This window comes from Nuphar pumila, chromosome 4, assembly GCF_984573655.1.
Source record: "Nuphar pumila chromosome 4, dmNupPumi1.hap1.1, whole genome shotgun sequence".
Classification (NCBI taxonomy): domain Eukaryota; kingdom Viridiplantae; phylum Streptophyta; class Magnoliopsida; order Nymphaeales; family Nymphaeaceae; genus Nuphar; species Nuphar pumila.
The window spans coordinates 8,774,610-8,846,698 of record NC_143252.1 but is presented as its reverse complement, the minus strand read 5'-3'; the positions used below and the strand labels follow the sequence as shown (position 1 = coordinate 8,846,698).

Genomic DNA, 72,089 nt, shown 5'->3' with positions numbered 1-72,089 from the left:
AACTGGGTGCACTTTCTGGTGCCTAGCGGCCTAGGTCCCATCCCACTATGCCAAACCCATTTGGGGCTTCAAATCTCTGTTTAAAACTTGTCCTTTTCTATGAAACTTTAAAAATGATAAAAAGTAATTGAAAACCTATCTTTTTAAAAAAAAATCATAAAAAACATGTTCTTTTGAGACAAACATTTATGACACAAAAATGTATAATAATTTTTTTTTCAAGAAAGTTAATTCTGGATCCAATTGGATCAGATATTGAGTTCAGAGAATCTCATATACAAGTTTGTCCTTTTGATCTCATTTTAGCCTTTTTGGAAAAAAACTTTTCAAACAATGTATTCAGTATTTAATGTTTTTTTTCCGTTTCACCTATTGCTAACTATGATCCAACCCTTATTGAGCCCATTGATTTCTAACATGCTTCAACTAGGGCAATTAAGATCTTTTATTTTTAAAAGGCAAGCTGGGGTTAGGCAGACCCCCACCCGCCAGTTACTATTCAACGTACTACTGGGGTTTGAACCTTCGTAGTCCCACCACAAGGTGACGTGCACTGACAGCATCTACCAACCACGCGGAGCCCTCGTTGACAGTTCCTTTGAATTTCAATGAACTTTGTTGATTACATACTTTAACTTGAATGCGTTCTTAGAACCAAAGACTGTCTAGAAGCCTTGGAGCAACATGGGTCTGGAGGGCTTGGGGGATGACCTATGTGGGGCACCTTTGGGTTTCACTAATATGGTGTAGGCCTCACATCAAGATCCCAAGATCTCACATCCATGCTTTAAACATTATTACAATGGAGAACATAGTTGTTCTTCAGAGACTAGAGCACTCACCCAGGGTTTACTATTTAGGAAGGGAGACCCACAAAGTGATCTTTGTTTTTAGGCAGGTTCCTCTTCATGAAAAGGTAAAAAAGAAAAGAGGGGAAAGAGAAATTCATGGGGATCCTCGAATGTCAAGTTGGGTTGGCATAGTGGGGTGTATGGGTGTCAATGGGTTGGGTTTACCCAAGCCTGACCTGTACCAAACCCCATAGGGTCCGGGTATGGTGATAAATAAGAAGACCCGAGTCTGGACCTGAAGGCTTGATTAATACATGGAGCCAGGTTTAGTTTGTGAAATTTTATACCATACCCAGACCCGACCAAGTTCCAATTAAAACCTACATATTTTCAAAATGATAAAAATATTATTTTACCCGGTATGGCCCGGTTTTGGTTCATGCAGTTCTTATTGGGTCCGGGTATGTTTCTCTTATAGTGGGTCAATTTAGACCCGGGTCCGAACTCGTTACCATACCTGAAAATTGGGGCCAAGTCTGGCTCTATATGGGTCTGAACTAAACCCAACCCGTTGACACCCCTAGTGGGGTGGAGTTATGGCAGGCTGAGCCAGCACAACCAGGTCTTCGTGTCGGGGTGCAGTTTCTTTGGGTTATAAATCCCCCCCCCCCCCCCCCCAAAAAAAAAAAAAAAGTCCCTTAGATTTGAATCTGAGGCTTTCAAACTGCAGCATGGTTTCTAAGAAAGCCCTCAGGGTTGTACTGAACTATGGACAGTATAATCAGAGATCAACGAAACAACCAAAAGAGAAATTTTCGTGGTAATATACACCTTTTAATTGAAATCTCAATCTGGAAACCGCACATTGGCGGGCCTCCGATTGGTAAAATCCTTGAGGTCCTCCTGCCCACTGGGGAGTACACCCAGCTTTGACTTTGCGGCAAGGGATGACACCCATGGGTTTTGAACTTGTGGTGTGTTATGTAGTGTTGAATCAATGCTTAGGTGTGGCACAAAGACTTCATCTCTTGGAGCATTACGTTACCGATTTAAAACTTCTACGACAATCCAACACACAACTCATAACTCCCATACTAACAAAAGGTGTCACTGTTGGGTACAACACAAAACAAAACACAAAAAGATGAAGAACAATCTAATGCAAGGGATAAACACAAATTCAAATAACAATCTTAATCTCTATACAAAGGTACCAGCCAACCAGCACTTTCACCATATGCTACATTACTTGGTTCTATAGTCACAAGTATCAGCTATATCTGGGCGAAGCTAATTTTCTCGATAATATAGGATTGGTAATCAATCTTGAAAAAATCTCAGGGTTATATATATATATATATATATATATATAACAAAATAAGTAAGAAAATATCATGTTTAGATAATAACATACATATATAATAAAAGACAAGTCAAAAATGCAAAATAAAGAAAAACATATTTAAGATGTAGAAGATAAATGAAAACGGTAACAATAATTGATACAACAACAACAACAACTACGCCTTCATCCCAAAACAATTGGGGTCGGCGATATGAACCAAAAAAGAAAATCATTATGGGTCTTCCACATGAATCCTTCTCCTCCAATCATTTCTATCCAATGCCATGTCCTCTGTGAGGTTCAAAGCATTCATATCCTTTCCTATCATCTTCATCCAAGTCTTCCTAGGCCTACCCAGACCTCTTTTAACTAATATATTTTTCCATTTCTCCATCCTTCTAACAGGAGCATCATTAGGCCTTCGCCGAATATGTCCAAACCACCGTAAATGATTCTCTCTCATCTTATTTTCAATGGGTGCAACGCTTACCTTCTTACGTATCTCCTCGTTCCGAATCTTATCTTTTATTGTATTTTCACACATCCATCTCAGCATACGCATCTCAGCTACACTCATTTTTTGAACATGATGTCTCTTGGCAGCCCAACATTCCGTAGCATATAGTAAAGCGGGCCTAATAGTCGTCATATAAAACTTTTCCTTCAACCGCAATGGCATTCTATGATAGCACAACACTCCAGTTGCACTTTTCCATTTCATCCACCCAACCTTTATCCTATGATTTACAATAATTGATAATATCACAATATTCTTGTGATAATTTAATGAAATTTTCAAATTGGCGATAATTGCAAAATATCACGATATTTTACCTATAATATCGTTTACTGAAAATAGAGTGATAATATCAGGATATTTTGAAAATATTGCTGACATCTGTGACAATGCTTGGTATCCCAATTTCCTATGCATGTTACAATGATCAAATCAGGTCTGAGGCATGACTGTCAATGATTGGATCTAGTACCTTATTGCAGGGTACTCAGCCGAGCACTAAATCCAATCTCCTGATTTCTCACAAAAAGAAATGGAGAACAGGTGGGAGTGAAACAAACACTCATTTCCCAAGCCTCTATAGCATATGCATTAAATACTTCCAGTGAGTTTAATAAATAATGCCAGGAAAGGAGAACAATAAATTCAGAGCATGGTTTAGTCATGTACAATCCCTTTATTATAACAACTAAATGTGCATGGCAATTGAAGTAAAAAATATCCCATCAAATAAAGTTTCAACCACACATCTCGGAGACATGAAGGGACGGTAACCATTCTGGTATCTCACTATTCAGCCATGTTGATGAAATCTGCAAAAAACACATCATTATAAAAGCACATTAAAATTGATAAGAAAAACTGAATCTAAATCATATTCAAAGAAAGATTAAACAATAACCATGAAATTATTTATTAGCCATTTTGGTTGTAGGTTGCAATTTTTTTTAAGGAGAAAGCAAACTTAATTTTTATTAAAAATAGAAATTAGAAACCAGAAAAAAGCTCAGGACGACGATGAATTGACCAGCTTTACAAGAAGAACAGGGCAACCAACAGAAAGGGGGTGAATCCAATGTAAATCAGTTGCCAGCCACTTAAGAACAACCATATGAAATACATCAGATAGGACATGGATGAACAGTGAAAAAACTTGCAATTGTTCTTCATGAAAACCAACTTGTTTATACAAGAAAAGCTCTTGAATACCATTCAAACTGATTTAATCAAACAAGAAACCAGTTATAAAATGAATATTCCAATTCAGTCATTCTATTTTTGTAAAATAATTCTATTAAAAACTATTATCTTTAACCTACAATCTGAAAATTTCTTTAACCATTCATGATAAAAAAAAGCAATAGCAAAGTGTTATGCAAATAAGAAAAGCAAAAGTTCAAGAAAGCATGCATTACCTATTCCATTCAAAAATCCCTTTCCATTTTTAGGTGGCACGGAGTACAAAGACCAAGAACCCATTGCACCTTTTGATTGTGTGCTATGATGCAAAAGTTGTTCTTTCCAAACCAAGTCAATTGAAGGTACATACAATGGTATCCCACGATCAGGCAACATTGACATGTGAAATTTTTCTATCAATATTGATGAACTATCAAACATATATGGACCCTTACCACTGGTCATTGAAAAAACTTGAGGAACTAGGTTGAACATTTTTGCATGGTTTGATGAATCAATGGAAGAGTTTAAAGTCTCATCCAGCTCAGTTATCTTCAGCTTAGATGAAGAAGGTGTCATTGATGTTTGAGTAGTAATTTCATTAGTTTTGATAATCATGCCTTGTTCATGAGAACTTATGGCTTCCCCTAGCTTGGATAACGAGTATTCATAAACAACATTATCTTTGTCTTCTATATCATGCTTGGAGTCATCATATGTGATAGGAGATGAAATTTGACTAGCTTCAGTTTTCTTTGATTTCTGCATCAATAAAAAAACAATAACACAAGCTGAATTTCACTTCACAATAAAAAAATGTATAATTTAATGAATACTCATTTTACCTAATAAGATGCACTAAGTTGAGTAAAAGCATAAAGTACATATTTGTAATTTTTTATAAAAAAATATATTCCTCAAAGGTGATCAAAATCTTTTATTTCATATAAAAAAGATCAAAATTTCTTCATGATGATAGACAACTAATCCATTTAAAGACTAATATATTTTAAAAAAACAATATATTATCAATAAACATGGATCATGGACATGACAATAAGACATTAATATCATATTTCAAGTTCTAAGACAATTTATCCATCTAAATTTTAAACTCAACAATCAAAATGGTGTGTCAAACTGAACATCCTAAACATCATCAATTGATATACCGGCCTCGGGGTTTTATGCCATGGGGTGTGGTGACCATAGCTGGGCAAGATTTTCAGCATAACTATGGTTATATTGAGGTTTCCTGACCAAATATTTTTTGCCTAGTCTAACAAGCAAATAAAAAAGCTAGATATAATAAAAAGAAAACTAAAAGACTAAATCGTATTTTGGCGTGTTTATGTTTCTGAAAACGAGCTTATGTATTATGTTAGTGTCTTATTGACAATTGTTTAACAAACTTGTCTCAACAAGGGAAAGAAAGACAACTAAACAATATGACGTGGCTAAAATACCATCTAATGAAATAATGTGCTTTGATCAGTGAAATTTTCTAAGAAACATGGATGATAAACCAGTTTTTAACAATCTTTTCACTAAATACAATAGCAAACATGATCTGATTTACCCTTTTTTCTTGTGATTAGAATTTATGAAAACTCATAAGGGATGTTAGAAAGGCTTTGATCATTCAAAATTTGATGCTCAGTGAGGAAAGTTGGCTACTTTTGCTATACAAAGAGGGCCTTGAATACAAAATATTCAAATAAACTTAAATTAACCTTGAGAACTAGTGGATACAAGTGATACAAAAGAAACAATTAGTTTTGTTTCTGATTCATAGATAAATAATAAAAAGCTTCTCTTACCTCAATAGATTTTTGTAAACTTGTCCACTCATCAAATCCTGGATTGGTTTGAGACAGCTCTAAGCTACCATCTCCATCATTAGAATCATCATCCTTATTGAATTCGTTAAATTGGAAATCAATATAGTGTTTCTCAAAAGCATGCTGCACATTATCCACCATTCCTTCATAGAAGGACAAGGCTTTCTTAAAGAAACTTAGCTATTTTTTAGAAAACAAAAAAATAAAAGGATGTTGAGTTTATTCTTCCTTAAAATGAAAACAAAAACATGATAAATAACAACAATATCCAACCTCATCATAAAAGTTTTGAACTGACTCAATAGTAAGGGTTTGCACCAATGCTTGCTTCAGGGACTTAATATGACAAACATAGAATGTTCCCCACTTGTAATATTCATCACGAGCTATCTGAAACTGCTGTAACAAATTAACTTCTTCTTTAGTACTTCTTGACTTCTTTTTTTCTCTTTTTAATTTTAATTGTTGATAAGATAACCTGCAATTCATTGACCAATCAATTAGTCACGAGTGCAACAAACATATAAACAAAAAGAAAAACATGCATGATGCATATTAGGAATACACATAAAGACATGTAAATGGAATAAACTATGATGTATAAAAGTCTTAAAAGAAACAAAAGAAGTAACCTAAAAAAATAATTAAAAAAAAAAATTTTACTATTGAATACTTACCCATACTCTCTTTAACATATAACTTGCAATTTTTTAAGGTATCCAAATTCTGTTTTTGTCACATGTTTTGCTTAAGTGGTAGGAGGAAAATCAAAAGAGGTAACTTAAGTGGTAAACACAAAATGTCATTTAAAGCTTGTCTGTTTAAGTCGTAGTTTAACTCTATCCTCTATGAACATAATCATTCAACAATAACTAAAAGAAGCCCAATATTCTCAATTACGTTCTTTTTTGGCTGAACTCGAATTTCATTTAATTATTTTTTTAGTTTACGTAACTCTTTTATGAAAGAAAACAATTCATGACACTTGATCATAAGGTTAAACTGACTTGATAGAAAGTCATTATGGGCTATCGGATGCATCAAATGGATCTATTGCATTTATGATATACAACATGTTACGAAGATAATAGAGTTGCAATAAATAGGCCATTTTTATAGGTTGGTATTCGGCTTACACTACTTTGTTTGTTGCAGACTTGCATGATCGTTATGTTAAAGTTTGAGATGCAATCACTTTCAAATTTGACTTGTTTTGACTAATTTTCTTCATTATTGTTTGAAAACGATAAAATGACCATTGTGTGTCCTTTTATCCGTAAATTTGTAATTTTGTGTTTCATGGTATTTTAGGTGGTAATGAACTTTGTAATGCATGCAATGTGGCATACCCTACCTAACTGATCCTTTAAGAATAACCACTCTCGAGTCCATGCAAAGATCACCAGTTTCTTGTGAGATACTATTATCATGAGACAACCCAACAGTGATTAGAATGTAGTTTTCATAGTATAAAGATGTGAAAGACCCATAAAGATGACTCCCATTTGCTTGTTGAAACTATGTATAAAAAATGAAAACATAAAATAAAAGCAATAATAAATCTATTTCATCAATAATGGTACAATCTAATTGTGTCATATAATAAGTACATAAAAATCCATGAAAAGAAGAGGACTTAGGTCAATATTTGTCTTCCTTGAGAGGGTCAGCTCTTGCTAAGAGAAGCCAATGTATGATATATGATGGTTAACTAAACATCAATAACCTTAATAATGATGACAAAAAAAAAGAAAAGTTTTGTCAATGCAAGTATTTTTGAATGACAAGATATTTTAAAAGAAAAAAATGTATAAAATTCATGTCCTACTGTGCATAACGACAGTCTATCCATATACCTGTCTCACAGAACTATGAGTACGTTTGACACACGATGTACAAATTCAATTTAGACATGATGACACATATTCTTTTTCATCAATAAAAATATTTTAACAGTTTAATATATAAAATGCATTTTTAATACAACACTTAAAAACTATAAAACTAATTTCAAATGTAAAAATATTACATGTATGTGTTAATGTCTATGCCATCACGTTCGAGTGTATCCAATTGTGACACCATGGATACACCACTAAAATGGTATATCCTTATGATGCAACTAACCACTATCCGTAAAATCAGAATTAGTATCTATATGCTTGAATATAAACTAGATCTGGATTTTTGGCTTTTGGCTTGAGTTGAAGCTGATTTTTGTCCATTAGTACCTAGAGAGAATTAATTTATAACCATAAAGGTCATAATTTTCTCTCTCTCTCTTTATATATATATATATATATACACACACACATGTATGTGTGCGTGTGTATGTGCGTGTGTGTGTGTATGTGTATTTATTTATTTTTTAGGTAGGAGCTACTTGCCACTTATCTAGCCTACTACCTGACTACCAGGTTTTTGAAGGGTTTTTCCATGTTTTTCATAAAACTGATTGTATAGATATGTTCAATAGGAATAAACTCTTGGAACAAGTACTAGAATTTTTTAAGGTTGTACAGTCAAACATGTAAAATACTTATTTTAAGGATAAACAATATTTGCCAATAGCCTAATTAATAATTAAGATTTTAGTTTTCATTTAGAAAGAAAAAAAAGGATACCTCAACCATGTGAAGTTGATTTAGGAGGCACTCAGAAGGAATTGACATTGTCTGCGATAGACGGGAGCACTGTGGGCAACAAGTGAAGCAAATTAATATTTTTGTAAGTTCATGGATGATATTTTATAACTTTCATAATAATATTGGCTTACATATTTTTTAGAAAGCTTATGGAGTTCATTTTGAGCCTTCCCCATCTCTTTTAGAACTTTATCTGAAGTCAACATATTAACCAATATAAAATAATTGAGCCTTGTATTTAACAAGATAATGCAAAAAAAATTAAATAAGAATGACGAAATGAAGATAAAATAAATTGTTCAAATAGATTATAGATATCATCAAAGCAATGGTCCTTATATTTTATCAAATTTTATAATTGATGAGAAATTATTAAGTAGATGACTGTACTTACTGATCTTGTCATTCTCTGATGGTAGCTGCCATTGAAACATAAAAGTGCTGACAGCCTTCTGTGATTCAGAGTAATCTGTTATAAAAGGATAAATGCTGAAAGTTCAGTTTTGAGAAAAGAATGAATATTAACAACTGATAATCATAATCATGCATGTCTCCTGAAGATACAATCATTCAACTTGCTTCTCACCACTTTCCCTGCTACCATGTTCCATTTTCATGATGTAACGTTACTAGTACAAGTGTAAAAATATCATTGCCTATAAAAAAACAAGGGTATCATAAACACCGAAGGCTTCTATTCTGAAATGCAGTAATTTGCTTAAGCTAGTATGATTAACTTAAATCTCCTAGTTAAAGGTAAATGATGATAACTTTACTTTTGAGAACATTGCAATGAATAATAAGAAGCAATCTATGATGCCCAAGGAAGGCAGAAGCCTTCTCTAATATAATAAAATTTACCAATCAGATTACATTATTGAATATGCTTCTCTCATTAAACACCATATTGTTTGTTTGTGTGTGCTTGAGCATGTGCAATTGTCTAGCAATTATCTAAGAGGCCAAAGGTGAAGTTTAAGCAAACACCCTGCTGCCTACATGCCTATTTGATTAGCTTTCATGTTAAAATAGTCAGGTTTAAATTTTACCCGGCTGTTTAAACCACTGGTAAAACAAATAGATAAAGCAAAATTGATGAAACATTAGATGGCAACAGAAAAGAGACACCTATAATTCAATGAAATTGGTTTCTTTAGTTATATTTTAGGCTTAATAACAATAAATTTTATCATAGCACCACATCACTTCTCTTTTTTAGTGCAATTGGTATCTTAGTATTTATGTCATTGATTTTAAGGCTTGAATAGATCATAAGAAACCTAGACCACTCCAGCAGTCAAATTATATGCCTCTTTAAATCTTGTTAAATGCAAGCATACCATGAACACATTTTTCAGCAGCAACAACAATTGATGAATGGGAAACAATAATTTCCCTACAAGCTTGCATCTCCAGAAAGTGCAAAAAGTACACTTGTGAGAAAGGACTTGAAAATGAACATAATATGCAAAGATTATTGATCAGAAAATTTTGGCTGTCAAGATGCAACAAACAAACAAGTATGATTGGATCTATGATAAATTCAAATTTGATATATTCAACATAAAATTAGCAACACTGTCACATCGAAACAAAGCAGATATCGATCTACATAGAACTCAACAACTAAACATTAAGGGTGGAGATCAGGCCAGACCGGCTTGGCCCAAAGGCCCAACCCATATCCAGGCCCAAGCCCAGCCTGACTAGGGATGTCAATGGGTCGGGTGTAACCCAACATCCAACCCAAATCTAAATCCGATTAGTCGGGATCAGGTAGCCAGATTCGGATATGATTAATAATCAAATCCAGGTTTGGTATTAATTATTGCATTTAAACGTGAACCCGAATTTGACAAAAATCCATTGAGTGTAAGTATCGGGTTTTAAGCTTGTTGGATCCAAATTTAGTTTTATCTAATTCTATACAATCTGAATTCAAACCAAACCCGATTAGGCCCATATCCTATTAAATCAGACTCTATAATGCCTAGATCCAACTTGAGTCTGGTCCAATTACATCCATAGGCTTGACTGAGTTATTAATCAGGCTCGAGCAGGGAACCCAACATCCCTTCCGGGTACTCGGCCGAATGTCCACTCCTCCCCAAACCAATCAAACAATTCATAAAAGGAAAGTGGAGTACCTTGGCAGCTTGGACAACATCAAGGTCAAGCTGCACAAATGGATCATAATGGGCATTCTTCTCCTCCTTGGTTTTATGATGGTGATGTTGCTGAGAGCCCCTCATGAAGGCACACTTCATCTTAATGGCTTTCATCACTCCCCTTCATAAAGCAAGCACTATTTTTTGTCAGTCCATGGCACAAAACCAAACACAAAGTCATCCACAAGGCATGTGTTTGCACAAATATATATATATATATATATATATATATATATATATATATAATTAAAAAATGCCTAATAAATTGCTTTGTAGTTTAAGTTAAACAATTTTTTCTCCTTGCCGCATGAGGTTAAACTGCATGGTAATTATTAGGTTATGAAAAATGTCAAGGAGTTGTTAAAGAAGCGTCAAAGGTTTGAAATGAAGAATGTCATTGACGACAACAATACAAAATTAAAACACTCTAAAATTTATGCAAATATCAATTCTCCATACAAAAAAAAAGAAAGGAAAGAAACAATTATTCATATATTGAGAAGTGAATTAAGGTCCAAATCAAGCCCTTTTAGGTCCAATAAGGAAAGAAATAAATCTAAACCTCATGCCTTTTCGAGAAGTGAGTTAAGATCTGATTCAAGCTTTTTTGGGTTCAATAAGAAAAGAAATGAATCTAAACCTCACATCCTTTCAAAAAAGTGAGTTAAGATCTAACTCAAGCTTTTCGGGTCCAATAAGAAAAAAAATAGATCTAAACCTTACGCTCTTTAGAGAATTGAGTTAAGATCTAACTCATGCCCTTTCGGGTCCAATAAGAAAAGAAACAGATACAAAACTCACGTCCTTTCGAGAAGTGAGTAAAGATTCATAACCAAGTGATTCAAGCTATAAAAATAAATATATGGCTGTAAATCTTTAATATCGAGCACCATTTCTAGATTTAATAGCCCGATATCAACTTATGAAATATTGAAATAAAATTTACCTGATGAATCTGGTGCGATTGTGATACGATGGAAGCTATTGAAAAATAATAATACTCAGACGTGATAAAGCTGGAAAAAAAATTACACGTCAATTGAGTTTCACAAAATATGAAATAGTCTCAAGATGTAGAGATATTACCATCTCTTCTTGGGATAACATCGAAAACACATAGGATATAAAAAATAATTCTATCCTACTTTGAAAAAAAAATCTACCTATGGAGAAACATTCAAGAAATGTAATTGATGACAAGAGTACCCAACAAACTGTTGATGGAATGTTTCAAAACCAATTCAGTTACAACAACAATAGTCATTAAGAAAGTTGTGGAGAGCGATCAACACATAAAAACTCTGCTATTGATTTCAATGGTTGGGTGTCTCCCATCTTTCTTTCCACTGAAAGAAACAAATGAATTTTTTGGTTGGTCTTTGGATTCTCCTGATTTCTAGTCAAGACAAGATAATTTCAATTCCTATACTAGCCAGATTTTTCTCGCTAAGGCTGTTGTTGATTTAAGAACCATGACTAGGGAGCTGGTTGACATTCAATCGACTTGAAGAAACAAAATTTATGCTCTCTTTAGCTGTCCAACAATTCTGACCAATATGTTGCATACAAGGTCAAAATTACAGCTCCAAAGAAATACTGTGTGCATCAAAATATTGGAATCATCTCTCCAAACTCATCGTAAATCCAAGGCAAGAGAAAAAGAGAAGATAGAGAAAAAAAAACAAATTCAAGGAAGCCCAAAAAGATAGGACCCGATTGACATCACAAACACTCATCATATTTTTCCTTTATCTCTCTCTTTTCTTTTTCTTCTCACTTGTAATCTAAGTTCAGAAGCTATTGTAAAGGTGAAAAGATCTCAAAATAAAGTTTCAAGTTTTGATATCTCAATTTGAGTGTTTAAAAAATCAACGCTTGAGCTTGACAATGACAACAACAATAACTAAAGTAGCTGAACATGGTACAGCTGTTACATAAACAGTCAGAACAAAAATTAAAACTTTAATTAATCCACCTTCTTAAAAGTAATCCAAAATAATAGAAATGAAGGAGTTGGTGGAAAGCATATTCTAAGCCAATTTTATTGCTTCTTTCAATTCTCCCATCTCAAACAAACAAAAGCCACATGGCCAGCGGGGTTGTTGAGAGGGTGATAAGATGATGATGGCACCTATTCAAAACCCTGCTGGTGCAGGGTTGTGTCCTTAGCTCTCAGTAGCGGGCCACGTGACGCAGGATAGTCATGGGGCCCCACCCGATGTTTTTCCGTCGACGTTTCTTGTCAGTAAATAAACAACAAAAAAATGACTTTGGAGATCCTTGATTCCCCTAAAACCTTTCTGATTCCCTCCATTTGCTTACAACGTCCACTTGCCAAACACAACCTAAACGGATTTAAGACTTTTAGACATCGTATGTGGAGATACACAAGAAATGGCTTCAACAACAGGGCCAAGACTCGTTTTGCAACTAGAAATGGGCTGTAACTCAAACCGACAAAGTCCTTGAGAGCCTAAGAAAGGAATCAAATCAGCACACTAATCCTGATCATATTGCAGATTTTATTTGCAAGATGAACAAGAAACAATGAGAAAGGGAAAAAATAGGAAAAGAACAAAGAAAAACCGTGGGCTTATCTTAGGAAAAGTTCAAGTTCACATCAAAGAAAAACTACTACAAAATAATGAAAAAAATGAGTTCTAAATCATTCCAAGCAACAAACAGATATGCATCATGCATCTCATTATTCAGTAGAAATAAGCACAAACACATGAAAGTATAACGTTTTACGCAATTAAAAAAAAAAAAAAACTCACTTGCACAACTTGCCAAAAATGAAACAAGTGAAAAAAGAAGGCAATACCTTTTTGGAGTCACCAGTTCAGAAAAGAGCAAGAGAATATGTGCGTCTAAATAAAGTTGCAAAAAGTCTACGTATCTTTATATAACCATGATGAAGATACATATCTATCTTAAATTGAGTATAATTTATCTGATCTGATCTGAGATCACAAAAAGAAATTTCAAACAATCGACTAACCCTATCATCTTTACTTTTATTTTTACTGTATCACTTATACCATCAGGTGCTCCTCATATCGATAATACTAGAGTAAATCTCAAAATTAACATATCAATCCTCTTTTTTATCACAAACTTAGTACGGGTGTAACCAGGCCGGGTATGGTTGGAGTTCATATTCAGGTCTTGTTCAACAGATTTTTGAATCGGGTCAGAAATTAAACTCAGACGCAACCCAAGCTGGATTATTTCTGGTTTCAGGTTTGGATATCACTTAAAAACATAGAACCATATGAGTTTGCAGGTTGGGTACAAACTGGGTCAAGTCCAACAAATTTTATTCTTAAACATAGTGACTTTTTAATCGGATTTAAAAATTAGATGTAAACCTAACCCAATTTACTGCTAAAAATTGTAAACTCATACAAGTCAAGTTACAGTGTAAGCTCAGTCAGGTTTAAACGGGCTGGGTTTCAAAATAAACCCATTTTTAACTCTACTTAGTGTAAATTGGGTCACGAACAGATCCACATTTGGTGTCATTGGGTCATACTTCCATTGGAGAAAGGCTTAACTGCAAGACATGCTCAAATACGGCAAGGTCTATTTGGACCATCACATTAACTCAATGCAAGCCTCAAAACTGAACTTTAGTGCGGACCCTATCCAGGATCTATTGACACTTCATGTAGAAGGTCATACAGACCATTAAGTTCTTCAAATTGGATCAATATGTTGGATTTTATATTCAATCTAAGCTTATTGATTCATAACAAATATTAATTGTATTTAAGAAAGTACATATAACATATTGTATATGACCATTTGAATCGGGTATGAAAACGGGTCAGAAAATACAAATTTAGGTACATATCAGGTTTAGGTTTGGGCCGATTCAGCTACATATTGTACAACACTTCTTGGTCCAGGTATGAAAGGATTTTGGGTACACATTGGGTTCAGGTTCAGAGCAGTTTGGGTATAGACTCTATGAAACTATTAATGTTGGGTATAAAACTGGGTCAAGTCTAATAAGGATTCTGTCTATTTTTTTCATACCTAAGAAGCTAGTTTTTTAAACAGGCCTCAGTTTTACACCCAAATAGAGCACATGGGTCTACCAAGTTTGGGTTGAGTCTTATCAGTTCGGGATCAGTTTGATTGAGATATATTTGTCCCAGTTACAACCCTAAAAATTACCACTTTATTTAAGCTAATAAAATAAAATGGTTGAGGAGATTTGGATGTAAACAAGAACATGCTAGGTTTCCCAAATTTAAGCACAAACATCATGATCTAAAAAAATGAATTGTATCTAGAATCAAGGCATTTGACCCAATCCGAAAAAAATTGCATGACTAGGGGTGTCAATGGGTCAGGTTTGACCCGAACCCGACCCGTATCAAACCCTATAGGGTCAGGGTTTGGTGATAAATAAGGTCTGATTACAATCTAGATCAGAACCAAAGGGCCAGATTAATATATTGAGCCAGGTATGGTTTGGGAAATTTCATACCAAACCTAGGCCCAACCCGAGCTCTGACTAAGATCGGTAATTTTTCAATGTAAAAAGGATAAACATATTATTTTACTGAGTATAATCTGGGTCTGGTTCATGTAATCCTTATAGGATTCAGGTATGGTTTCTCTTATGGTGGGTCTGGTTGGACTTGGGTTCAGACCCGGTACCAAGGTCCCAAATCAGGTCTGAGTATGGTTCTACCTAAGTCTGAACCAAACCCGATCCATTGACACCCCCATGGAGTCATGGTAAACTATCTTTTTGTAGGAACTATGTAGGGCTTTAAGGGTTAAACTGGTGACTCGGTATGACTGGGTGAGTCAAATCAGATGGCTCAAAAAATATAAAAAAAACTATGACTGGCATGACATTATTAAAATAAAATGGAAATAGAGTTTAATAATTCTTAATTTTACAACTTAGGTTTCTTTTAGTTTTTCTAAGTGCCCCTCAAACTGTAAACAAGGGAGAGCCTATGTGTGGTTAGCAATTAACATGTTAATTCTCTTTTACGGTGTGAAATGTGAGCAACTTGTAACATTTGACATATATCTTTTAATTCATTCAATGAAGTAGGCATGCTGGGTTTGATTTAAAAAAAATGGTGGGTTCTAATTGGACTTGGATCCGAATCTGGTAAACAAATATGGTGACACACCAAAATAGGTTCATTTTTTTTTACCTTTTTCTCTGAGTAGATATTAGCCATTTACAGCAAACCCAGTACCCAAGGACTCGTATCATAATTAGAACGGGTGGGTACGTTTGTCTGAAGAAGAAAAAGCACCCTTTATGCATAAAGGGGTGGTATTCCCGCACAACCATATTATCATCTTTGTTAGTGCAGGTGAGACCCATGTGAACGGTAGTGTGTAAATATAAAAAAAAAAAATCGAGGCCACCAAACGCGCACCAAGCAGCTCAAACGCAAACCAGTGTTTGCATTGTCACTCTTCAACCTGTTTGATTTGTAGTCAGGTCTTCTTTTCGTTTCCCAAATCTCAACTGGGCGATCTTAGATCCAGCCCATCTCACAAGCCATACCAAAAGGGTGAAACAAAAGACACTAATGTTTAATTTTAGAAGGAAAAAAATACCATCTTTTCCTTCCTGTTAGCAAATATCAATTTTTTTGCCTCCTTAAAAATATACAATCACTGGACTACTCAAAAAGCCCAAAAGACCCAAATCATAACTCATGCCAAAAAAGTTGGCTCTTTCAATGGTAACCAAATATCATTAGATGACACGACCATGTACTTTTGTGTGCCGGTTCTTCGCAGATTTCTTTGGTGTTGGGCAGAGCAATCTCATGAAAAAAATTTCTTCTAGCTTTAACAGTGCAAAATTTAGTTGGCAACAGGTTTATCTTCGACATTAACCACCACTTTTAGGCCCATACTTAGCAAGTGTTGGAGCATGGCAGTGACATCACTCTTCAAGCTAGCAGAGAACTCCTGATGCAGATCAAAGAAAGGAGATTTAGACACAACCACCCAAACGCTGTAGGCCTCGCCAAAGATCTCATGACTGAACCAATCGCCAAAACATATAAGATGACCAATTGGACCTCGACTACCCACCCCAATTGGTTCATCAAGGCAGATATAGAATTTATAGGAATCATTAATGTCATGAAGGGGTAAGCTTATCCATTGACTTCTAAAATGAGAAAAGCAGCCCTAGCTTTCAAACAATCATGATAGTAACATTCAAATGAGAAGAAAAGAAACCCAAGTTTAAACTTCAAAGGGTGTTTGTGCTGTTGCGTTAATGACATGCTAAGGAAAAAACATGAAAGGAAAAAACCTAAAATCCATTGTACAGTAGTACCATGTATATGATGCACGAATAACATTTTGTAGTGCCAATGTACCGTTTACCTGATTTTTCCCTTGCTACGTGGAGTTGGTAATAGAAAAAGCACATGAATGTGTCGGGGCCAAATGAGACAGCTGGATGGTTAAGTTGCACTATCATAACCGAGGGTTCTTGGGTTCAAATCCTAGGGGGGATATCTCCTAGCTTGTCCGTGAAAAGAAAAGGCACATGAATGAACCAACAGCAAGTTGAAGCTATAACCTGAGAAGGAAGCTTACAGCGATCTGGCCAATGACAAGAGGTGACATCAACTCTAGAATAGGAAATAATTCCTGACGGTAGAAAACAATATCCTCTTTGCAAATAAATATACTTCAACATATTATTTTGAATCATCATCATCATCATCAATCATTGTTTTGAAATCACATATACCAAATTTGGTAACTAAAATTTCCAATTATACAATTAAACCTTCCAATTACTTTGGAAGAAAGAAAATTTACATTCTAGAGCAAGATTTGAGGTTTTACACCTGCAGATTAATCTTTTAAGGAAACTAGATTCAAAAGCATATGGAAGATCCTGGTGACCACTTTAGAAAGAGGACCTGACCCGAGGGATGACAAGATGCAATATTGGTGTGTCACCAAACTGTAGCAGCAGGCCTATCACCGACCAACCCACTATATAAGTATTTTTTTGGAATTGCATGAAATATATATTTTTTCATAGTTTGTGCTTCAACTCTTAATGAATTCATCTGTTTGTATTCTCAAGGGTCTGTTTGGGAGCTGGTTCTCGAGAGGAGATGAGAGGGGTGATGGGAGTGGAGAAGAGAATGGGTGATGAGGATGGAGTTGTAAACCACATTCTTGTAAATAGCCAAAATGTACCTTCCCGTCCACACTCATGTCATATGCATAACTGATGGCCGTACCCATACCCATGTGACATGGCATAAGGGTTAAGTTTTTAATGGTATTTTCACTTTCTACGAGCTATTCACAATATCATTATTATTACTGCTATCATTTGCTATGGTATTGGGGAACTAGCGTTAAAACTATATCTATGTTACAGCAACTCCAATACAAAAAGGATGCTCTCTTATACCAAGTACTAGGGAATGCTTTCATAGCAGGATTAAACACTGTGATGTTGTTGTCAGCATTCGAAATTAGAATTGACTGCATTTCACTGTGAATCAGTAAAACTAGCAGCTTAACACCACTAGGAAGTGAATAGCTCATCTTAGTTTCTAAGCCTGTTTGGACTATCAAGGGTGCTGTCTGATAAAACCCTGTTGGGCCAGCCCCATTTTACTGTCATTTTTTTATGACAGCCTTAATTTAGAGAAGATAACACTGCCATTTGCCACTGCAGTACAAAGTGGATAGGCAAAAACCAACAAAATGAACCAACCAAACTACATTAGTAAGAAACTCATGCAAATTTTTCTCCAAAGATAAATTGCAAGAAAGAATCTTACCTTTCTTTCTTCATTGGGTTGTTGCTTTTTTACTTCTGAAGCCCAGTTGCCCACTAATTTCTGCAGCCCTACTTGAATTGATGGCTTCTTTGTGTCAGGAAGATTCTAACAGGTGGAAAATATAAGGTTAATCCTGAAATTTTGCAAATATAAAGCCCATCTGATTCATAGATATGGGATGGATGCACTTGAGTTCATGAAAGAATGGGAAACAAACCATATCACATAGAAGAAAGATGGGTGATTGCACACTTTAGGAATGAATGACAACCACCTTAAATGCAACACACTCAGTTGAAAAAGAGAAAAGATTCCAACAAATTCAGTCTTGCAACTGTCTCACGGACAACAGAGGTTATTTCATCAGACATACCAATGAAAGAATAAAAAACATCAGGGAAAATCATGCTTTTCAGCATTTAAGGGCCATGCATTTTTTTCACCCCGAAAATGAAAAAGGAAAAGGGATAACGGAGAACCATGTCAACAAAGTTTAATTATAAATATGCAACATGAAATGACTACTTTGAACCATAGTCACCTGAATCGTTAAAGGTAATTTCTCGGAGAGTGTATTTCTCGAAGAGATTTTTAAAATTTGATAAATCTCAGGAATATCTTGGGAGTTTAAGAAATTGAAAAAAAATATAATTACAACAAAAAAGCTAAGAAAATAATAAGTTTTGCATTATTTTTCTTCCAAAAATATAAAAAACATGTTTTAAAGGTTTTAAAATATAAAAGAAACAAAAAAATGGGAAATGCAAACTTTAAAAAAAGAGTTTTTTTCCAAAAAATATCTCGATATTTTGAAAATATCACGAGATATTACCTTTAATATCAGCTACCTTAAAATATCGGTATTTCTCACGATATTTTCAAAATATCGCCGATATCGGTGACAGTGCTTTGAAGTTATAGAAACACAAATCTTACAATGGAACAGACTGGTGCAATTTGCACTTGAAGAACCAGAGGAAAAAATAATGATCCAAGGTATCTGGTTAACTGAGTTATCACTAGTAAAAAAATACAACATGAAATCCAAGAAGTTTGAACTTGAAAACAAAATTTACAAAGTGCGGCAACTTACCAACAGACACCCTAGATATATCAACTCTAAATGCATGTCTGCCGATTCATCATGGAAATCATGTGTCATTGTATGCCCAGGTTGCAATCCGAAAGATCAAAAGTATACCTGACTAAGTACATGAATGGTAGCGGCAGCATTTTCAGGTTGATGTTGAAGTAGATAGCCCTACAGAAAACATACAACAAAACAGAACTTTCAGATTTTACATATTCCTTGACAACAAAATTACCTATTCATGTTGCCAGTTACCATGATATCAGAATACAATCCAGTAGGTAATTAGGCTTTTCACTGGAATAGACTAAAGTGTTCCTGGAACTTTCCCAAAGCAAATACAACTGCCTTATTTTTCAAATTTGAACACCTTAGGTATAATGAAAGGAATAACACTTCAATAGTCCACACACACACAACAGATGATGTCATGAAGGTAATTGCTACCACGCGTTTTGAGGCTCTGAGATGAAGACGTACTGCCAGACTTGCAATACCCCACAGGAATTAAAAGGAGACACGAGATCCCAGTGCTTCTTTGGAGGAGAGATCAGCAACAAGGTTATCAATGTAATGTCCACATAATCAAAGAGTTCAACTGCTCAGAAATATCCAGAAGCCATCAGATTTGGTTTTGTATTTGAAAAGTAGAGTGATCTTTGTGATATTCAGCCTTCAGTAATAGCCACTTATCATGGTTGATTTGGGAGAATTAGCTTGTCTACAGAGTCAGAACCAGCAGCTCTTGCGGAGGCAGCAGTTGACAAAAATATTGGACTGACATTACAGCAGCAATCGGAATTTTTTCATAGAATTGCAATTCATTATTTATTGAGAATATTTGATATGATGCATCAAATCCAAAAGGGCTACGAGATACACCATGACTACCAGAGTTCAGATTTATGGCCTCTCTAGTTTAAGTAAAATCTTAATAGCATGAAGCCCTACTATTGGTATAGGAGAGAAGAATATCATAAAATACTATGAAATTATACTCAACTCAAATTGTAGGGATCAGCCACCACCCTGTATTGCTCAGAATCCACTATTGGTATAGGATGCGCAAGAAGTTGTCCAGGTTTGGGAACCCCCATGTGCTACAATCAGTAAACAGAAGTAACTTGTGTCCATACATGTGCTGACCAACTTTATGAGAGGGTCACGGTTGGCTGAATATACTATTCCAACCATTTAAACATCGTATCAGAGCCTTCATGACTCTTCAAGAAGTTTCTCAAATTGGTTGCTGGGGTTGACATCAAGCATGGAACAGAGGGTTCATTCCAAGTTGCAAGGGTGTCATTGAGGGCATGATTGCAACTGATTTTATGTGATTTTTTGAGATTTTCAAGAAGCTTTGATTCAGCAAATTTGAAAAAGAGATATACAGAAAAATAGAGAATATTTCCTCGTTGGTTTGTGGTGAGGGTCGCACACTCATACTAGAGGATTCACGAGGCTGGATTTCTTTAAAATGAAGGCTTGAGAGTGTGAAGAAGATAGCTTTCTTTCTTAATGGAAGGAAAAGTTTCGCTCTTTACCAACTTGGCATCTCCCAGCTAAAACACATGCAAAAACTCCTCAATTTTATTTTACTTAAACGTTTTAGCTAGTTTAGCATATGCATTTCTTCTTCCATATGAAATGCCATTGTACAGTAAATCCCATGAAATATAAAACCCTGGGAGAAAAGGATACAGGCTCCCACCTTGGCACAAGCAAAGGCACTTAAAACAGTGTGCTGCTTCCCAGATTTTGATCTAAGCTCCTCAATTTCCCATAGGGACTCTGCCTTTCCTGCAATTTTGGACAGCCAGAATATAAATCATCAGCCAAAAAATAAAAACAACAGATAAGTCTTATACCTGCACATGATACTGAACAAACAAAACCAGGAAAACAAAAAAGACACCAGGCAAGAAAGCTAATAGTGCCATAAATCCCTAAAGGAAATGTAGCTTGGTGTGGTGATATTAAGAGAAGACTATAATTTTCAGAAGATGTCTCGGATAAACACTTCTAGGTGGGAGTTTCAAATGTGCCGCATGGCAGGGAGGGACTGGCAGCAGGTGCAGAGTTGGATTCTGAAGCTCCTATCTTCAGCCACTCAGTTTTGCACCACCAAGGACTTAGGCTCCTATATATTTATGTGCTTCTGATATTACCCTTCAATTTACAACCTAGCATTAATAGATTTTTCAATCATTAACTTCATATTCGTTGAAACTGTAGGGTGTTTTGATTTTTATTTTGTAGAGGGTCAAGTCAAGCATCAAAATATTGCTAGTAAACACAATGAAGTGAATACTAATTCACATTGATTGGACAGGCCATTCGACTGTCAAGTGTCAACTGCATGAAGCATATCTCTCTCTCTCTCTCTCTCTACAACTTAATAGAGAGAACATGCAAAATTACTCATGTTCAGTGAAGATGAAACCCCATAAAAGTGGCCACCACTATGGTGGGCTAAGATGCTCAAGGAGAAATATAGATTGAAAGGTTGGTTGTGGCTGGAAACTAGGGATAGAAAACTGGTTCTCGACCATGGAAAGGTTGGCCTTAATTTCTAACAGGTTTTAAGGTTCAGATGAACACAGGATTGAGAGATCTTACCTCCATTTGGCATGATCCCTTGGTTGGGGAGAAACCCCCTTAGGCTCTATTCCCAACACTCTTTTTACTGCAAGATTCAAAGATCGAACTATTGTAAATGGTAGGAAGGATGCTAGTGGTTGGGATATCATTACGAAGAGGTTTACATTAGATAGAGAACTGAAGCATGTCTGTCACGAACACAATTTATTAAGAAATGCAAGCTGAAATGTAACAATGTAAGATGGACCATTTGTGGTGGCAATGCTCAATATCTGGTCGGTGCTTCATGACTCATGTCATCAAGCAACTGTTGTGTAAGGAGCTGCCCCGTTTCCCAAGCAAGTGATATGGATAAGAGACCGTCTCCTCAGGTGGTGGTGTTTGGATTATTGGTTTCAATGGAAGGGTCATTAACACAAAAAAAACTGAAAAGGAAAGAAAAAATAGAGGCATTTCACAAGCTAGAGATGCATGATGTGCATTAGGGAAGATAAATGTTTAAATGGCCTGTTGTGGTTGTACCTGCTCTTTCAGAGTTTGTTCTAAATGACCTGGTCAGATCAGGGTTGGGACTTCAATATGTTTGGCATGGTGTCAAGGCAAGATTTCTATCAATCCATTCATCTGTTGATATAAATTTTGCAAATAAACTTCATGTTAATGTGCATTTTTCCCTCCATTCAAACTATAACTCACTGGTTGATAAAAGATATTTTGGAGTTGAGTAAACATTGGCTTCTCACGTTCTGACATGGCAAAACTGACTCTTGTAGTTCCCTTGTCTCATTTATGACTAAAAACACTTTCAAAACCATTTAATGAAGACATTGAAGAGCATTATGTCATAAAAATAACTACATAACGTTACTCGCCCAAGAATTAGTCATTGAAACACTTGCACCTCTGTTACAGCAAGACTTTCTAAATCCAATTATGAATCTCAGTATAGAGCATCAACATGATAGTGTGAGTTAGAAAAGAGAGGTCTTACCTATTTTTGCAGCAAAGTCCATCCAAATGTCATAAGCAGTTCGATGCAGTTTTACTCCACTTCTAATGAATTTCTTTGCAAGCTTACAGATCAGGTCCCAGTTCCCCACATTGTAACAGACACTGCAATAAGTTGATGCAGCTTCAACACCGACATAAAAAAAATGGCGCTCAGATGAAGCTTTTAAAACCATGCAATAGTATATCATAGTTGCATTATTGCCATTATGCATTTCCAAAGAAAAGGGTTGCTAATAAAACAAAGATATAAATCAACGGAAAACAACAAATGACCGATGGAATGTGCACTTAATTATTTTAAGAAGATTTTTCATGGGATAAGTAAGCTTCTCAAATCATTTGAAATTTATGCTCTAACAAACAACAATAAACTTTCATATGTTCTATGAGAAAATCGTCAAGGACCCCATCAGCAAAAGCAGATCCTTTTGTTTTATAGAAAAAATCACATCCTTTTTTGGGGGAAGAATATCAAATGATTGTTGCAAAAGGGAGGAGAAAGTTTTATATATTAGCAAGCCAATTTCGTACACACTCTAGATTATAAGTAAGTTCATTCAACCGCCAGAATAGAATTGTTGTACCTGAAAACTATGTCTGCCGTGGTTGGTTGTAGTTGTAAGGAATTCCTTTTCATGACTTGCAATATTTTAACCATCGCTTTTACATCATTGTGCTCTTTCGCATATAACTACAGCCTCATCTCAAGAAGCCAAACAATGTTAGGCAATGGCATTGTCAAATGAAAAAGTTGAACCAATAGGATAGTCTAGTATGGGAATCACCAGCAGGTAATGAGCAGACCCAACACTTGGGGTTAAACCATATACATTGTGCTTCCAAAGTACCTTCTGTCCTGCATTGACAAAAATAAATTAACTAAAAATTAGAAAATATATTTGTAAGAAAGGATGAAATAAAAAAATAAATTTGCCCATTTTTCATGGAAAATAGCCAAAAAACATAGATATCATAATAAAATTATGATGCACATATTTTAATGAAAATATCATGATATTTTGGCATTTAAAATGGCAACCCAAAAATGTCGCATTTTTTTGCATTATTTTCAAAATATCACTACGAATATTTCTCACGCTGATCAGAGAAGAATGAAAGAAAAGAGACCTCCTTCTCTAAAAAGGTAACAATCTCATACCAAGGTCTAGAGCACCAGCACGTGCACAAGCCTCTGCAACTTTCATACAGTATTGGGAGTTGAAATTATCATGAATGCGAAGGTTGGACAGCCGCTGTACCAAGAGAACATTCCATTAGTATATGGATAATCAGATAAAGAATGTGTCCACATGTTGGAAACAGATCTCTTATCCACCAAAGAGTGTTTTAGGAGGGAAAAGCTTATTTGTTGATCAGTTAATCACTAACAAAAGTCCGAAGTCTTTGCAATATTTGAAACAGAAGCTTCACATCTTCCCGGTTCACACAACTTTCAAACATAGCCCTCAGCCAGGCATTTGGAGGCATTGTTCGAGCTTCAACAGATTTGAGCATTTTCAGGTAGAGGTCCTGTACAACCTCTGCATTGCAGCATCACAAACATGTCAGTATTAAAATCTTATAATATGTACAAAATGCATGCAAAGGCTGAGATTATGAAGATTTTATATCTTCTGGTTTGAGGGCAGCAAATAAATGTCAATCATAAGGAAACACATAATTAACCAGAATAATAGAATATCCAAGAGGCTGAAGAACCTCTTCTGGGCAGCAAAAAGAAAGAAAACATCTTTTGACCTAGGAAAAATGATAGAGAGATAATAGCTAACATAGGAAAACCAACACATAAAACTGACAAAAACATATAAGCATAGATGACAAAAACCACTGAATTGATCACCTTTTCTAATATTACATTTGACCATTTGAGTTTGTTGTTGATATGCCTGGACCTATGATCCTTTATTTGCCATGGTCTGGTCACATAGTGAAGGGTAAAATGGTATTTCATTTTTCAGACAAGGTGTTTGATTTGGATTAGGGAAACCCAGATGGCTAAAAGTAATAACACAAAAGTTAGACAGTTGTATATTAATAGCTGATCTTTTTAATGTTTGAGAAAAACAAAAACCTAGTTAACCATTTAATATAAAAATAATATGTTTGAAAACAAACTCTAGCATGAAATATCCCAACGAATAGAAGATACAATTAATATAAGAAAAGTTAAAATGTCCAATTATGGTCTTTCCAATACAAAGAGTGGATCTGTTTCAAATAAATGAATAAATAAACTAAGAAATTTTCTAGAAATCCAGGAGCAACGATGTAGGATCTAAAACAGTTCCCGTACAGATCCATGCTACTGGAAATTTTCTTCTTATAAGCATATTTCACGAAGATCTTTCAGGGCGTCAAATTAATATATTGAGAAAACTCTACCGACATGAAAGCCAGATATCATGCATGTGCGTAACTACCACGCAGACACATGACATATCATTCAACTCAATCAAATAACCAAGAAAATCAAATCACTACCATGACATAGAAAGAGAAAAAAGCAATTATATGAAACTTCAAGACCTGTTGGGCCGGCAGTATCTGTCTTTGCCTCAGTACTCAAAGAAGCCTTCAAAATTGTAGAGCAGAATGGCTTATCCAGAAAGTGCTCAATTTCTTCTTGCCCAAGACACGTGAATGTCAAAATCAGACATGTGAAAAAAATTAGCATTGCAACAGCGCAGGGCAGCAGGAAGGCACCGCAAGAAAAGTAAATCTATAGCTTGCAGTTGAATAATGAATCACCTAAATCTCTAAGTACACCATTTTCAATCTCCTATAACAAAAAAAAAACTAGCATTGTAGGCCCACTAGTGCATCAAGCTAAACGAACGCAACTATTGAGCAAAAAGAGAGCAGCAAAGGAAGTAGGAAACGTAAATTAGCTATTCTATTTCAGAAAAAAACACAAGGAAATCAAAAACCTCATTCACTCAACAAATGCATCATGTAAAAGGAGAAAAATTTAAATCAATGACACTATAGTCTTTTATGAACAACCAACACTTTCGCCCGATCACCCCAACTACCCTGGACGTTGGCAATCTTGAACTTTCAAAAAGAAAAAGAGAGAAAAAAAAAACCCTTAACCAGCAACAATTCTGTAGTCACTGACACCGTTATATGTAACAGGATCACGCGAAAAGCATTCTTTAGCCACACCATAAAAAAAAATGTGTCCTACTTCAACGGCATAGAAGAAGAATAAGAAGAATAGAAGAAGCTAAAACAACGAAACCCTTGTCCCAATGGGATTCGTTGAGCCTAACTCCCCTTCCAAAAGAGGCCCAACTCTGCTCCTACAAAGACCTACATCACCAAGTAGCGAACTTTGTTGAAGAAACTCCAACTCCGAGTCGACAATGCCAAAGGAAAAAAATGCAGAATCTCTAAACGAAAAAGCAAGAAAATCATCCCCACAAGAAAAGCATCATGATATACGAACGAAACGGATTCCGCATTGCGCGTTTTCACGTTCAACCAAACAACCAAACGATACAATCCAATCAAAACTCGGATCACAAGTCATAAGAAAAGCAAATCAATCCAGAAACCCATGATTCTCAAACCCTAGCTTAAGCAGAACGAACAATTTAAAAAAAAAGGGGGGGGGATTGAGAATGATCACGAACAGATTCGAGATTCCTCGATGCGCAGATTTCCCATCGAAGGATGAAAGAAAGAGCAAGGGGTTGGATAAACTAACTTGGCGAATTCGAAGGCGGAATAGAAATGGTCGCGATTTTCCCGCGCTGCGATGAAGAGTGAGGCGAGGAAAGGAACTTCTCCAGCGGGGACGAGAGGGATTGCTCGGAACAAAGGGTGGGAAAAAGCGACGCCCTGAGTAAGAGAGCGTTTGGAGGAATCCTCATCGCCGGAATCGCTTTTCCTTCGTTACGCAGACTCCAGAAAGAGAAGATCTCTGCGTTCATCAAGATAGAAACCCTCTTAAACCCTCGCGCTTCAGTGAGATGGAAAATGGGTAATTAGGTCCGGGTTCGGATCGGACTCCTATTTGATCCTTATTTTTGGATCTACCAAGTACTTGTCGACGTTGTGGTTGGGGGTGTCAACTGATCGGGTTTGGTTTGGACCTAGGTGGAACACGACCCAAACCTCATTTTTTATGATAGTACCGTGTCCGGACCCAGGTCTAATCGAATCTAGTATAAGTGAAACCATACACGGATCCCATAAATATAAAGATTAGATAAACCAGACCTAGTTCATACCCGATAAAATGATAATTTTTTATTAATTTTACATTGAAAAATTATGGATCTTAATAAGAACATGTCGGGTCGTTCATGTAAGTAGAGTAGGGATGGCAGTGGATCGGGGAGGGTCCGGGGGACAAGATATACATCCCCACCCTATCTCAAAGTTATTTTGCTATTCAAGCGCTAATTCGCAACATCTCAAACGTTAAGCTTGTTTTTGTAAATATGCTAATTATTAGGTGGGTACTTGTAATTTGTTTCTTAAAAATTAAAGAAGCGATTTTATCCACGGTTGCCTCAAATCCCAATGGCGGCGAGATGACCAAACCCACCAATTCCATCCCTCCATGGACGTCCTCCCACCCACCACTGGCGTCATATCCTTTGTAGGACACCTACCCTCCAAGCTTAGGACATACCCCTCCTGTCTCTCACCCATCCACCGTCTTCCCTTCCGCACTCGCATCTCCACTCGAAGAAGACCCACAATGGAAACCAAAACACACTGTTCTGCTGCTGCCGTCGGTGAGTTACCTCTCTTCTTTATAATTCCCTCCCCAAAGGCAACAATATTAGCTCACAATAAAAAAAATCGAGTACCAAGTTAGCGGTGTTGCTCGTTGAAACGAAAAGAGACTTCACCATTCTCTTTGTTTGTTAGAATTGGTTGTGTTTCGAGTTTTCTGCATCGTGTAATCTGATATGGTGATGCCAACGTGATGGTTTTCCCCGTTTCATTCTTTTTGAACGATGGTATTTAATATCTGTCTCGATTCTGATTGATAATTTATAGAAAGCGATGAATGAAATCGATTCACGAGGTTAGTTTTCACGTACTAGTTCCTGGAATTGCAGCTTTTAAGTTATTTTTGTTATTGAAACCCAAATAAACGAGAGAGATGTGTGATTAATTGCATAGTGGTAGGATTATAAAGAGATTTTATGCAAGTAAATAGGGAATTGGTTATTATTGATGGTTGAATACAGTGGTTCATGATGTAAACTGAAACATGGTGCTGTGGTCTTACTTGCATTTGCTGTTTAAAGTGCCTGGAACTTCATTTAGGCTATGTTTGGAAACTGTCAATCGAAGGTAGGTGGTGATGGAAGTATGAAATCCACAAATACTGTGGATTTGGTACTTCCGACCAACCTGTTTGGGAGCACCATCAATACTCTGGCCAGGATTTGGCAAATACACTTTTGAAGTTGTTTGGAAGCTATTCGTAGTTGCCTCTTCAGCTACCAGTTTCCAAACAGACACAGAAAATGTTGTTACTGTGGTATTTTAATGAGTTTAGGGCTGCAAATGAATGAGATATCTGCCCCAAGGGGGGTTGGCATAGTGAGGTGGGGGGCTTGGCTGCTAGACGGGCAGTGAAGGTTCGATTTCCATGGGCGTTGCCCCTCTGTGCAAGCCAACGCGTATCATAGGCTCCGGGGGCAGGGGTCCTAGCCTCGGAGTTTTACGCTGCCGGCATGACCACCGTAGGTATGGCAGACTGAGCCAGCCTTACCAGGTCTTCGTGCCAGGTGCGGTTCTTCGGGTTATAAATCCAAAAAAAAAGAATGGGATATGTTCCGGATTAGATACATTATTGTTGGATTCAGAACCAGAAAAATTTCCAGCAGTATTCATAGTAATGTTCTTACGGTGGATATGATATCAGCTCACAACACTGATTCTTCTTCTTTAAACCATCTGAGATTAGTTGGACATTTTCTTTCTCCAATTTCTTCCTTTAATAAGTATCTTCAAAACAAGACACATGTTTATGCGACATGCCTCAGTACATACGGGAAAACTACCTCACCAAACATATTATTTGGTTTAAGAAACCACCAAGTACTGATAAAAAACAAAAGAACAATATAGTCCACTACTTTATATTAACAAGAAAAAATACAATTCATTTCTTGTGTTAGTAAGGAACAATGTTGTGCATTACAACACTTTGTCCACCAAAAACTGAATTGACTTGCAATGTGCAAGTGCAATTTCACTTTTTTCTAGACAGGATGTTCTTTATTTGCAAACTGTTAAAAAACAAAACTCCAGACTAACAACAATCTACTTCAATACTAAGCCATGGAACGTTTGGGCAATGAGTACAACACTGCCAATCTGTTTTTTCTCCAATCTCTTATATGCACGAGTTTCCATGATAGACAAAGTGTCTTTGTTGAATGCTTTCAAGGAAAAAGTGAGGGTTGGAACTCCTTACTGGTAGCTACGATGCAGTGGCATATGTGATCATCTCAAGCATATCCTCATCAGATCTATCATCCTCAATGCAGAGAACAAAACTGAACAACATGCCTTTCTGCTTCATTAGGTGCTCTACAAGCAGACCTTTAGTATTACCCTGCATTGTGGTATGAGCATGAATAAACAACATAGATTAGTATCTCTCCTCAATATATGAATTTGCAGAAGACAAATCAATTAAAATGTCAAATGAAAAAAGAGAAGGGGAAATATCAAATTGCTGTAGTTTCCATAAGCAGAGGAATTAGAAAACACCAAAGGATATCAATAGGGAAAGGAATAGATTTGTTGCTCCATATTAATCATGGATCTTGAACTTGCAGTAGAAACCACCTGCTCAATCACTTGTACAGTTACAAAGAAACAGGAAATGACATTTGGAACTAAATAAAAATAAGTATTTATAAACACCCAGGAAGAATCAAGAAAATGATGCTTATAACCAGAAAGCCAGCTCCATCTCCAAAAATAAAGATAGTGTTCTCTGGAGCATTTGTCAGACATGTAGTTACCATCAACATGCCATGACTTCAACCTCTTAAACTAAGTAGCAAGCAGTCACAAGTATGACAACACAACAATAATAATCCAACAAGAATGACATTATATACCATATAATTAAAAATGTGCACAAAAATGGAAATATGCAGTAAAAAACAATCAGACAGATTTTTGGTTTGAACTCTTTCTCTTGAGCCTTTTAGCAAACTGTTGGTATGCAATCACAAGCAAGCTAAATAGGTGCAGCGACCAATCACTAAAAGCATGAATTCCAAAGAAAAGAAATCAAACCCTAATTCTCTCCCATTTCCTAGTCTCATCTTTAGCAAAGGGTAGTATAGCAGGCGTACCTCCGAACGACTTCTGTAAGAGGTAGCGTGGAAGGAATGCAGTGTAGCAGCCAACCTCTCAAGCCGATGTGAGAAGCTTTTGTGGAGTTAAGCTTCTTTAGAATATGTAGTAGCAAGAAGGGGATGCTAGGGTGGTCTGCAAGATGGGAGCGAAAGAGGGAGCAAGAGAGAATGAGAGAGGAGAAAGAAAGAATATTTGGGGTAGAAGATGGAGTAGGTGCATAGAGTTAAGAAGGTAAGTGAGGAGTTAAGAGGGCAGCTGGAGAGTCACCGGAATGTCAAAGGAGGTTGTTGTCAGAAGAATCGGGTGGTAATTTGCAGACTACCACCTCTCCGTGGTGGTAGTCGGTTTGGGTTAATGGCATTGGCAACTGCTGTGCCATTTCCTATTTTCCCATTTTTCTTGACTTCCAAACAGGTTTGGGCGCTAGGGATTCCACATTTCCACTCTGGCGCCCTCCGACAGTGAGTTTCCAAACATAACCTTAAAGGTTATACAGATGGGAGATGGTACCTGATCTCATCGTTTTGCTTGCATTGATAGCTTATTTGTTGCCTTTGAGTAGCACAACCGGTGGGGTTATGTAGTTGGTTTGATGCAAAATTAGTCATGGTGTCTGTCGCTTGATGTAATTCACTAGAAGCGTATTTGCTGTCTAAGTAAAGTTTCCCATGGAATACTCTAGAGACTAGAGATGTGAAGTGGGTTTTGAGAGATCACTGTGGCCCCCAGTTACTTGGTTAAGGCAAATTCGTTTCTTATAAGGTATCCATGAGCGGGAAGTTTGGTGAATATGACTCAAAGAGAGCACCAACTTGTCCATTATTTTAGGTCGAGTATAAGTTGGAGATTGATGGACTGTTTTCTTTCAATCATGGAATTTCTGTTCTTTGGAGACTCCTAGTTGTAGGTTTTGATTCATCCTCATTCACGAACAAAAAAACAAAAGAGAAGAAAAAGAGAAACCCAAGTGTCATTTAAATTCCTGATTCACATCCTTGCAATTCTATTTTCCTACTGAAAAAATGAGCTTTGATGTTTCATATTCTGAGCATTGGCCCATTAAAGGCTATGGCTGAGTTGGTTTAGTAAGGATACTTGAAATTGCATACATATATGGCCTATGTCACATGAGTGCGGGTGCGGGTGTGGGTGCGGGAGTGCGGCACTTTCAAACAGTGTTGTGAGAGGCGTACGCCTCAGTACCTGAAGCGTACGCCTCAGAGGCGAGGCGCACGCTCAAGGTACTGAGGCGTTGCTGTGATGCGCCCCTCATCAACCTCCGACCAGTTGTGACCACCGGAGTTGCTGTGCTGCAGCTGCTGCTCAGTCTTCTCCGACCACCGGACGACTGGCATATCCCTCGCTTCCGTACCAGCTGGGCGGGTGGTCCTTCTCTTACTGCCTCCCCTCCCACCGCTTCACTTCCATTCCAGTTGTGAGAGGCGTACGCCTCAGTACCTGAGGCGTACGCCTCAGAGGCGAAGCGCAGGCTCAACGCCTCGCTTCGCCTCATCGCATTTAACAACCTTGCTTTCAAAAACCTTGGGTGCGGGGGTGCGGCAAAAATAAATAAATAAATATATATATATATATATAATATAATATAATTTTTAAGTTTTATCAGTTATCAGTTAAAAAAATATGTTTTAATGAGCCATTCGCAGTTTCACAGTCTGAATTAGTTCATACTTACACATGCATGGCTTAATCTTTGAGGCAAGCATATGACTACTGGCAGGATTCCGACATTGAAAATATCAGTGCAGGAAGGAGAGCTGTTTTGACTCTCCACCTGAGTCAACACATACCGAACATCCGAAAGCCCACATAGCGGCAAGGGAATCAACAACGACAGAACGTTGTAGTGTGGCCTGCCAAACCACATGTCCAAACCCTCTAGCAAGATGCACAAGGAACCTTGCAGTTGAGTCGTTAGCACCGAGTAGGGACACGATTCCGCTGCGGCAAAGGGAAAGCAAACACAAAGACCCAAAAAAGCACAAGTTGTGCGCACGGAGACCCCAACGTTCTAAGAGGGAGAGAGGGAAGACGGAGAGGAGAGGAGGAGAGCAGAGGGAGTCGGGGGCATACCTGGAGCGGTCGACGGTGGCGTCGGGGTCGGCGGAGAGCAGAGGGAGTCGGAGAGGAGACGAAGGGAGGATTAGGGCAAAAATTGCTCTAATCCCCTCCACAACCCATTTTATCGGGCAGAAAAAAAAATAATTCAAAAACTGGACCAAAATGACTTGACCGCATCGGGTGCCGCACCCGCACCCGCATGCGCACCCACGTCGCGTCGACGCGGGTGCGGCACCTGGTTGGCCGAATCCCTGTGACATAGTATATGGCAGTTCATTTGATAGTATTGTGCGTGACATGAAATAGGAAAGGGTTTGGGCCTTGTGATTCCTTCTTATTTTACTAGGAAGATTTACTTAGTTCATGAAGGAAAAAAATTTGGTTCGGTTGAATTCACTGAGTTCTTCCTACTCTGTGCTCCTGACATCACCCTTCAATTCACAACCTAGCATTTATAGATTTCTCTATCCATAACTTCATATTTGTTGAAACCGTAGTGTTTTGATTTTTTGTTTTATTTTTGTAGAGGATCAAGTATTGAATTATTGCTAGCAAACATAATGTAGTGAACATTAATTCACGTTGAGTGGACAGGCTATTTAAGTATCAACTGCATGAGGCATCTCTCTCTCTCTCTCTCTCTCTCTCTCTCTCTCCATCCATAAAGCTTTGCAGGATTAGAACTTTTTAAATGTGTACACAGGTACAGCTTCTGAAGACCTGGAGGTCTCTTCTGCTGGTTTGATTGGGGAAAAAGATTTACTGATTGTGGGTCCAGGCATACTTGGTCGTATTGTAGCAGAAAAATGGAAATTGGTATTCAAATGAAGTACTCTCATTCTTTTGAAGTCCTTAGATCCCACTGCATTTATATGATTCAATGCATAATTCATTTTTTGTTAGATTGACTATGTAAATTCCATGTAGCATATCAAAGTTTGTTGTGATTGTTGGCAGCATACACAAATGTCTTTAAGTAAATGTGTTTCAATCAGCAGACAGGTTGAGTATATGGAATCACTGCTATTATGTGGATTACTTTAGGATTTGGTTATTCAATTCCAACAAATTAAGATGGTTTCATGTTCATCATGGATGACATAAGTGGAAAATTCTCAATGGGTTTGCTTTCACTGTAAAAGATTTTTCTTTGTGAAATTTCTAGCTGTCATGAATCAGGACTCATGAAATCATTTGGTGGTGTCCATGATAGAAATGTAGATAACCATTGGTGGGGATCATTAGTTCATTACCAGATATCTGAATTCCCTTTCTTTGATAATTTTTCTATTGAAAATTTTCATTTATGTACCTTTTCTAATAGTTTTCCAAATTTCAGATACTTTCCTGCATGGCTTCCATTTCAAACCACCCAAGAATTATGCCCTATACTTGATTCAGTAAAATGCTTTACTTCACCTTTTTTCTTTTGAAATCTTGAAAAGGCTAGGGAGATCCCTTACAAGAGTTGTATGGCTGATGGGTTTCAAGAGGGGTGGTCGTGGAAAACATTTCTATCGCTGCATATGTTTATATGATATTATAGGCTCATTCTGGCTCAGAGCATCTGCTCTATCTCCAAAGGCAACTAATTATTCATCTCTATTAATTTGACTTGATAGCCTACTTTGTTCCCATTTAACATTTCGGAAAAGCAATAATCACCAAATCATCTATTTTTGTCCTTTTGTAGGGCATGAATTGGAAGTAGTTTGGGCCTTCTGCTTCTTTCTTTTATTTCCATTTTCTTATCTGTATCATAAATATGATTTTATGGTTAATGAAGCTCTATTTACATAAGAAAAGCCCTATCTACCAGGAAAATCCAGCTTGCAAAATTTTTGGACAGACAATGACTACAGATCACCATGATGAGTTGCTTAAGATTGGGATTACACCTTCTGTAAGGGGCTCAATATCAACACATAAGTTTCCATATGTCATCTTTTGTGCTCCTCCAGCTCAAAGCGTAGACTATCAGAGTGAAGTAAGGTACGCATTGCATTTGACCTAAGTTCATGAAGTACAAGACTTCTTTCTAAGCATAACTGAAACCGGATGTTAGGTAATTAATAAAAATGTGCATTTATTCTTTCATTGATCAAATTAGAATTTTACTATGCTTTTGTGTTATGATTTTCATTTTTGTTCTCACATTCACCCTGTCTACTTCTTTAGGGACCTTTCTTTCCAATGTTTCAAATAGAAAAAGCACCAAAAAATTCTTTGCTATGAATATGTATGAATTGTTGAACTAGCAAGCACTTTTCTTCCCTGGAATCTATGGTTCAGCATATTCTGTTGTGATGGTCTTCAAACCTGTCTAAACTGTACATGCTGTAACCCAAATACCTGAACTAGCTGTTGTTTCTGAGTGAGGAGGTTTGGTACATGTCACTTTCTGAATTTTAGCTGATGATTCTTTGCCTCTGATATTATCACTCACTCATGTGTACAGTTGTCACTTATTGAACTTCAACAGCACAGCAATTGTTTTGACACGGTATACAAGTCTTCTTGTCTTGCTCTTTATGTGAACTCTTTCAATGGATTAATATGTTGTGTGAGTTACAGGATTACAATAGCACTTGTTTGCATTACAAGTACTTGAAATATGGATGGAATTCTTCTGCTGAAGTAATTATCAATGTGATAACGTTGTATAATTAATATTTCCCTTATTTGCACGATAGCTAGCTAGGCAGGAGAAACTGAAAGTGCACAATAGGCATCATTATGCATAATTTATATATTTGACTTGGTGTATTTGCATAACAGTTCTTTTGGTGTAATTAAATTATTTATTTTGAACTATTTGTGTTTAATATGTACATGATGCTACTTGCACAGTCAAGTGTCTTAGATATTTCAGAGAAGAGTTCACAGTAGCACGGTTGTGAGGCAGGACAGTTAGGCATGCCTAACCAGCTTGACCTATGGCTTTTCTGTTTTCTGAAATGTTACATATGCTACCCATCTTTGATACCTGCGGTAGTTTATTTATGCAGAATTGTGTTTCTTGTCTTGCTGAATACGTAAACACTTGCGATCCACTCTGCACAAAGTCCCGTCAACTGCATTGAATGCTTCATACCGTTCAGAATGGCAGTGAGCTGGCTCCCGTTACTAACTTTTCTTTTTTCTCATGAATGGATGATTGTTTTATTTTATGTGATAAAGTTGATGAAATTATTTCAAGTATTGGTTAATGATACCATTATAATCTGAATGGTGTTATGAATGCATTCTTTTTTCTTTTCTTTTTTTCCTGATTCCATGAGTTTTTTCTGCCTCCTCTGCTTTTGTTTAACCTGTTATTCTGCATGCATGAATGCTTACTCTGGCTGATTTTATATTCAAGTTCCTGCAGTATATGGAAATGTATGTTTCGCTTGAATGGATTCCAATAATTTTCAGGCTGGCTGCATCGAATTGGAATGGTGAGGGCTCATTCTTGTTTACATCAAGCACAGCCGTTTATGATTGTGAAGACAATGGACTTTGCTCTGAGGTATTACTTGGGGGAATGATACTGTTTTACTGTCAAAATATTTGCTCTTCATTTTCTTGACAAAAAAATGATGGTGTGGCTTTTCCTTTTACATGTATGATTCTCCATTTAGCTACAGGATGCATGAAATCATTGTTCCACCTCTACATTATACAGCTCTCTTCATAAATAGTCAGTTTTTTTCTCACTTTTATGGATCAGCACTCTTATTAGCTTTTTATTTGCAGTCATCCAAGGGATTTGCTGATACATACCTCTTTATGTTCCCTTGCAAGCCTTAGATTTTGGTTTGTCCTCCAGTTTGTTGGATTCTTGAGCAAACATGTTTCATGATGTTCTTCATTTCTATTATTAAGCTTAAGAATGGGGTCGAGTGGACAGAAGAAATTTCAAAGTTACCTTTTACATAAATGTAACAGCATGAGCTAACACATGAACATAAGAAACTACCATTCTAAGATTTGTTAAAAACCATCTATGGAATTATGGATCTGGATATAAGTTCTTTACAATTCAACTTGCTTTGAGGTTTGTCTTCCAATGTTGAGGGCCTTTTGAGCAGAAATATCAGCATACACTCTTTCCATGGTTGAATCAGTTAACACTAGTAAGAGGGTTCTCATGTTCTATGATTTTCACAGAAGCATGTCATTTGTACTATTACCGTGCCAAAAGTGAAGACTTGCAATCATAAGAGGAATGTGATCTTGCATTCATTTATAGTTTATACCATATTGGGCTCTAAATTTAGCTTTCAATATGGCCTTAAACAGATGTGCTTCTTATTTTTGTGTACTGATTGAATGTATTCATGTGCTATGCCTTTTAATGACCATTATTTGATATTACTTTGCAGGACAGTCCATTATTGCCAATTGGAAGAAGTCCTCGAGCAGATGTTCTCCTTAAAGCAGAAAACAAAGTCCTTGAAGTTGGTGGCTGTATAGTCAGACTGGCAGGACTTTATATATCCTTACAGTTGCTTTTCTGTTTTGACTTTTGAAGTATTTATTGATATTTCACTTGTGGTGTTAGAAGCTGAAGTACTAGGCAGTGGCATTGCTGATTTATAAGCCATTGTTCCTTGACTTTCTGTACAAGTATGATAAGGGTGCCCACTCCTATTGGTTGGAGAAAGGGACTCTGGACATTCGTCCAGACCATATACTCAATCTTATTCACTATGAGGTCATGAGTCGTACCTTTCATCTTTTGTTCAAATATGTAGATTCATTGTGTGAAATACCCAACCAAGTTTTTGGCTTTACAGTTAGGTTTTTCCCGTAGGTTCAATCTTGGTGGTACTTGTGATTCTTAGCTCTTAATGCTTTCATGATTATTGGCTTGCCACAGTAATGTGCTCTCTCTCTCTCTCTCTCTCTCTCTCTCTCTCTCTCTCTCTCTCTCTCTCTCTCTCTCTCTCTCTCTCTCTCTCTCTCTCTCTCTGTATGTGTGGAACATCTGGAGTAAAAGTGAAAACTTTGAATTTAATAATGTTAAAACCTTTTCATTGATGAGTGGTATCTACTGCCACAGGACCAGCACTATCTGCTTACTAAATAGGAATTTGGAAGGCCATGTTGATATTTCTAACGAAGGCTTCATTAGGTGGGAATTCTAATGTCACATTGGTTGATGTTCCTGTTCGTATGTCTTATCACATGGATAGGAAAGATTTTCTTGACCTGCATATGGGCCTTTTCAGTTCAACAGGCGACCTCCTAAGTATCCCTTGGAATGATATTTTTGACAACTGTATGAATTCAATAAATGGAAATCCAGTTTGACAGCCATTAAAGCAAGACATCAAAAGGAACGCACCAGTTAGGTGAATAGGAAGAAGGCAAAGAGGGAAGGGATAAATAGGGAAGAAAATAGACATCAATTTAAAGGTTGATTTTGGGTAACTATCAGATAGAAATAGTTTTTTGGAACTTGAAGGCATGAACTTGATGTTCTCATTCCTGAGATCAGAAAATCCAGCAATAGGAGATAGAGTTTAAGCATAACCTTATCGTAGCTACATCTCAAAAGAATTTGGAGGGGTCATGCATGTCTGTTTCTTTTTTATCTAGACCATCCACCTCTGTCTTTTTTCCCTAAACTGTCAATTAGGAATGGAGGACATGGGTTCTACGGCATGATGGAGATCAACAGTATGATGGAGATCAAAACTGTTGAAAGTCTTATGCATCGTGAGGATTTTCTGCCTTTTTGGAGTCGGAAGCAAAAACTTTTGAGGCCTTTGCATTTCACAATACTGACCAAATTGATCAAGCTAGTCAACCTCTATACTTAAAATTTGTTTCCTGAGGGCAAAATTTTTTAAAACTTGATTGGAAGGGCACAGGGATGATTTCTCATATGTGATCTCTGTATGTTATAGCTGTAGACTTGGGAATTTGTTTTTGTTTAGTATAGCATTCTCACTTGGATAATTCATAGTCGTAAGTTCTGATAGTTAATTCAATAATGCAAATTTGATTATCAACTAAATATCATTGTTAACTTCAAGAATAGGAAGTCTCACTGTTATCTGCATGACAGGATGCAGCATCCCTTGCAGTTGGAATTTTGAAGCAGCAGCTTCACTCTAGGGTGTTCTTGGGTTGTGACAATCATCCTTTATCCAGGTAACTTTCAGTATTCTAATATGTACTTATTTGGCTTAATGTTTTCTGTCAGAAAATTATGCCGCTGTTTATGATCCAATCACAGTTGACTTTTAAAGAGTGCTTTCTCTTGCTATTTCAGTTCTTACAAAAATTAGAAAATAGAATTGATTAGAAAAAAGATATTAAGAGGGTGATTCTGGCCTCCTTTACTGCCGTCTTTGTTTCCTTTGCTCACTACTGCAAAACCAATATGTGTGTGTGCGTGGCAAATTTCCTGCCCATCCATGATGACCCATCCAACTCTTGCTATTCCGCAGGAAAGAAATAATGGACCTTGTGAACAGGAGCAACAAGTTCAGCAAAACTTTTCAAGGATTTACAGGTAAGATCATTAGTTAATTGCACACTCAGTAGTTTTATTTGATATTTTCCTTTTGTACACCTGCCTGAAAGTAGCTATGCCACCATAAAACTCAATGACCTGGAATTTCCTTTATTAACTTTAAAATCTTGCCTTTCAAATGAAGAGAAAACCTTGAAAAGAATCAGCATCTCATAGGAGCACCTAATGTGCAGGTACTAGCGGCCCTCTTGGGAAGAGGTTAAATAACTCAAAAACGCGTGCTGAGCTTTGCTGGGAGCCAAAATACAAGAGCTTTGAGAGTTTCCTTGGATTATGAAGTCCCAATTTTTCTGGGCCATGCCAATTCTTTCTAGATGCAAAGGTTGGACATTTTCAAAACCTTACTACTGAACGGCTTTGTTTGCAACCATCAGGATCATTCACCTGCCACCATTATTTTGAGCATATTCAAAAGGTTGAAACCTGGATGTGATACTCCCTGTCCCTGTACTTCGTTCCAATTGGATGTTTGTTGAATTATGAAATTTGGAAATTCCAATTAATAAACTTGTGTGTTTATTCATGTTCTTATATACAGCTTCTGGCTGTTGATTTCATGTGAGCCTGGTAACTTGGGGTGCACTGTTACTGAGAAACAAGAAAAATTGGGCACTAAAATCTAATGGGTGTCTTGCACAAGATGAGAACTGCTATTGAGAAACAAGAAAAATTGGGCACCAAAGCCTAATGATTGTCTTGCACAAGATGAGAAGCGTGTGGTTTGGCAGCAATCATCTTTGCCTTATTATAGGACTTCTCCAAATCTAAGGCTTGGTCTTCCCTATCATAGAGACTGAAAACGGCTTATTTGAAACAATGTGGCATTGATAAGATAATTCCCGTCATTATCCACTTCAGTAAGAATGACATAATTGGACCAGCCGTGATTATCACATTAAATTCTAAAATTAAAATTTGATACAGTATTAACCATAAAAAATGCATTGCAACCCTTTAAAACTCTAATATGCACTTGGGTCAACAACCTCTCTCTCCCTCGGTGCTTTATAGATGTGTTCAGTATGATTTGCTGACCAGGGGTTATATCTTGGATCATAGTTTTCAAAGCGAAGTCCTTTTTTCTTGATTTGAAAAACTTGTGTGCATTGCTCACCATTGATCTTTTAAAGTCCTTGAAAAAATTTCTTACACATCCTAATAACCTGATCCAAAACCTGTTTTTTGCTAGGAAAACCATGTAGGTGATCTATAAGTTTTCTTTTAATCATCCGATCATTTAGTTGGACAGTATAAGGTTGGTGCACATGCACACCAAGACTAGAGGCACACCTACACATTTCTCTTAAATATATTTGAGCTCACAACGATGTGCTGTTTGTATTTAATTTATCACTAAGATTTTTTCAGTGACTATGCATCATCATATAAAATCCAATTAAAATTTTTGATCTATTTATTTATTTATTTTCTGTGAAGCCCGTGGATGGACATAGTGACAAGCCCTTTTTTATAAATATCAACAGCCAAAATATCATGACATTTTGATTTTTTTTTGTAAATCTCGCATGTTTTGGCAAAAAGGCAAGAACTAAATAAAAATAAAAACTATTTTTAATTGGTTTTACAAAAGAAAATTTTAGAAATAAAAATTGATTTCTACTGATAATTACCGGAAAACAGTCATCCAATTCCTTGTGTATTTTTGGAAAAAAAATGTTGATATTTGTCACACTAGTGATGGCAATCTCCGTTTTCCAGGTAAGGATGTTCAAAATTCAAACCAACATAAACTCGTTGCATACTGGAGATTAAAGAGGTTAGGTTCAGGTTGGTCCTAATCTGACTGCTCAAATTACCTTACAAAATTGTAGAACTAGGACTGCAGTCTGGTTACTGACAGCCTGGTCTCAATGTGGCCCATCCGATATATGTACATAAAACTACAAGGCTGAACAAAGCGGTCATGGAACTTTTTTGCTATCTCAGGGCGTGTTTGCATCACGGTACAAACACGCGGTCCCATGCACAGTGTGTACCGTGTTTGAATGAGCAGAACAAAGTGGTCCCTCTCTTGCGGTGTGTACAGAGAACTCCATGCAGTACCTCTAAGCAAAAGTCCTCCGTTATTTGCAAAAATTGAATTTAAATTAGAATAAACTAGAAGAATATTGATGACTTCATGAAAGAAACTGGCCCATGACAGCAAGCTGGAAGCCCATATAGTATATTAACTAAGTGGAACTTATTTTCAGGTGGGGGCCATCTGTGCCATACATGTTGTAGCTTCGTGACAAAAACACCAAAAGGACCAATAGCAACTACGGCCAATCTTCTTATGGTCCACCCATGCAAACAGAGAGATTAACACCCCTCAAAAGGCCAATAAAGTTCAGACATGCCAAATTAACCTTGATATCATGAATGCCAGAAACACGATTCCCAAATTACCTTTAAATTCCAATGTTATTTGTGATTCATGAGGCAAGCTGTAGGACTAAAATCAGAAGACCTCACAAAGTGACAAATTTTCCAAGACAATCCTGCTGGAAACCTGTTCCTATGAAATGCAGAAAAACCAATAAGTGTTCATGTATTGAAACTGCAACTTTTGCATCTCCTTGTAAAACCAATAATCTGAGACAGTTGCTGAGACTTGGTTTTCAAACCGAACGTACATCCAATAAAATGCCCATGGTGCGTTCTCTCAAATACAGCAGCCCCTCTGTAGTAGTTTCTATAAATCAAGGGCCTGTGGAGACAACGCTGTTTAGTCCACAATATGCTTCACAAGGAGACAATGTAAATATGGACCAGTAATGGATCCCATCTCAGATCAATACCGATCAACTTGAGCACGATCAGACCCAGCTGACTGGAGTGGTTTACCACCAGCTCTTGGCTGGGGCATCCTCTCAAGGCATTTAGTTAAGAAGGTAGAAAAATCTGAATGAGCAAGCAGAGATCAATGCAAAATGTGGTTCGCTAAATCTCAACTGGCTTAGATGACCGTGGTAGATACATTCCCTCATGTTTTCAAACAGCATTGTTCAGGGTCCACAATGATCACATTTGAAGATGAAACATTCTTTGTAGTCAATAACAAAAGTTCATCCTACGATCCTTTTTTTGTGGTCAGAGTTTTGGATCCAGTGGAAGGGTGTCTTCCATAGCAAGTGCCGAGCACGATTTTTGAATGAAAGAAAAATGAGTATTATTCTATAGACTTGGAAGACATGATCAAACCATGAGCAAATTTGAAACTGAATCTGGCATGACATCAATTTTCCCGTTGAACATATGATGCAAATTTTTTTTAAATTCAAGAATCTCTCCACATCCATCACTTGTTATCCGTACCTTGTGCCTCCCACCCTAATCGGTGGCTATGGGGAAGGCACTCTCTTGCCTATCGATAGAAGATCAAATAAATCTTAGGACGCTATTTGTGGCTTTTAATCATCGCGTTGGTTCTCATGGAAATTACTATACCACCTGCACAGCAAGTCCGCATATGATTCATCGTTGTTACTGCTCGGCTGGAAGATGCCAATTTGGTTGAAATGAAAGCCTTGCATCTTGATATTTGTTTCTTGTCTCTGTCATCTGATGTATTTAGCAAGCAAGATGATTGCACAGAACAATTCATTTGTTCTAAAACCATCTGTATGCCATGTATGCTTGTGAAAAGATTTTAACAAAATAACAAGCTCATCCTGTTCAAAAACAATCTCTGCCCAATGAAAAAACTGGGAGCCGCAAAAACGGAACATACTGCAAAATGAAAAACAGATAAGTTATCTATATAAAAACTGTGTCCAGAGGCATCTAGACTTTACATCAGCAAAGAAAACTGGAGGCACCATACCAAATGCAAAAACAGCTCTGCAACTTATGACAAATTCTTGGTCTCGTGCTGCAAGCAATGCCATCTCAGTTTTCTGAAAAGGTCACTCATCCCTGTTCTTTTCCTTCTTTTTCTTCTTCTTGTCTCTCTCTTCCTCTTCTGGTTCAGCAGATTGATCCTTCTTTTTCTTTTTCTTTTTTAAACCCTCTTCAGGCTTGGCAGTATGAACATCCTCTGATGAAGCATGCTTTTTCTTCTTTTTCTTTTTCTCGCCTTCTTCCTCCTTCAGAGGAGCTACATCCTCAACCTTTGTCGTCTCTTCCTTCTGATGCTTTTTCTTCTTTTTCTTCTTTTCTGGCATTTCCTCCTCATCTTCCCGTTCTTGATTTGCCGTGTTTTCTTCTGTTGGTTTAACTTTTTCATGTTTCCTCTTCTTTGTGGGACCCTCTATCTGCTCATCTGCTGGCTCCTTTTCAACTTCCATTGTCTTCCCCACAATAGAGTCTGATGCAGGATTATAGGTCTGGAGAGAGAGAGAGAGAGAGAGAGAGAGAGGTCAATGTCAAAAATATTCACAGCAACATTATCTCATCAAGGGAGATGACATCAAAACCATGTCTGATAGTTTACAAGAGAACAGGGGAACATCAATTTTCTTATTACATACAAGGACCTCCAAGATTTTTTTGAAAGGACTTCCAAGATTTTGCATAAGCAAAGTTCGGGGATTTTTATTCATCTAGTAACAGATGCAGTCAGGAGTTATCCAATTTTTGTGTGAATCTGGTCATGCTAGTGTCAAGTAGTTCCATGATGTTCATTTAATAGCATAGTTATTATTTCAAAATGTCACAATATTATCGCTGTAAATTCAGCAAATGATAATAAAGGTAAAATATTGCAATATTTTGAAAATATCACCAATTTGATAATATCACGATGTTATCATGAGAATATCGCGCTATTCTTGTGATATTATCAAATATCAATTAGTTTTACTGCATTTATTTATTTTTTACATTTTAAATATGTTTTTCTCCTTCCTTTTACTTTTTTACTTGTTTTTTATTATTTATGTATTTTTTGTCTGAAACTGAGATTTTTTTTCTTATTTTTGTTATTTTTTAAGCCCTGAGATTTATCACCAAACCTATAACCATCGCGACAATAGCATCGCTGAGATATAGCCGATATCGATATTTGTGACTGTTTAACAGTCACAGTCTAGCATTATGTGAAAAGTCTACCCTTGGCAGAGCAGGAGTGAGATAGGAGGGAAGGAATGATACTGTTTTTTTAGCATCTGAGTGATGACCTAACCATCAAGTAAGCTAATATAAGCAATATATTATGCTAAAGAGTGGGAACTCCATTATCTTGTGCACAGGAATTGGTCATCAGGATCAGCCGATTTGTCTCCATTTCCCTTTTTGAGAGCATGTTTAGGAAAAGGGTTAATGAAAGCAGCACAGCTCAAGCTTAACCAACTTTGCATTTGGCTACTAAAACAAACCAACAGTTTGATGATCTTTAGCATGGTATCCAAAGGAGCCTTCTAGCCATGAGAACTGCATAAAATCAAACTCATCACGTACTCCATGACTCCTTTTTCTTTTTTCCTGTTGTTGGGTGTGTGTGTGTGTGTGTGTGTGTGTGTGTGTGTGTGTGTGTGTGTGTGTGCAGATGTTTAACAATGATCCAAAGATGTCTAAAGACTTAAAACACTTTAAATATTGCAGGTGAAGGTGCCAATGAGTTAGCTGGATGGAAAATTTGCACTATCCTAACCAACAAGTGTAAGGTTTGAACTACCCAGGAGCTAACCCCAAGCTTAACTGTCAAAAAAGGGAAAAAAGAGAGAATACTAACTGATTTCACTACCATAAAAATAACATTTTGCTAAGATTTCCATGGGTTTGGAGACAGGAAAATGAAGCAAATAGAAAGAGAGAACTGACCTTGGCAGCTGCTAATAGTGCTCCAGAGCCCTTCTTATGGTCTTGGCTGTAGAATTCAATCTTGGGCTTCCCTTTTGTAGATCCAGCTGAACGTCCCAGTTCCCTTCCCTCTAAATTCCTCAGTCGTGCTTCAAGCTGATTAACAGTTCGAAGAATGCCTCAAAAAATGACAAATACATCGCAAATGGTTGAACAATTGATATTGGAAATGAAGTTGGAAAAAGTTAGTCACCTTGGCACGGTTTTCAAGCCCCATAGAAGCATCTTGATTTTCTCCAAGTGCATCGTATCTGATTGCTAGAACAGTCTTTGCAGCAAGAGATCTAGAGATTTTACCTTTGAATTTGGGTGGTGCTTGCCCAATCAAAGAGGCATGGAACAATAATCCATATTTTGGTGTTGAATGTTTGGCCTTGAGTGCTCTGAAGAGTGCCTGCATATATAAGAGAAATCAGGCACATGGATCAGCCTTCTGACAGATAATCAGGTAACAAGATAGAGTATGGTGCATAACCCTTAGGAAGCTATACATGATAAGGCTGAAAAAACTTGACACGCCTCAGAGGACAGGACGAGGGGAATGCAGGAATATAACCAGATCATGGATAGAAAGAGGAGCACAATTTACAGGATTCAGCAATAAATGGTGTCAAAATATGACAATGTTAAGGTCATGCAAAAAGAGAAAATGCTCTCAACACTTAAACAAGTTTGGGCAATATTCAAAAATGTGCTCAACGCTATGTAGTTATTCTTTTTTCCTTTTAATTCCCACAGAATAGTACTTCCACTATAAGTTCAAAACAATAAATCATCAGAAACAGTCCTAATTATACCAACAAGAGGACAAGAGAAAATCGAAAAGAGTACCCAATACTAGCAAAAGGAAAAAGGCATGCTGCAGCTACACAGATTAGAACGAAGGCTAAAATCTTCAAGCGTTTCAGCAAAATCATTTATTGAGAGTTGAAAGTTGAAACACACCTTCTCAGCACCAAGAATCTGGACAGTGCTTCCTGGCTGTTTTGCTAAGTTCAACAAGCTACCTCCATGAGCTATAAGCCGAGCACCAACGAGCTCCCCAACAAGGGCAGTTAAATTTGGGGCTATAGTATTCATTCTATTTTTCAGATAATCATATAGCGTAGCTCTATACTCTGAAAGAGACAGTACTTGCTCACAAAGGGATCTGATATTGATCAAATCAAGGTCACTGACTTCTGTACCCATTGATATCATAGCTGCGGCTTTCAGCTCCACTTCGGTCTCTTCAGGTAATATCTGGAAAAAACACAGAAATAAACAACAATAAACATCTCAAAAACCAACTTACACGCCTCATTACAAGAATATGGTACCTCTTACCTCGGAGAAATCAAGATTTGCAGCATTAGAGCGGTTTCCCATGAGCTTCACTGTCTTGGCGTAGAGTATATTGTCTTGAACAATCTTTACAAGCTCTGGAAAATGCCAACCATACCATTCACGTACCCGCATGGCGTAAGTGTTAAGCTCTTTATCAAGATCGTCTAATAAGCTGATAGCTTGAACGATCATGGTATCCAACTACAAACACACAAAAGATGTGATAAAGGATTATTAACATATAGCCAACTCTTCTGCAAATTATAAAATATGACAGAACACGAAGTGCAGATAAAATTGAGATTAGATTCCTATAGCTATCACCAACACCCGTTGCTATGGATAAAAATACTTTTGTAAATTGATACCATCACCCACTTAGATGCATTTCCCCTTCCTATGAAACAAATCAAAATGAGAACTTCCAGGCTCTGCAGGAGCCATGAGAGTGAACGGCATAGCAGCGTCATCGAATAAGCCAAGTACCAACATTAACAGGAAATGGAAGCAACAAGATCATAAAAGCTTCACTTGAGAAAACTATCCAACAGAAAATTGAGAAAGCTAGACAGAAGTCCAAAAAAAGGCATAAGAACAGAAAGATAAGCAATATCCGGAATTAATATTGAACAACTCGGCTTGATGTAGTGATTAAACAAAGCATCTGGGGTTACGGATAGTGATTATCACCTTGTCCGGGCTGAATTTTAGCTTGTATCTTGATAGGCTGCGTGCTAGACCACAGCTCATCCGACTAAAATCTTGCTCATCTAACCCTGAAATGAGTTCGTTCAACTGATACCTCACACCCCTCATCAGTTCCATCACCGCACTGTCGTGAACACATTCTATTTGCTGCAAGAACCAACAAACACCTAAACTTGCAAACAGGACGAAGAAAAAAAAAAGTGAATCAAAGACAGCACCATAAAAAGCTTACCAATTTCTCCTTTATCATGTTCCCAAGTTTCGCATCTGCAACAGCCAATTCCTCACCAACACAATGTGCACGCAAGAACTTGCGCAGAGCCTTGCTCGGCTTACTATCGATGAGCAGGGTCGCGGAGCTCAACGCATCAGGGATGTTCTCAAACTTCTGAAATGCCTTTAGCTTCACAACCTAGAGAAGGCAACAAGGTGGAGTAAGAGAAACACATCAAACCAGCCAATTGAAAACAGAGAGAGAGAGATTCTGACCTTTCTAGCAGATTCTGACGATGTAAAGTCCTTCCATATGTCCTGAAAAAGACCACAGTTGAAGCATGGTAAAGAAGGTGGGAAAGGGTTTGTATGCATTCAAGAATACATCAATAAACCCCATGAGAGAGAGAGAGAGTAGGGGTTGATTGATTGACACCCACCTCCACTTGGGACAGCTTCCCTTCATTTAACACTTTGAACAGCGCAAACCCCGTTGAGGTCTCAAAGAGGACCAACATCTTCTCTCTCTATTCTTTTCTTCAGGCAACACCTGCACCGCCACCACCATCAAACCAGGGACGGAGCCAGGATTCTTAGCTAGGGTGAGTACAAATACAAACTAAAAAAGGAAAAATAATTACTAACAATATCTTTCTTTTTTCTTACTAAAAATTACTAACAATATAAATTAAAAAACAAATCAAAACCCTATTTTAAACAAACATCATAAATAGTTCATTATGCTAGATAAAAAAACCCTAATATTCTAACCGAAATCAAATCACAAAATATTCATGAATTCATGTCAAATAGTAATTAGAAAAAAAGACACAAAAACCTTAAAACTATAAACTAAACATTTATATCATTTAAAAAAACAAATCAAAACTATTCACTGCAAACAACAGAATTATGAATTATGCTAAGTGATAAAAAACACTAATATTCTAACCAAAATCACATCTTGCAATATCCATATATCCATGCCTAATAATAATTGAAAAAACACACAGAAAAACTCTTAAACCATAACTAAACATTTATGTCATTTAAAAAAACAAACCAAAACCATAATCCTTACAAACATTGTAAATTATGCATTTATGATTAATTAATAAAAAACCCTTAATGCTCTAACCAAAATCAAACCACATAATATTCATGGATTCATGCCTAATGGTAATTAAACACACATACACACATTAAAATCATAAACTAAAATTTTCTTTAATATAAAAAAACAAATAAAAACCTTAAATCCTAACAAACATCACATTATAGATGTGATAATTGAAAAAAATTACTAATTAAATATTTATGTCATTCGAAAAAACAAAATAAAAGACATAAATCCTAAAAAAACAAAGATTTAGGGGTTTGATAACCAAAATAGTATCTGCCGTGTATATTACTAAATCATCTACTTTGAACTTGCATTGCCACTGGTATGAAAGAAAGATATGCCGGCCATCTATATCTTATGTATTTTTATCTGAAACTGGTATATGGAAGGAATTTGAAAGGTTAATTATAATACAAATTTATTTTATGGCTTTTCTTTGCAAATATTGCTCGTTCAAATACTATTTACAGGTTTTAAAGATACCAAAGGACCAAGTTCAACTTGATGATAGAGATTCCACAGTGCTCTCAGCGGTTGAGACACGCTTAATGATAATTAAAAAGAAAATACCAGATAAAAAACCCCTAAAACTTTCATTATATATTCATGTTATTTAAAAAAATCCAAATCAATATTCAAAATCCTAAAAGAAATCACAGATTTATGCAAATTAAAAAAAAACAAAACTCCTAAAATAAAAAACCTCTATAAAGCTTTTTGGACCCAGCCACCAGGGCCAGGGGCGTGCGCCAGAGGGGTCTCCCGACGGCAAAGCTTCAGGAGAGAGAGGACCACAAGGCAAGGCACGGCCGTGCGCACCACCGCTGGTGCCGTCGGAGTGCTGGAATTCTCAATGCCGGGCGGCGGACCGCCGCTGGTGCGCACCGTCGAGAGAGAGAGAGAAGAGTTGGGGTTTAGGGTTTAGGAGGAGGGAGTTAAAAAGGGTCGGGGTTGGGGGATGGAGGGTGTGGAGTTGGGTTCGGATCAGAGTGGGCAGTCCTCCCTATTGGGAGAATTTTCGGGTAAGGGTGGGTGCCCACCCTGGCGGCTCGGCCTTGGAGGTGACAACGGGTCAGGTTTGGTTTGGATTCAGGTAGAACCAAATCGAGACCTGATTTGAGATGTTGGTACCAGGTTCATACCCGGGTTCAATCGGAACCACTATAAGAAAAATCATACCCAACCCTATGAGAATTACATGAACCGAACCATACTTGGTAAAATAATAACTTTTATAATAAAAAATTAAGGAAGAACTTGGGTTGGGTCAGGTCTGGTAAGAAATTTCACAAAACATAATGGCTTCTTGCATTAATGGGGCCTTTTGGGTCCGACCCTAGTTCTAATCAAACCTTCTCATTTATCACCAAACCTTGACCCTGTAGGTTTTGTTACGGGTCTAGTCCAGGTCAAACCCTGCTTCATTCACATCCCTACCCTCATGTCATGTTTAGGTAGCCAATTGTATCCCTCCTACGTGGCTAAGTCAACTCATACTTTGCTAGGAAGGGTGCCCAAAACGAACGGTGAGGATGACAACGATGGAGGGGTAGAGTAGGCTCCAGTTTAGTATTCAATGAATGGTGGCGATGACAATGATGGATGGTGGTGATGCCTTTTCAGCACTAGATGGCCTTTTGGAGAGTTTACCATACAAACATTCTCTAACCATAATGATAAAAGTTAAAATGCCAAAATAACGGCCTAGAAGTTCCTCTTGAGAAATTATTTTTCGCTAATTTTCTGATGCTTTTATCAACAAACATAAATATATTTAAATTTTAGGAAAAAATGTATAAAAAGAATAAACAAAATATGCAGATAAGAAAAAGACTATTGTGTCAAGAAAAAGATTATATTTTCAGAAAAAATAAAGGTGTCATGATATTTTTAAAATCTCATGAATTTTGAGTGTTTTAACAGGTTCCAAGATTATCCCACATATCGAGATAAATAGGTACATCCAAACATGTCCTGAAAAACATACCATGAAGAAGAGCAACTCGCTGTTCGGCTTGGCTTGGCTTGGAAAGTGAGTAGAGCTACGAAACATCTCATTTAAGTAGATGAGCTGACTAAGAACATAGCAAGCTCGGTGAGAGGATCCACGAGTTAGCTCATTTAGGTAAATGAGCCAGTTATGAACATTGCAAGTTCGGCTTGTTTTACATATATTATATTTGTAGATTCATATATTATATATTTTGTACATTATCAAGCTTTAAAAAATACTTAAAAAATGTCTTTTCAGAAAACAAGTCAGCTCAGACTCAGATTGGCTCCGCTTGCGACAAGCTCACAAACTGAGCCTGAGCAAGGGTGTGCCCTAACTAGCTGATCCCGAACTGCCTAAGATCGGCTCATTCAACTCGTTTACCAGCCCTAATTGACAATTAAAAGTTAAATACTGTCTTAATGACATATTAAGCATCTGACAAAAGTAGCTAACTCAAGCAAACTCATGCAGAAGAATCAAAACATGATTTTCTTCAAGGGAAACGTTTGTTACACTCCCAACTCAAGGGAAACCTCTTTCTTTTGAAAGGTCCACTTGGGAGGGAAAGTGTTTCTCAGTAGAAAAGGTATGAACCCCATTTCGACAGGAAAGCTGCTTTTTGCATTTATTATATTATATGGGTCCTATCACATATTTCTCATGGACATATTTGTTTCATCTCTTCTAGGAAAGATGCCCTGTGTGCCATGAAAGTGAGCCACATTCATAGGAAATGACACGTTTCTTGGTAAAAAAACATCAATTCTGAAGTATAGCACTATCAATGAAAAACAGCATAAATCTGGTGCGTATTTCACTTATGGGCTTCCACAGCAAGCTGTCTATTGCAATGATCAGGAATCTGAAGACTTGAATTTACAAACTTTTATTAATGCACAAAATATAATATAATAAGAGAGAAAGAGGGAGTCAAACAATCCAAACAAGTAACCTTTATGATGAATTTAACTTCCTCGATTGATACATCAATAATTTATTTATATTGAGAGAACACCTTTCCAATATAACCCATAAAAATTTGTTGATGGTCACAGTAGAAGTACTGGCTCCCAGAAAAAGGCTTCATTTTTTTTGAGACACCAAATGGCTTCATAGAAAACAGAAACTGTTCTAATACACCAACAATCAGATAGCTTGAAGCATTTTGTGAGGTTTCTTCAACCAACAATTTGATGTTCAATCAAGTTACTAAATTGGCAGCTGGCGGTGATATTTTCCTGGTATTGTATGAGCTGCAGCTCTCACATTTCTGCCCAACTACATGGAAGAAAACTTCACTGGTGGCACTGCAGTCATTACAGAGGATCCAAACCTGTAACAGTTCATATAGTAAATGAGCCAAGCCATTTGCAAAATGGGGACAATAACAAGCTTGTTCAAGCTCATAAAACAAACTTGTTTAACTGAATAAAGTTGCCATGGCTGATCAGCTTAGGCCGAACAAGGGCCGGTTTTCACATAACACAGTATAGAACAGCTGGTTACATAATGAGGTTTGCATATAATACAAGACATCAGGGATTCAATTCCTCTCACCAACTTTACTAAAATGACAATTATATTTTTTTGTTCTTTTAGTTTAAACAAGCTAGATCAAGCTCAACTGGAGCTCATGATGGCTGGCTTGTCTCAGGCTTCATGGACCTTGTTGTGAATCTGAGACCAAGTTTGAGCTGGCAACCAAGCCTGAACAAGGCAAACTTGGTCAAATCAACTATTTACCAGCTCCAATAGGGCATAGCTTAAGCAAGAAAGGATGGATTTGTACCTTTTTGTACCGATGCGATAATCCTCAGGCAAGATTGTTGCAGCAATCTGTAAGCAAATATTGCAAAACATTAAAAAATAACACCCAATGAAGAGAAGAGGATCTATGAGCTGAACCCATGTAGGTGAGATGAGGCATAATGTTGATGATGATGATCACAATGGTAAGAAATAACGCGCTACAACTGTACAACACAACCCGCCTTGATTACCACCAAGACCAAAAAAATCCCAAGTAGGGACATTAAGCCATCAATACTATATATATATATATATATATATATATATATATATATATATATATATATATATATATATATATATATATATATATATATATATCATCTGCGCTCAATGTCAATTATACGAATTGCAGGAAGTGCCACCATTCAGTGATCAGTTATGAGTTTTATAATCAGTAATATCTGTGAACTTTAAGAAAACACACTGTGACATGATTCTGGTGCTTTCTCTCGAGGGAATAATAGACAAAAGGCCTCAAGAACGCTATAGAGGTACAATACAGGAATTTGCGCATCTCAGACTAAGAGTGCTTATGTCTGACGGTGTAAGACATATTCCTTACAAAAGGTTTATGCATATTAGAAAATGGTTATGATTGTGATTGGAAAATTCAGTTATAGACCGTGTTGTTGAGTGTGAGAATCTGTTTGCTGCCATAAACTGTGAGGATTTTTTTTCCAGAATGCCCTCATCTTTGTAACGAAATGGGAGTGATCTCAAAAGGCACAACCCAATAGGGTTCATACAAGAGACGATGATAACTCACACAACCCAAATATGGGTTCAAACACAAAAGACCACTAAGGGTGAAACCAACAATATAAAAAATTATAATCTTCCTTTTATAAAATGCATACAAGATGCGTACAATACAAGGAGCAACATGCCCCATATATATACACAGATTCTAACTGTTGGGAGGCCCCAACAGCAATAATGCCCTTGACAATACCTATAAAAGTATCAACAAAAAACAGAAAAAGAAAAATAAAGAAAATAGAAAAAGTATGAAGACAGTTTTGCCCCTAATGAGCAGATCCTATTACAAGGGGAAAACGACCAAAATAGCCCTAAAGGGTATTACCTATTACATTTACAAATAATCCATAAACAAAATATATATATAAAAGATACAATATCTTAACAATCTTTACATCATTCCAACAAAGCCTACCTTTGTACAGATGACAGTAGGAAACAGCACACCTGATTTTGGGCAGTTCCATTAGTCACTATTTCATCAAGTATACTCATGTATATGTTATAATCATTAGGCGTCTGCATTGAATCCAAAACCTAGTTGAATAATGCACAACCAACCAGACATGCCTGTTCATTAAAAATACTCTATGCATATATTGGGCTTATGTTTCTTAACATTTCATCTTGTTAAGCTACTTATCATCGATATATTTTATTAAATGTTTAATTGATTTAGTCCTTAATTTTCCTCACCTGCTATTCATTTAGCATGCCCTTATCATACTTTTTCACCTATATGTGATCACACGTTTATTTTTAAACCCTTATTTTGATTCTCATACATCTTACATGGTTTTGGTCCCTATGCACCTTTTCCTTGGTAAAGCTTTAGGTCCCGATTGTGTGCCATGGAAACCTCTGGGTTTCCATGGAAATGCACATAATTCCATGCATTTCCGTGTGGCCCACCACGAGAATACAAACACAAAATCCTCTTTCCATGCAGAAAGAGGACCTTGTTTTCAACGGCCACGCCCCTCTTTTCCACTGAAACGCTTCCTGTGGGGGTGGCCGGACTTGAGTTCCACATAAGAGAGCTCCCCGGCAAGTGATGTTGTGGAGCTCTCTTCCACGGGACACAAATGTGCCCTTAGAGATGTGCCTTTTGGCATTCTCTAGGGCCAACCTCAACTTTAAATTTATGCTTACCATAACTTTCTAAGGTTCCTACTTGATAACTCATCTCCCAAGATATAATGTGTTTTTTTTCTCATGGACTTTTGATCCTCCTGACTCCACCATCATGTTTTCTTAATGAACTCAAATATCTTGCTTTGCAGTCTTCTTCTTGTCATTCATCTCATGATGTTCGGTTAAAATAATAAGCCCTTGATGGGTCAGCCCTCTCAGAATATGATTCTACAGGTTTGATCTGTTTCAATAATGCTCATAGTAATTAATATATTTTCAGGAACAATCAGAATGATCCAACTTACGCAAAAGTAGCTGGATATGCAACATATATGGATAAAAACTCATTCTTTATCACATAGGTGCATATCATTGCAACTGTGGCCAATCCAGTAAATTTCAGAGATAAGAAAGCAAGGCATCATAACTTGTCAGGACATTTAGGTTTATGATTTTCCCGTCAGTTAGTGGCTTGACCAGCAAATTCCCAAGAGAAGAAAAAAAACATAATTTTCATTTTTAGCCAAGAAAGAAAGAGCTGACTTGCTAGCAAGCATAAGGATTGAGTGTAGACACAATTTCCGCATTCATGCCACATATGGCTTTTAATATTCCAAACTAAAGAAGCAATACTGTAAAAGTGCCAGTGATAAGATTTACTGCAATGACAAGGATAGGAGTAGAAATTTTTCTCATGATCAAACGAAAGACTTTCCTAGTGGCTCATGTTTCCTTCACTTGTGCTTTTTATGGATAAATTAATGACCAAAATCATGAGATACAACCAATGGTAAAATGAAAAAAAAGAAGAAAATACATGAGATGATATACAAAATGTCACCAAGAAATTAGCAATGTAGTACTGTAGCATTGGCATGTTACCTTGATAGAAAAGAAAACCAAATTTTGCTAAAAAGAGAACATCTTGCAAGCTTAATTTTTAAAGCACAAGCAGAGAAAAAAATTTAATCTGATACAGGGCAGCGTTCTGCAAATCTGTTGCTAGGTAAAACAAGAGAAACTGAGTAATACATGATAAGAACAACAGAAGATGCCAACATCAAAGAAATCTATATTTGAATCATTAGTAGATAATTTTCATTAATAATTGAAGAAAATTTCAGTATGACAACCTGAGGTTAGAGAGAGAGAGAGAGACCTCATCATCTATCTCCTTCCAGACTTTTGACATGTAGAACACTGTCTTGAAGCATATTAGACATGAGTATCTACAATGAGAACAATGAATAAATTGAAAAACAAGAAACAGAAAATGCAAATATCATGCAACAGAACATTGAACCAAAATAAAAACTTAAAATGCGAAGGCTTACTTCTCATGTTCCTTCAATTCATTGAGACAGTCGAAATGCATTGTGTGCCTACACTTCAATACAATTGTATCTATTAGAAAATGAGCTTGAACACAAGAGGTTCGATAATGAACCCATAAATACACGCACATAAAGTGCGAATATACAAATCCACTAAGGGGTAACCAAATGCACATAAAGTGCAAACTCATAAACCCATAAAGGGGTGAAGCCAAAAGGACTAAAAAAATGAATCTTCATTAAGGGAGAGGGTAAAAACACTTGCAAACAATGGAGGGGAGAACCCCTATATATACAAGATGGAAAAGCACAAAAAAGAGAGCCATTGGGGCTCCCACTCATAGACGTTGGGGAGCCCCAACGGTCGTAATAGTGACCATTGGGGACCCCAACGTCTATTAAAGTGGGCCCCCAATAGTCCCAAAAATAAAAAAGTAAAAATATAAAAAAAATAAAAAAAGAAAAAGTAGAAAAAGAAAAAAACCCTAAAAATAAAATTACATTGTAAAAAGATCAAAATACCCCTATCGAGTATTTTGGATAAAACAGACCAAAATTCTTTTCTGTTTTATCCAAAATACCTAATAGGGGTATTTTGATCTTTTTACAATGTAATTTTATTTTTAGGGTTTTCTTCTTTTTCTACTTTTTTCTTTTTATTTTTATTTTTTGTATTTTTACTTTTTTAATTTTTTAGACCATTGGGGGGCCCACTTTAATAGACGTTGGGGTCCCCAATGGTCACTATTATGACTGTTGGGGCTCCCCAACGTCTATGAGTGAGAGCCCCAATGGTTCTCTCTTTTGTACTTTTCCATTTTGTATATACAGGGGGTTCTCCCCTCCATTGTTTGCAAGTGTTTTTACCCTCTACCTTAATGAAGATTCATTCTTTTTAGCCTTGTTGGCTTCACCCCTTTGTGGGTTTATGAGTTTGCACTTTATGTGCGTATGGTTACCCCTTAGTGGGGTTGTGTATTCGCACTTTATATGCGTGTTTATCGGTTCATTTTTAACCTATTGCATTCAAGGTCATTTTCTAACATGGTATTAAAGCAAGGTTGTAATCGATTTGTTCTTCAGTGCATCGGGAAGCGTGTCATCACTCAAGAAATTTCAAGAAAATGGTGAAGTATTCGTTGTATCTCCTCTCTTTTTTGAAGTTATTCAGTATGTATTCTTTTTCTTGAAATATCATGCCTTATGAAGCTACTTTCTTGATCATTTGTATGCATGTGCTTTTCTTTATCATTATGTCTTTTAAATCAAAAAGTATGTTTGCACATCTAGTGCTTATGTTATTCATTAAGATGTTGCTCTTTTCGCTCTTGCACATTAAGTGCTTGTGTTATTTAGGTCTTCATTGAACCCTTTTCGCATATCACATATCAAATCTTTTCAGTAAATTTGTTTTTCTAGATATATGATAACTAAAAATCTTGTTTTAATAGGTCGTTAATAATGTTTAACTTTCAATCATAATTTGATATTAATCTTACTTGTGTGTGTAACTTTAAGAGTTTTTGTGATTATATTGTTGATAACAAGTTTTGTATACGACTTAAGATTGATGAATATATAACCTTTTTCTTGAATTATTGTTTATTTTTATATATGACCGTTGGTGCTTTGAATTTATATACTTAACTTTGTTTGTAAGTATACCTTTCATAAGAATAGTATGTCTTTGAAAGGAAGTAATGATTAAAATTTTTGTATGATATATGTAGTATAAAATTATTATACTCTCTTCATTATTATTGTTTCGTGGCTTCTTATAATATCGTGTGTTTTTCAGAAAAAAATTCTTGACATATATGAAATTTTTATCACTTAACGTATCATGTTTTTCAGAAAAAATCTTGGCATATATGAAATTTTTATCACTTAATGCATCATTTCATATGAGCAATGTTTAATTGAAAAAGTTTTTTTTATTTATTATTTTGAATTAAGAGTAGTTTCTATTAAAAAGCATAGTCTTGTATTGTTGTCATATGAAATATGGTTATCTTTTTGCATCATGATGTTTTTAAAGAATCTCCAATTTGATTGTGTTCAAGTGTGTCCCATTATAAAATTAATGTTTCCTTTCAATGGTTGTTGCACAATTATTGAATTATGAGTTAGTTCTAACTTCTTTAAGTCATATAATGAGGTTTACTATGCATTAAGAAACTTATAAGTTTGCCTTAGTTCTAACTTATAAAATATGGTTACAACAAGTCTATAAACTTATTAATCTTTTTAGTGTGGGTTTTGTCCCACTTGTATGAAATATATTCTTCACTTTTTCATTTGGAATCTCTCTTGAGTATTTTGTGTGTAAACCCTAGTGGTTCTTAAGTGTTTGCTTTGTGTTTGAACCTTTATGGTTCTTGAGAGAGCTTCTTCGTGAAGAAGTATTTAAAGTTTGTCTTCCTTTTTAGGTGTGGGTTTTTCTCACTTTAATGAGATATTTTCTTTTCTTTTCTTTTTAAGTGTTTTAGTTCTTGTGAGTATATGCGCTTTGTGAGTTTTTCATCGTTATTGTAAGGAGATTGGTTGTGGGCATCATTTAAAGTTTCGATTGTGGACTTCACTTATTTCATGGTTTTTAATAAACCTTTCAAACTTTATTAAGAGTGACTATATTGGTCTAAATCTATTATTTGCTCATTCAAAATTGTTGTCATTAGACATCATATGTTGCATAAAATTGCATCTATTATCATTTGGTATGCATATAATTGCATTGTTAAAACTTGATTCTTGGATTATCCCAAAATGGTTCTTTCACATGGCATTGTGTATTTAAAAGAATGTATGTTTAAGAGTATTCTTTGCCCTTCATGACACCTACGTTGTCCATCACAGGTTGTTATTTGATCCCTTTTGGTCGTATTTTTGTTATATCAAAGATGTTTGTTAAGGTGAGTTATGGGCATCACAGTTTAGGTCAGTTTTGGTTGTCACATGTGGTTTGACTCAAACTGACTGTTTTATGTTCTCTGATTATGAGTGTATGGTATCACTCGGTTTTTCTTTGCCCATTGATTTTACTATGGATACTCTTTATTATGAGTACCTGTGATGGATATATATTGTTTTTGAAACCATAGTGTTTCAAAATATGTTTAAAATTGTCAATTTTAGTTGCATTAGTGTTTGTCATTTCAAGTCTTCTTACCTCAATAGACTTAATTCTTCTTTGCCTCCTATCTAAGTGTTCACACCTTCGTGTGTGTTTTTAGCCCATTGTTGGCTTTGTTCTCTTGATCTAGTAGCTGATACACTTGTTTTGAGTGTCATTATATATAGATAAGGCTTGTCGTTTCACACCATTGTGTGCGATGTTGGCCCATGGTTGGCTTTTGTGTTCTTGTTCTAATCGGTGATACACTCATTTCAAGTGTCATTTTATGTAGACAAGAGTTGTTTTGTCACACTTTCGTGTGTGTTTTAGCTCATGGTTGGCTTTGTTATCTTGTTCTAGTCGTTGAACATACTTGATTTTGAGTGTCATTATATGTAAACAAGAGATGTTTGTTCACACTTTTGTGTGTGACTTTTAACCTATGGTTGGTTGTTGTACTCTTGCTCTAGTCGCTGATACACTCACTTTAAGTATTATTATATGTAGATAAGAGGTGTTTACACACACCTTCGTGCGTGTGTTTAGCCCGTTAGTGGCATTATAGTTATGTTCTTATTCTAGTCACTTATACACTTGATTTGTTGGTTTTGGAGGTCTAATGAGGTGATTGCTTGTAATGAATGGACTATTGTTGAGATTTGCAAAATTTTATATTTATGAGAATTTATAATATATTTTTTATTTGCATTTTATCATATGAGATTTTCATTTTAATTCTGTAATGATTTTTTAATTCTTACTACTTGTTTTTCTATATCATCGATAATATATACACATGTATGAAAATCTCTTGTTTTTTTCATTTTTGGCATTTACCCTATAATGGATTTGTGAATTTTACACATTAAGTGTTTGTAGTGTTTGGCCTTCTAGTGGGCTTTTGTATTTTCAAATATTTCATCCCTCAGTATGTGAGGTTCTCTATTCAAATAACATTGACTATTGTCTCATGGGTGGGTGTTTTTGTTTATTCAATCAAGAGTTATACTTGATTGGAGTGTGTTCTTGCAAGATCATACATGACAGTTGTTGGCGCTGATTTTTTTTTATTCTTAGGTGTGTGAGAAATTATTAACTCATCTTTAGTTGATAAAATTAATTGTCTCTTCTATATTGATTTATGTGTATTAAACATGCTTTCTTTTGTGTGCCCTTGTGCACGTCTCTTTGTGAAGAGTTAGTTCTTGTATGAACATTGTCTCTTTGAAGACTAGAAATTTCTAATGCATGAAACCTCTCTTAAAGCTCTTTAATTTCGATTCAATAAAAAGAAATATTTTTATACCTTTATGCATATTGAACTCCTTTGTAAGTATTTTTTGTGCCCTTGTGCACGTATCTTACCTTAAGAATATAGTGATTTTATTAGAGTATATTTTAGTTTAATCTTCTTAATAATATTTTCACATAGAGCTCGATTGAAATACGTAGAATATCTTTTGCATCATTGTCTTGATGAATCATATGTTCATCTTTATCAATGTTATGGTTTCTTGATTCATCTTGTTTGAAATATTCTACTTGATTGAAATACAAACATATTTTTTACTTTGAGCTCTTTGTTTTGTTCCACATGATCTTAAGGATGGGATGAAAGAAATACTTATGATATATCGTGGAAGGTGTTTGGGGATGATCATTAAAGACAGTTGAAGGCTGACATTTGCAAAATTCTTTCATGTACTATAAAGATGATGATTTCTATTGAAGACTTTTGAAAACTTGAAATTCTTCCTCTTGTATTCTTCAAACTTTTCGTTCCTCCATGCAAAGTTTGAGGGGGGGTGTTAAAATATTGATGTAATTTTATCTTTCATATATATATATATATAAATATATATATATATATATATACATATACATGCGTATATATGTATTCTTTTCTGTTTTATCCAAAATAACCAATAGGGGTATTTTGGTCTTTTCACAATATAATTTTATTTTTAGGGTTTTCTTCTTTTTCTACCTTTTCTCTTTTTTTTGTATTTTTACTTTTTTATTTTTGGGACCATTGGAGGCCCCACTTTAATAGACGTTGGGGCTCCCCGACGTCTATGAGTGGGAGCCCCAATGGCTCCCTCTTTTGTTTTTTTCCATCTTTTATATATAGAGGTTCTCCTCTCCATTGTTTGCAAGTGTTTTTACCCTCTCTCTTAATGAAGATTCATTCTTTTTAGCCCTTTTGGCTTCACCCCTTTATGAGTTTATGAGTTTGCACTTTACGTGCATTTGGTCACCCCTTAGTAGGTTTGTGTATTCGCACTTTATGTGTGTGTTTATCGGTTCATTTTTTACCCTATTGCATTCAATGTCATTTTCTAACATATAAATATAAATATATATATATATATATATATATATATAAATATAAATATATATATAAAACATAAAATTACATCAATATTTTAACACCCACCCCTCAAACTTTGCGTGGGAGAACGAAAAGTTTAAAGAATAATAGAGGAAGGATTTAAGTCTTCAAGAGTCTTCAATAGAAGTCATCATGTTTATAGTACATAAATTTTTTTTGCAAATGTCAGTCTTAAACTCTCTTTAATGATCATCCTCAAACACCTTCCATGATATATCATAGGTACTTCTTCCATCTATCCTTAAGATCACGTGGAACAAAATAAAGAGCTCCAAGTAAAAAATATATTTATAATTCAATCAAGTAGAATATTTCAAACAAGATGAATCAAGAAACCATAACATTGATCAAGAGGAACATATAATTCATCAAGACAATGATGTAAAAGATATTCTACGTATTTCAATCGAGCTCTATGTGAAAATATCATTAAGATGATTAAATTAAAACACACTTTGATAAACTCATTATATTCTTAAGGAAAGATATGTGCCCAAAGGCACAAGAAAAACTCACAAAGGAGTTCAATATGCATAAAGGCATAAAAATAATTTTTTTATTGAATCAACACTAAAGAGCTTTAAAAGATATTTCATGCATTAAAAATGCCTTCAAAGAAACAATATTCATACAAGAACTAATTCCTCACAAAGGGATGTGCACAAGGACACACAAAAGAAAGAATGTTCAATACACATAAATCAATACAGAAGAGACAATTAATTTTATGAACAAAAGATGAGTTAATAATTTCTCACACTTCTTAGAATGAAAATAAATCAACGCCAACAAGTATCGTGTATGATCTTGCAAGAACACACTCCAATCAAGTATAACTCTTGATTGAATAAACCAAAACGCCCCCCATGAAGCAAGAGTGAATGTTATTTGAGTAGAGAACCTCACATATTGAGGGATAAAATATTTGAAAATACAAAAGCCCACTAAAAGGTCAAACATTACAAGCACTTAATGTGTAAAATTCACAAATTCATTATAGATGATATAAAAAAAACTAGTAATGATTAAAAAATCATTACAGAATTAAAAGAAAATCTCATATGATAAAATGCAAATAAAAAATAAATTATAAATTCTCATAAATATGGAATTTTGCAATTCTTAACAATAGTTCATCCATTACAAGCAATCGTCTCATTAGACCTCCAAAACCCCCAAATCAAGTGTATAAGTGACTAGAACAAGAACATAAATATAATGTCACTAAAAGGCCAAAGACACACATGAAGGTGTAAATAAACACATCTTGTCTACATATAATGATACTTGAAATGAGTGTATCAACGGCTAGAACAATAGTACAAAAGTCAATCACGGGCTAAAAATCACACATGAAAGTGTGAATAAACATTTCTTGTTTATATATAATAACACTCAAAATCAAGTATGTTCAGCGACTAGAACAAGAGTACAAAGCCAACAATGAGCTAATAGCACACGCGGAGGTGTGATAAAACATCTCTTGTCTACATATAATGACACTTAAAACAAGTGTATCACCTATTAGAGCAAGAGCAAACAGCCAACAATGGGCTAAAAGCACACACAAAGGTGTGAACAAACAATTCTTGTCTACATATGATGACACTTAGATAGGAGGCATAAAAGAAGAAGACATTTGAGGCAAAAAGACTTGTAATGAAAATGCAATTAAAAAATATCAAATTTTCAATATATCTAGAAACACTATGGTTTCAAAAGTTAGACATCCATCAGAGGCACACATAATTAAGAGCATCCATAATAAAATCAATGGCCAAAAGAAAAATGAGTGATACCACACACTCAGAATCAGAGATCCCATAACAAGACATTTAGAGTCAAACTACAAGTTGACAATCTAAAAAGACATAACACGAGGTGCACATAACTCACCTCAACAAACATCTCTGATTTAATACCAAGGCCAAGAAGATTAATGCATTATATAACAACTTGTGATGGACAACAAAAGTATCATAAAAGGCAAAAAATACTCATAAAAAGATAACCTTTCAAATAAGCAATGCCATGTGTAAGAACTGATTTGGAATAATCCAAGAATCAAATCAAGCCTTAGCTATGATACATATAAAGTGCAATTATATGCACATTAAATGATAATAGATGCAATTTTATGCAATACAAGATGTCGAATGACAATAATCTTGAATGAGCAAATAACAAATTTAGACCAATATAGGCATTCTTAATAAAGGTAGAATATTATGAAGTTTGAAAATCTTATGTGAAAAAACATAAAAGAAAAGGAATTCTACAATTGGAACCTCAAATGATGCTCACAACCAATTTCAAAAGAACCACAAAGGTTCACAAATATTAATTTCTCAATCGAATCTTTGAAAGATACCATGTAAGGAAAAAAAATGAACTCCACAAATGTATCTACAAAAGACACTCACAAACAATCTTCTCACAACAACCACGAAAGCTCTCAAGGAGCATATACTCACAAGAACCACTAGGGTTTTAACAAAAATACTCAAAAAGAGTATACAAGAAGAATAATAACTTTCATTTGAGTGGGAGAAAGCTACACTCAAAAAGGATAATAAGTTTATGAATTTGTTAAAACCGCACAACATAAAAATGCACTAAGGCACAAATCTAGAAAATCAAATATTTGTTGAGGAGGAAAAATTCAAAACTCATAAATTTATCAAAAACATGACTTAAAAGGTTAGAACCAACTCATAATTCAACAATTATGCAACAAGCATTAATAAAAACCATAAATTTTACAATAAGACAAACACTTGAAGACAATCAAATTAAAGAATCTTTAAGATGCAAAAATAACCATAACAAGCTCGACACACGAGCGACGACAGGCATGATCCTTCCGAACCCTATATTTCAACAATCCATCGATCGATCGATTCATCCATCATTTCTCAACAAAAATATGAAAGAAAGAAAGAAAAACTAAAATGAAGGAGATGAGATACTGTTTATTGTGATCTTGATTTTGCAGGCCGCAGGGATGAATCATAGTTCAGAGATCTCAAAAGAAGAAGAAGGCGATAAATGAACCAGATCTACATGAGGACGAAGAGAAAGATGAGATCTTACTCATGAGGATTGATCGGAGAGCGTGAAAAGGAAGATGAGAGAGAGGGTGAGTGAGGAGAGTGAAGAGAGAGGAAAGCCTCTTTAATACTAGAGATTTCTCTATGGAGTATCCAGATTATGCTGCAAGTGTGAGGTATTCAGGGCATCAACGGGTTTTAAGGGTCGATCGGGTTGAACCTCACCATCAACACAAACTAAAAATATATATGGTTTTTTTCTTTCATTATAGGTTGATTTTTAGAACAGAAGAAAATGATTTTCACTTTCCACGCACACACAGAGGGAACCTCGGTCATGATTGCAAGACGCGAAAACGAAAGCCGCCAAATGCTAGATTGGAACTCGGCAAGAGGAGAGGGTTCGGGCAGAACGAGCAGCGATCTTTCGGCTCCGACGCCACCACCCAACCAACCTCGCCGGCGCCACCACCCAACACATAGACAGAGAGAGAGGGTTCTTTCTGAATCCACTCAGCATCACCACCCAACCAACCTTGCCGAAGACGGTGCCCTTCCAAAGAGCGAACCCACCATGGCCGGCCGGATGATCAAGCCGCGATCTTTCGGCGGGGTTGGTTGGGTGGTGGTGCTGAGTGGAGGTGGATCGAAAGAGAGAGAGAGAGAGAAGGCGCCCCTCTGCCTTGCTCAATCGGTGTATGTTTTTTTTTTTAATGTTTCCTCCGTTCTTGTTCCTTTTGTAACGGGGGAGGTGGATCGAAAATTACACATTAACATGAACTTGGACGCGCGGAACGCCATCCGTCGCATCTAATGTTTGTTGGAAATCATATTCTCGATGTTTTTTTTCGTTCCATGCGATGCACGAGACGAGCTATCAAACATAACCTAAGTTCACACTATAAAATCACATAGCAAAGACGAGTAATGGACAAATAGAAGCCATAAAACAACATGAAGATCGATTGTGGTGGTAATGGTGATGATGATAATGGTAACGGTTGTGGTGGTAATGACAAAGGTGGTGATTGTGAAAATGGTGGTGGTGACGGGTGGTGGTGGTAATAGTGATGGTAGAGAAACGGTGGTAGTGGTGATTGGGAAGATGAAAGTGGGACTTAAGAAATAAGTATTTTGAGAAAAATGTCTCCCTCTACTTTTGAAAAAAGAGGTAAAATTTATAAAAAAAAAAAAAAGTCACTAAAAAAATAAAAATATGTCCAATTTATAAAGTGATCCAAACAAGTGGGCTTGCATTTTTTTTAAGATATAAACGTTGAGGACATTTTAGTCATTTCATATGACTAAACAACTTTAGCCTTAAAAACACATAACGAAAGGTGGTTGAAGGTGAAATGAAAGGTTACGAGGCCTTTCATAAAAAGCTAATAAATTGGGTGGTCTTTTGGAATTTACAACTTAAAAAAATCGGGCCTCAGAGAAAGGGCAATTTACAAGATAGATGCCCAATTTTGGCGTAAGTTTACATTTGACCACCTTGGTCAAGAAGAATAATTTCAGGCTGTCCAGAGGTTCCTTTGGTCCTTCCATTTTACAGGCTGGGCCCCCCATTGCCCCTCCCTACACGTGGGTACGTGTAGGTGGTGTTTGGGTCCATGACAAATAATTAGGGTTGCAACGAATGGGATATGGTGCCCCAAGGGAGGTGGCGTAATAGGGTGGGGGCCTTGGCTGCTGGATGGGCAGTCAAGGTTCGATTCTCATAGGTGTCACCCCTCAGCGCAGGTCAATGCATAGCATAGGCCTTGGGGGCAGGGGTCTTAGCCTCAGAGTTTTATGCACAGCCGGCACAACAACCGTGGGTATGACAGGCTGAGCCAGCTCGACCAGGTCTTCGTGCCGGGTGAGGTTTCTTCAGGTTAGAAAAAAAAAAGAATGGGATATGGCAATACGGGCCAGATCATAATAGAACAAATGTGAATCCAAATATGTTGACAAGGCTCCACTCATGTGGCAGGGGCAGGGGTGATTTGTGAATGTCATCAAGTTGACGGCATAGTGATAAAATGAAAATCTTGCGATAATATCATGAAAAATTGCCTGAAATTTTAAAACAGCAATTTCTCGTGAGATTTTCAAAATATCGCAAGATTTATGAAAAAACATAAATACCGTGATTTATACGCAATATTTATGTTTTAAACAGCTATTTATCATAAAAAAAACTGTGTTTTTAATTTAAAATAATTTTTATTAATATTTTCTGACAAAAGTTATTTTTTATATTTTTAATTAAATTTATTATTGCCAAGATTTTGCTGAAAAAAACATGACATTTATAAAAAAAATTCAAATTCTCGCAAGGTTTTGAAAATCAATATTTTGCCGTTTTTAACTTTTGGTCACTATGGTTGACAGGATGTCACAAATTCAAAATCCAAAGGTGGTGTCCCTTGCTGTGAGGTCGAAGCTGGGTGTAATTCCCTGTGGGTGGGGGGACCTCAAAGATTTTTACCAACCAGTCTGCAGTCCGGGGGTGGGGGTGGGTTACCTCAGATTATCCAAAAAAAAAAATCCAAATATTATGCAACAAACCTGAACGTGGATCCAGATCTGACATAATGGAGCTGAATTGGGATCTATTTTTTATAGGATCATATTGGATGAGACAACAAAATGTTAAAAACAAGGGTTTAACATGTAAATGGTGCAAATGGATCAAATTTGATCACGACCAAGTGTACATCTGACAGGAAATGCTCACACAAATCCGAGTTCCAAAATAGTGTGATCATGTAAGCTTGAATATGATCCAAATATACATTCTGATCACATTTTAAGATCCAAATCCTGGAACAATATGTTGGATTCCCATAGGTGATCCAACTAATCCAACTCATTTGTACCATGCATGAACTAAATCAAATTGGATATTACTAACCGCATAAGGTCCAATTCAACAGGCTCAAATCATATGGTCCAATGCTCACAATGTTGTTCGGATCTGGATTAGATCTAACAAGACAGCCACCCCACAACTAATCAAGGGAAAATTTAGGCTCCCCTCTCCCTATCGACTTGGGTCCGAACAGCTCTCAAGGACTAAGAAAAGGTCAAAACTGAATAGGTTGCAATCTTACAAACTCTTCACACCAAATAAGGTAAGAACCTTGCAAACCAGTGTCCATAAGGACATGACTCTCCTTCCATCTTCCATATCAATTCCCTCTGCTACTTCTCTTCCTGCTTTTCGATTTTCTCTCTCTCTCTCTCTCTCTCTCTCTTCTTTGTGGAGCTCCCCTTATCTTCATATATATCCTTTAACTTCATAATGGGATGCAGTGGATCAAAGAAAGCTGTTGCAACAGATAACTCTGATATTCACAAGAAATCGAGAATTCGAAAAAGGAGCTCGGCAGGTGAGAAGCCAGCAGTTGCAGTGACAGATGTGAAGGACATAGTTGAGAACAGTGAAGTAAAGGAAGGGAGCTTGATTGATAATGGCAGTCCACTCGAGGATGCGAACATTGGGAAGATGATAACCAGGGACTCTTCGGACCGGTATTTCTCATCGAGGAAGGATGAGTCGGTTGATGTAGTATCTGCAGAAGGCTTGGAGTATTTCTCTCCGAGGCCTGGACCAGTTGTGGGTGTCCTCAGAAGTGGGGATGAAGTTACTAGAGAAACAAATCCTGGACATGATAATGATAACAGTATGAAGAATGAAGAGTCACCCAGCGAAGAATATAAGAAACATGAAGAACACTATACAGAGAGAGAAGGTGGTCATCATGATTTTCCTAGTTGATTTTTGCTTATTTGGACTTCTGAAGGAGTTATGACATGAGCTGGACCATCAAACATGGAATTGGAAAGTAAAAAAATATATGCATAAGATGGAAGCCATGGTTCATGCAGAAATACACCCCAACAAAAAGGTTAAAGTCATGAGCTTCATCCAAGGATCATGAAAATCGAGTTACTTCAATCACAATTCATTTGTTCTTGAACTTTTATGGGCCTCTGTGTTTGGTACAGACTTGCTTTGAGTTGGCATTGAATTGGTTAAGACCAATAGTATACATGACTTGAATGTAGTTTCAGTTGACACGAGTATTAGACACTGGCTATTTTGCTTATTTGCCTGAAGTCCATAGCGAGTCACTTGATTAAAAAAGGAATACTATTCAGTCCAAGTGATTCAAATTCTTGTTTCCAAATTCACTTAATTTTAGTCATGTTCTTCTTGACACAGATAAGGCAAACGAAAAGGAACCTGCAGATCTGAAAGAGTCAATTTTGCTAGAGGAAGCCAAAATGGAGGACCCTGCTAAGAAAGAGGTATGCATCAAAGATTAAGTTATAGTCCTTGGACAGTTCTAAATAGAATTTTCAACTTACCGCTTCTGATAAATTAATCTATTCAATAAAACTTAACTGTCTGCTCACTAAAGGAGAAAGATCAAGAACTAAAAAAATTCTAAACCTGCTGATGCATAAAAAGGTAGTGATTAGTCATAAACTCAAAAATCCTACCTTTAGATTAGACTTGAATAGTAGTTCTGGCTGGAGACTGGAGTATGCACTGCCCAGAACAGGGGGTTGAAGTTGTTGCATCTTATCAAAGGGGTCTTGGACCAAAATCCATCTTACAGAAGAAAAGAAAAAAAAAGAGCAGGGACATTCAGTGATATCTTGTATATCTATGTGTATTATGGTTAGGACCTCCACATGGACCTGCTGATGAAACATGCCAGAACAGATCATTCTAGTGTCTATGAATGGTCTACATCTTGTTCTCCAGTCTGTTATGGACAAGAACAACAAAAACGCCAAAAACAAAAAATCAATGACAATGATGATAGAAGCCACAACCACAAGTAGGCTCATATCGGTTGCATAGAATTAAATTGATCCTTCAATAATCCAAACTTGCTGTTTTTTTTCAAGGCAAAAGGTCAAACTCTCGTGCTTTGCTAACATGTGAGTATGATTTTTCAGGAGCCAAAGCCATAGGATGACACTGATGCTCAAGTTTCAACAACAAATATGCTGTGACAATACTGATGGTGGGGTGTAAAAATGTCAAGGTTAAAAAAAGAAATATGATATGAAGGTTTCACAGACTGTATATCCCTAATTGTAAGTGAACTCTGATTAGAGTAATGGTTGTTCATATGATTCACTAAACTGGCAAAGTTTGCTTTATTCCTCACAAGAATGATGGTAATCTCTTTGCCAAGGGGCTCATGAAAATAACAAAATTGATTTGGTTTCTTTGCCAATAGCATAGAGACTTATTTGATTAGGGTGATCTTGAAAATTTTATGCTATTCTAGATTGGCTAAATAACTGTCAGCAAAGGATTTCTGGTCTCTAATATTAGCCGCATTTCTGTAAACTGTGGCCAAGAGTAAATGCCTAGTGTTCAGACCCATGGGTTGCCCAACTTGGCAGCCTCCTCTGCCTATGAAGGATCAGAGTTGACACTTCACAGCCTGACATGAACAGTGGATCACATCCCTCTTTGCAGCATCATTTAGCCATACACTTGCATATTAATTTACAAATGAAATGCCCAAATGCTTTATTCTCAGCAGAAACTGTAATAACAGTAGCATCTCTTCTAGAACAGCATTCAATCTGTATCACAAAAGCAAGGTGTTCTCCCATTATGACAAAAGCTTTAATACCTCATCCTGGAATAACCAAACCTCAACATTGCATACTACCTTTTTTCAGGAAGTCCAGCTTATATAGTGAAGTCAAAGCTGAAGGACTAGTCTTAGGCTTGTCATTCGCTGAAATATTGTTTATTGTTTATGGTGTACCAGGTTTTCTTTTCTGTTTAGTAGTTACCATTATAATAATTTGGACTACGAAACAACAGTTGTAGTGGCAACTGCGCCGTTGCCTCTTCTTTTCTTGTTTTTCTCTTGGACAAAGAACAGTAACACAAAAACTGAAAATCTTGCTGCAAATTGCTACTGAGGTTCAGAATCTTCAGACCAGGGACAGAAACCATGCATTAGTTTAGAAACAATAAAGTGGATGTCCAAGAATGGACCACATTTCCAAAGCCAATTTTTTGATATCAGAAACTGCATTACTTTCTCTATGCATATGAAATCATCAATCCTTTAAAAAGGCTCAACACTTATGATTTGTGACAGTCTTGAAGCTGATAGAATAAGTACCAAGGAGCCTGGTTACTGCCCTATTGATGATTTGAGCAAGAAGTAAAGAGTTCACTTCAACCTAGAGCATAGAAAAATTGCCCAGATTGGTTTCTCAACCAAGACATACTTATAAGAGTAATAAAAAAGAGAGGTTTCTCAATCTTTTCTCATCATACCAAGTACACCACAACAACCTCAGCCAACATCTGATATGAATGACCCACATGGGAGGATTCTGTGTTACAACCTTACCCAACCTTGCAGGCAGTCTAATACATCTTAGCATGGCAAAGAGATCCCTTGCACTAGGATTGAATCGATTGATTCCATAACTTACAGATGGCCAACAGAGCTGGAGCAGATATTTTTATACTTATTTGGATTTCTCGGTACTTGCTATTCTGACATGGAGTTATCATCAGCCACACAAGCTCTCCAGAATTAAAACACAAAAAAAAAAACGTTGATTTTTTTCTCAATCAACCTGCAGAAATACTTCATCAAAAAAACTGCAGAAATCAACTGATCTAGAGAAGATACCAAAAATACAGGCTATGGTTCTCTATCCCTAGAATTAAGATGACACTACAACTCTAAACAGACAACTTTTTACTTGGAAGTTCCACAGTATCCTAGAAGGACTTTCCAATGAAAAGTTCTTGTCTTTCACCCAGAATCTTAGGAGCCCAAGTATATTTTAAATCAAGGAACAATGGTTTCAGAGCTAAGAATAGGCTGACTAAGTGACTATAAATAAATAGACCCACAGGACATGACAGGTCCATGTTAGCGTTCAACTAGATATCACTGGATATTTTAGAGAACTATGAGCATACTTTATGGAATTCTACTGCAATTCAAACTGACCTTCCATCTTGTACAAATTTTGCCACCAGCATTGCACATCATCTAGTATAAATTTGGTGCACGGTTTAGCTCTTTGCACTTAAGCCTAATCTACCAAGACCAAAAATTAGGTAAAGAAAGAAAAGGGTATGCCTTCAAGTATATGTGCATCAACATATATGATGTGATCCTATTCTTGATGAGGACAAAACTTTCAGGCTGTGGCCAAATCATCCCAGTCATCTAGACTCCAGAGCAACCCCCAAAATTATCTGTTCATATTTGTTCCACATATATGGCTCATTTCAAGCAACTTAAACAGTTCTTAACCTCCAGAATAAAAAATGTCAAAGGTGATAGCATTTTATTATAAAAGAATCCATAAGATTCCAAATGACTGGTAATGGCATCAGAGAGAAAAAGTTTCTCTATCAAGATAAGTAATAGAAGCAAGATCATGCACAGATGCAACAAGTCCTTTGGAAAAGAACTAAAAGAATAAGTTCTGAGTAATAAAAAATCAACAGAAAAACAAAGTGTACACGGAAAACTCATAGTAGATTATTTGTGCTTAACCTCATTTTAACTTTTGGCAATATAAACTGATCATAGACACCACAACTAAAGCATTCAACTTGTCATCAGAGAGCAGTTGCAGGAAAAATCCTTAGAAGCCCATTCTTTTGTAGCCAAGATTCCACGGCCTCTCTCACCTTCCAAAGATAGAATGCAACTGCATAACTATTCCCCGGGGTACAGCTTATGTCTGATATCTGATATCAAAAAATTGATTGCTCGCCTAGCTCTTGGCCGGCCATACCTTCTCTAATTACCCGCTTGAAGAACTCTTCCAGTGTATCCGTCCCGTAACTGGGAGTTGCATCTGCATCATACTCACCGGTGTCTGGGTTCAGCACCAACATACTTTCTGCAGCATAATACCTTCCAATTTTTCCAAACTCTGCAGCATCTTCCAGAGATGGAAAGATTTTAACCAAAAAATCAAGAATGCCGATCACGAAGTCCATCACACCCAAAGGAACTTTCAGAAACTTGGGTTCCTTGCCCAGCAGCTTGAACAACATCTCTCCTTGCTCAAGTGGTGTCAATGCTTTACCTGGCCCTCCAATTGGAAGAATTTTGTTGATTTTATCTTTAGATGAGATACAATCAACAATAAAAGAGGCCAAATCCTCTTCGCTAATCGGTTTACAGGCACATAACTTCCCATCTCCAAACATCACATATGGCTTCCCATCCTTCACCAACTCAACTTGCCCTCCTAAACTCTTGAAGAAAGCCGTTGGCCTAACAATGCTGTAGGTGAAATCCCCATTTTCTGCTTCCTTCTGCAATTC

The 72,089-nt window shown here is 36.4% G+C and overlaps 4 protein-coding genes across 5 annotated transcripts in view; 1 reads left to right on the top strand and 3 right to left on the bottom strand.

Annotated features, from left to right (window-relative positions):
• Positions 1–16,103: 16,103 nt before the first annotated feature.
• LOC149839278 (uncharacterized) lies at positions 16,104–26,923 on the bottom strand. Of its 2 annotated transcripts, XR_016431475.1 has the most exons (13): positions 26,736–26,923; positions 25,553–25,645; positions 24,395–24,546; positions 24,165–24,258; positions 23,791–23,861; positions 23,590–23,696; positions 22,986–23,107; positions 21,095–21,193; positions 20,397–20,441; positions 19,841–19,991; positions 19,505–19,564; positions 18,304–18,408; positions 16,104–16,447 (listed from the first exon to the last, which is right to left on the bottom strand). XR_016431475.1 is itself a non-coding variant. In XM_090004062.1 (11 exons), the coding sequence occupies exons 1-11, from the start codon at positions 26,899–26,901 to the stop codon at positions 16,340–16,342; spliced, it is 1,167 nt and encodes a 388-aa protein (XP_089860188.1). In that variant the 5' UTR covers positions 26,902–26,923; the 3' UTR covers positions 16,104–16,339. The 2 variants fall into 2 exon arrangements, 1 of the variants encoding a protein (XP_089860188.1); XM_090004062.1 differs by lacking the exons at positions 19,841–19,991; positions 20,397–20,441 and having other exon boundaries at positions 21,105–21,193.
• Positions 26,924–27,549: 626 nt separating this feature from the next.
• On the top strand, positions 27,550–39,501 carry LOC149839277 (uncharacterized). The gene is made up of 9 exons (XM_090002425.1): positions 27,550–27,774; positions 33,156–33,268; positions 34,272–34,444; positions 35,870–35,963; positions 36,820–36,931; positions 37,063–37,151; positions 38,511–38,596; positions 38,896–38,960; positions 39,155–39,501. Exons 1-9 carry the CDS (start codon positions 27,597–27,599, stop codon positions 39,256–39,258), a joined length of 1,014 nt encoding a protein of 337 aa, XP_089858551.1. The 5' UTR covers positions 27,550–27,596; the 3' UTR covers positions 39,259–39,501.
• Positions 39,502–42,575: 3,074 nt separating this feature from the next.
• Positions 42,576–49,044, bottom strand: LOC149839276 (putative nucleolar protein 5-2). The gene is made up of 10 exons (XM_090002423.1): positions 48,857–49,044; positions 47,471–47,580; positions 47,307–47,348; positions 47,050–47,229; positions 46,800–46,964; positions 46,110–46,310; positions 45,729–46,025; positions 44,977–45,177; positions 44,745–44,879; positions 42,576–43,309 (listed from the first exon to the last, which is right to left on the bottom strand). The coding sequence occupies exons 2-10, from the start codon at positions 47,546–47,548 to the stop codon at positions 42,890–42,892; spliced, it is 1,719 nt and encodes a 572-aa protein (XP_089858549.1). The 5' UTR covers positions 47,549–47,580; positions 48,857–49,044; the 3' UTR covers positions 42,576–42,889.
• A 22,025-nt stretch (positions 49,045–71,069) lies between these two features.
• Positions 71,070–72,089, bottom strand: part of LOC149839275 (divinyl chlorophyllide a 8-vinyl-reductase, chloroplastic-like) — a 1,947-nt gene continuing 927 nt past the window's right edge. Inside the window, exon 2 of the mRNA XM_090002424.1 lies at positions 71,070–72,089. This exon is cut by the window's right edge and continues 669 nt beyond it. Within this exon, the coding sequence (XP_089858550.1) occupies positions 71,511–72,089 (579 nt within the window). The 3' untranslated portion in view covers positions 71,070–71,510.

Excerpts from the sequence above, each read along its gene's own strand:
- LOC149839278 (XM_090004062.1), bottom strand. The coding sequence starts at position 26,901 with ATGAGGATTCCTCCAAACGCTCTCTTACTCAGGGCGTCGCTTTTTCCC. Across the intron at positions 24,547-25,552 it reads AGATACTGCCGGCCCAACAG|AGGTTGTACAGGACCTCTAC; the intron begins GTCTTGAAGTTT and ends GCTGCAATGCAG. Across the intron at positions 19,565-21,104 it reads GTGCCTTTGCTTGTGCCAAG|GGCTATCTACTTCAACATCA; the intron begins GTGGGAGCCTGT and ends TGTTTTCTGTAG.
- LOC149839277 (XM_090002425.1), top strand. The coding sequence starts at position 27,597 with ATGGACGTCCTCCCACCCACCACTGGCGTCATATCCTTTGTAGGACAC. Across the intron at positions 33,269-34,271 it reads TAGCAGAAAAATGGAAATTG|GAAAATCCAGCTTGCAAAAT; the intron begins GTATTCAAATGA and ends CCTATCTACCAG. Across the intron at positions 38,597-38,895 it reads GACAATCATCCTTTATCCAG|GAAAGAAATAATGGACCTTG; the intron begins GTAACTTTCAGT and ends GCTATTCCGCAG.
- LOC149839276 (XM_090002423.1), bottom strand. The coding sequence starts at position 47,548 with ATGTTGGTCCTCTTTGAGACCTCAACGGGGTTTGCGCTGTTCAAAGTG. Across the intron at positions 46,311-46,799 it reads TAAAATTCAGCCCGGACAAG|TTGGATACCATGATCGTTCA; the intron begins GTGATAATCACT and ends GTGTGTTTGTAG. Across the intron at positions 45,178-45,728 it reads AGATTCTTGGTGCTGAGAAG|GCACTCTTCAGAGCACTCAA; the intron begins GTGTGTTTCAAC and ends TTATATATGCAG.